We start from the raw sequence: 72,089 nt of genomic DNA on the forward strand, positions 1-72,089 counted from the left end.
GAAAATACCATGTTGTTGTTTTTTGTTTGTTTGTTTTAACTATGATTGTGTAGAAACACTTGAAGTAAGGGATAATGATCCATTCCACAGGATTGTTTTAGCTATCCTATTTTGTATGGTTTTTTTTTGTGTGTGTCTCCACATTTAACTAAAAATTATTTTTTCAAGATCTGTGAAGAATTAGGTTGGAATTTTAACAAGGATTGCATTGAGTTTGTAGATTGCTTTTGGTAAGATGGTCATTTTTACTATATCAATCCTATGGATTCATTACAATGTGAGACCTTTCCATCTTCTGTTATATTCTTCAGTTTTTTTCTTCAATGGCATGCAGTTTTTATCATACAAATCTTTCCCTTGCCTTGTTAGAGTTAGCCCAAGGAATTGTACATTATTTGAGGTGACTGTAAATGCGGTGTTTCCCTCATTTCTTTCTCTATTCATTTGTTATTTGTATATAGGAGAGCTACTGATTTTTTGTGTTTGTTATTTTAAATTAATTAATTTTTTGTTTTCAATACATCTTGACCACAGTTTCCCCTCCCTCTACTTTTCCCAGCTCCCTTCTACCACCTCCCCTCTCCCTCAGATCCATTTTTCCTCCATTTCCTTTCAGAAAAGAGCAGGACTCCCAGGGATATCAACCAAACATGGCATAACAAGATGTAATAGGATTAGGCACAAAACCTCATATGACAGCTGGACAAGGCAACCCAGTACAAGGAAAAGGGTTCCAAGAGCAAACAAAAGAGTCTAAGACATCTCCACTCCTACGGTTAGGAATCCCACAATAACACCAAACTAAGAACCATAACACATATGCAGAGGACTTCTCACAGCCCCATGCAGGCTCTGTGATGGCCACTTCAGTCTCTGGGAGTCCTGCTTAGATGATTCTGCAGGCCATGTTCTCTTGATGTTCTTGACCCCTATGGATCCTATAATTCTTCCTCCCCCGTCTTCCAAGAGGATCTCTGAGCTCCAAGCAGAGGGACCCAATGTGAAGATCTCCAGTTTGGGTGTTCTCTCTGCCTAAAGTTTGGCTGTGGCTCTCTGCATCTTTTCCAGTCAGCTGCCAGTGGAAGCCTCTCAAATGACAATTGGACTAGGCACCAATATATGAGTATATGAGAAATATAATTAGGAAAAAATGTTCATTTTTTTCTATTACAGGTCTCTGAGCTATCCACCCTCTGGTTCCTGGTCATCCAAGCAGTTTTCAGCATGGTTCCCTGTAGTGGGAATTTGTTCCACCAATTAGCCTTGACATATAAGCCTTAGAGCTTGGCTTCTGATCTGAGTAAGTGATAGCTTAAAAGAAGATAAAGAGAGGGTTACACCATTTCTTCTTGGGGTAGATTCAGACAGCTGGATCTATTTGCCCCTGGGCAGAAAGGACAACAGATGCTCATTTGGTTCTGTATTCATGAGTGTATCTTCCTCTTTATTGCCTTAATAAATCCTTGTTACCCCTTAAACAGACTCTTATGGACTTTTCATAAAAAGTGGAACCCAAATATGGGGCACAAACCCAGGACCCTGAGATTAAGAGCCTCGTGTTCTATCGACTAGGGTAGACTGATAGCTCTCTCTTGATTCCATGAGTAGGGGTGCATGGCCATTCTTTTTTGTCTGTTTGGTATTTTTTGTTTTTTTCAGACAGGGTTTCTCTCTATAGTTTTGGTACCTGTCCTGGATCTTGCTTTGTAGACCAGACTGGCCTCAAACTCACAGAGATCTGCCTGGCTCTGCCTCCCAACTGCTGGAAGTAAAGGCATGAACCACCACCACCTAGCTCTATTTTTTTTAATTTTTATTTATTTTACATACCAACCACAGATCCCTCTCTCTTCCCTCTTCCTGATCCCCAGCCTTCTCCCATAACCCACTCCCCATTCCCTTCTCCAACAAGGTAAGGCCTCCCATGAGGAGTCAGCAGAGTCTGGTACATTCAGTTGAGGCAAGTTCAACCCCTCCCCCCTGTATCAAGGCTGTGCAAGGTGTCCCACCATAGGTAGTGGACTCAAAAAAGCCAGCTCCTGCAACAAATTCCCACTACAGGTCCCTTTTGTGGCATGGGCCAATCATTGTTCAGCCATCCCCACCTGATCCCTCCTGTTTTCATTCTCACCTGTACCAGTCCACTCACAAAATCTATTCTGTTTCTCCATTCCAAGGGAATACATGCATCTCCCTTAGAGTTCTCCTTTTCCCTGAGCCTTTCTGGATCTGTGGATTGTAGCATGATTATCATTTACTTAACATCTAAAATCCACTTTTCTGGATCTTGGTTACATCACTCAGGATGATTTTTTTCTCGTTTAACCCATTAGCCTATAAATTTCATGATGTCATATATTTAACAGCCAAATAATACTCCATTATGTAGATATACAACACCTTCTTTATCCATTCTTCAGTTGAGGGACAAATAGGTTGTTTCCAGTTTCTGGCTACTATGAAAAGAGCTGCTATGAGCATGATTGAGCAAGTGTCCTTGTGGAAGATGCAACACCCTTTGGGTCTATGTCTACGAATGGTATAACTGTATCTTCAGGTAGATCAATTCCTAGTTTCCTGAAAAACCACCATATTGATTTCCAGAGTAGTTGTACAAATTTACACTCCCACCAGCAAAGAGGAATATTTCTCTTGTTCCACATACTTGCCAGCATGAGCTGTCACTTGGGTTATTGATTTTAGCCATTCTGACAGCTGTAAGAGGGAATTACAATATAGTTTTAATTCACATTTTCCTGATGGCTAAGGATATCGCACATTTCTTTAGGTGTTTCTTAGCCATTTGAGTTTCCTTCATTGAGAATTCTATGTTTAGATTTGTATCCCCTTTTAAACTGGATTATTTGTTTTCTGGTTATCTAGTTTCTTAAGTTCTTTATATATTTTGGATACTAGCCCTCTGTTGGGTGTGGAGTTGGTGAAAATCTTTTCCCATTCTGTAGGCTGTTGTTTTGTCCTATTGGTGGTGCCCTTTGCTTTTCAGTTTCGTTCATGAGGTCTCGTTTATTAATTTTCGGTCTTAGCATCTGTGCTCTCGGTGTTCTATTCAGGAAATTGTCTTCTGTGCCAATGAGTTCAAGGGTAATCCTCCACTTCTTCTCTCAGATTCAGTGTATCTGGTTTTATATTGGGGTCGTTGATCCACTTGGACTTGAGTTTTGTGAGGGGCAATAAATATGAATCTATTTGCATTCTTCTACATGCAGATATCCAGTTAGATCAGCACCATTTGTTGAGGATTTTTTTTAATTTAATAATTCTGGTTTCTTTATTTAAAAAAATCCACAGGTTTGAGGATTTACATCCATGTCTTTGATTCCATTTCTTTGATAAACCTGTCTGTTTTTATGTAAATGCCATGTGGTTTTACTACTATAACTCTGTAGGACAGATCAAAATCAGGGATTGTGGTACCCCTGAAGTTTTTCTATAGTTCAGGATTGTTTTGGCTATCCCAGATTGCTTTTCCATGTGAAGAGTTGAATATTGACCTTTCAAGGTCTGTAAAGAATTGTGTTGGGATTTTGATGGGAATTATAGCTAATCTATAGATTACTTTTGGTAAGATGGCCATTTTTCTATGTTGATCCTACCGATCCATGAGCATGGAAGATTTTTCCATTTTCTGATACCTTCTTGAGTTTATTTCTTCAAAAACTTGAAATTTTTATCGAACAAGTCTTTCACTTGCTTAGTCAGAGTTACCCCAAGATATTTGACATTATTTGTGGCTATTGTGAAGGGTGTTGTTTCTTGATTTCTTTCTCAGCTCCTTTGTCATTTGTATATAGAAGGGTTACAGATATTTTTTAGTTAATCTTCTATTTATCCACTTAACTGGTGTTGTGCATCAGCTGTAGGACTTCCCTGCCAGAATTTTAGGGGTCACTTATGTATATTATATAATCTTTTAATAATAGGACTTTGCCTTTTGTCTTTCTAATTTGTATCCTCTTGATTTCCTTCACTTGTCTTAATGCTCTATCTAGAACTTTGAGTACTATATCGAATAGACATGGAGGATGGACAGTCTTGTTCTTGATTTTAGTGGAATTGCTTTGAGTTATTCTCCATTTAATTTGATTTTGGCTATAGGCTTGCTGGAAATTGCCTTTACTATGTTTAGGTATCTTCCTTTTATCCCTACTCTCCCCAACACTTTTACCATGATGGGGTTTTGAATTTTGTCAAAGGCTATTTCATCATCTAATCAGATCTGCTGGGAGGATGTCTTTCTGTACACTATGGATATATGTTATTCCCATTGGTTAATAAATAAGCTGCTTTGGCCTATGGCAAGGTAGCTTAGAGGCAGGTGGGTAATATAAGGAGAGAGAAAGGCAGAATCTGGAGAAATAACAGCCTGTTACCCATGGAGAAACATGCCAGCAGACTGATAAAGCCATGGAACACATGTCAAAACATAGATTTATAGAAACTAGTTAATTTCAGTTATAATATGTAGCTAGCAAGAGGCCTGATATGGGTCAAAGAGTTTGTAAATAATATTAAGCTTCTGAGTGATTATTTTATAAGTGGCTGTGGAACCATGGGGCCAGGCAGGACTGGAGAAAACTTTTGGCTACAGATGACCATGTTTTTCCTCCCTTTCCCTTCAGTTTGCTTATATGGTGGACTGCATAGACTGGTTTTTGTGTGTTGAATTGTCCTGCATCTCTGGCTGTCTTCTTCCTTGGTCAGGATGGATAATCTTTTTGATGTGTTCTTGAATTTGATTTGCAAGCATTTTATTGAATATTTTTGTATCTATGTTCATAAGGAAAATTGATTTGTAATTCTCTTTCTTTGTTGAATCTTTGTGTCATTTTGATTATCAGGGTGACTGTGGCCTCATAAAATGAATGTAGCAATGTTCCTTCTGTTTCTTTCTTTCTTTCTTTTCTTTTTTTTTTTTTGAATAATTTAAGGAGTATTGGACTTCACTCTTTTTGAAAATCTGATAGAATTCTGTGTTAAACCTTCTGGCCTCAGGCTTTGTTTGTTTGCAGATTTTTAATGACTATTTCTATTTTACCAGGGTTTATAATTCTTTATCCGATCTTGATTTAAGTTCAGTAAGTGCCACCTATCAAGAATGTTACCAGTTATTTTAAATATTCCAATTTGGTGAAGAATAGGTTTTTAAAGGTATGTCCTTATGATTCTTTGAATTTCCCTGATGTCTGTTGTTATGTCCCCTTTTAATTTCTGATTTTGCTAATTTGAATATTCCTTCTGTCTTTTAGTTAGTTTGGATAAGGGTTTATCTATCTTCTTGATTTTCTCAAACAATCCACTCTTTGTTTTATTGATTCTTTGTATTGTTCTCTTTTTTTCTATTTTATTGATTTCAGTTTGAATAACTCTTGTTATCTATTCCTCTTGGGTGTGTTTGTTTCTTTTTGTTCTAGGGCTTTCAGGTGTGCTGTTAAGTTGCTAGTATGAGATCTCTCCAATGTTTTTAAAGAGCTTAGTGCTATGAACTTTGCTTTTAGCACCTCTTTTACAGTGTCCCATAAATTGGGATGTGTTGTATGCATTTTCATTGATTTCTAGGATGTCTTTAATTTCTTTATTTCTGCTTTGAATCAGTACTCATTCAGTAGAGAGTTGTTCAGTTTCCATGACATTGTAGGCATTCTCTTGTTGAAGTCAAGCTTTAATCTGTGATGGTCTGACAGAATACAGTGGGATTTATTTCAGTTTTCTTGTATCAGTTGAGACTTGCTTGTACTGATTATGTGGCCAGTTTTGGAGAAAGTTCCATGAGTTGCTGAGAAGAAGGTATATTCTTTTGTGTTTGGGTGAGTGTTCTGTAGACGTCCCATTGGTTTATTATGTCTGCTGGCTTCAGTATTTCTCTGTTTAGTTTTCATCTGTTGTCCTGTGTGTTGATGAGAGTGGGGATTGAAGTCTGCCACTATAAATGTGTGTGATTTAAGCATTTGAGTATAGATGATAGGAATTCAAACATCATGTTGGTGGATTTTTTCCTTTGATGATTATGAAAAGTCCTTCCTCATCTCTTTTCATTAATTTTGGTTTGAAGTCTGTTTTGTTAGATATTTAAATGTCAGAACCACATTGTTTCTTAGGTTCATTAGCTTGAAAAATCTTTTTCAAACCCTTTACTCTGAAGTAATGTCTGTCTTTGATGTTGAGGCATATTTCTTGTGTGTGGCAGAAGGATGGATTCTGTTTTCATATCCATTCTGTTAGTTTGTGTCATTCTATTTCATAATTGAGTCCATTGATATTGAAAGATACCAATGTCCAATGATTGTTAGATCCAGAGGTTTTGGGTTTTTGTTGTTGTTTTTATTTTTGTTGGTATTATGTGTTTGTGTCTTTTTATTTTGGAGTTGAGTCCACTGATATTGAGAGAGTTCAATGTCCAATGATTGTTGGTTCCAGTTTTTTTTGTTGGTAGTAGTAGTACATGTGTGTAGGCATGTGTTCATGTGAATGTGTGTGTGTGTGTGTGTGTGTGTGTGTGTGTGTGTGTGTGTGTGTAGTCCCCTTCTAAGGGTTTTGCTAGTGTGAGATTATTTCCTGTGTTTTCATGGTTGGAGTTAACCTCCTCATATTGGAGTTTTCCTTCTACTACCTTTTGTAGGGCTGGACCTGTGGATAGATATTGTTTAAATTTGACTTTATAATGGAGTATCTTGTTTTTTCCTCCTAAAGTGATTGAAATTTTGCTGGGTATAGTAGTCTGGAATGGAATCTGTGGTCTGTTAGAGTCTGCATGACACTTGTTCAGGCCCTTCTGGTTTTTAGAGTCTCTCTTGAGAAGATGAGTGTAATTCTCATGGGTCTGCCTTATGTTACTTGTTCTTTTTTTCTTTCAGCTTTTAATATTCTTCATTCTGTATATTTAGTGTTCTGATAATTATGTGGTGAGAAGACTTACTTTTATGATCCCATCTATTTGGTATTCTATATGCTTCTTTTACTTTTATAGGTATCTCCTTCTTTAGGTTAGGAAATTTTTCTTCAATGATTTTGCTGAATATGTTTTCTGGGTCTTTGAGCTGGGATTCTTCTTCTATTCCTATTATTCTTAGGATTGGTCTTTTTATAGTATCCCGATTTCCTGGATGTTTTGTGTCAGGAATTTTTCATTTAACATTTCCTTTGTACATGTCTATTTCCTCCTTGTTTATCTAGATTTTTCTTTTCAAGAATTCCCTCTTTGTGTTTTCTTTACTGCTTCCTTATCCTATTTTAGATCTTGAAGAGTTTTATTTGTTACCTTCCACCGTTTCTTTTTCTTGGCTTTCTTTAAGGGATTTATTTCCTCCAATTTATTATTTATCTTTTCCTCAATTTCTTTACAGAATTTATTCATGTCATCTTTAAGGACCTCAATTATCTTCATAAAGTTGGTTTTAAGGTCTTTTTCTTGTGCTTCAGCTGTCTTGAAATACTAAAGGGTTGCTGTAGTAGGATATCAGGGCTCTGGTGAGGACATACTGCCTTGGCTGTTTCTGATTATGTTCTTATGCTGACCTTAGGCATCCGGGTTTGGGGTAATCATAGGTCTAGTTACAGATTTATGAGTTTGTCTTTGTTGGATTGGTGGCCTGGAATTTTGGTGGCCAGTATCATCTCTGACAGAAGATGGAGTCTACTCCAGTTGAGGGCTGGGACATGGAGATATGGAAGAGGTAAGGATTGGGAAGAGGATTGGGGTGGCGCCAAGGGAGTAGGGAGAGGTTAGTAGACATTAACATACCTGGTCTTCTGGAAGCCACTGTGGTCTTTGTATAAGTTAATTTTTTATCCTACGACCTTGCTGAAAGTGTTTATCAGCTGTAAGTTTCCCAGTGGAATTTTAAGAGTCACTTGTGTGTATCCTATCATCCGCAAATAAAGACACTTTGAATTTTTCCTATCCAATCTGTTTCATCTTCACCATCCTCAGTTGTATTATTGCTCAAGATAAGAACTCAAGTACTATACTGAACAGGTATGGAGAGAGTGGACAGCCTTGTCTTGTTCCTGATGTAGTGGAAATCCATTTCTTTTCATTTAGGTTATTATTGGCTGTGAGCTTGCTGCAAATTGGCTTTACTACGTCAAAATATGGCCCTTTATTCCAGCCTCTCCAGGACTTTTATCATGAAAGGGTGTTGGATTTTGTCAAATGACTTTTCTGCATCAAATAAAATGTTATTGTTTTGGGCTTAATTTGTTTATTTGATGGGTTTTGTTTCTCAGTTTATGTTTGTTGAATCTCTACAATGAAGCCTACTTGATAATGGTGGATGATCTTTTTGATATGATCTTCAATTTGGATGGCAAGTATTTTATTGAGAATTTTAACATTTATGTTTATAATGGGAATTGGCCTATAATTCTCATTCATTTTTGGATCTTATGTGGTTTGGGTATCAGGGAATCTGTGACCTTTTAAATTGAATTGGATAATGTTCCTTCTGTTTATATTTTGTATTGGTATTAACTTTTCTTATTAGTTTGATAGAATTTTGTGCTAAAACCATCTGGGCCAGAGTTTTTTGTTTGGTAGATTTTAATTACTGCTTCTATTTTTACTAGGGCTTATAGGTGAGTTTAAATCTTTATCTGATATTGATTTTGATAGGTGATATGTATTGAAAAATATTACCCATTTCTTTTATATTTTTTAATTTATGAAGTACATATTTTTGAACCAATGTCCTCAATGTTTGTGAGATTTCCTCCATGTCTTTCTTTATGACTCCTTTTTATCACAAATGTTTTAATTAGCATATTCTCTGTCTAGGTCTTAATTAATTTGGATAAGGGTTTGTTGATCTTACTGATTTGCTCACAGAACTAACTCTTTCTTTCATTGATCCTTTTTATTTGTTTTTTTATTTATTTGTTTTTTTTCTATTTTATTGATTTCAGTCCTGAGTTTGATTAGTTCTTGCTGTCTACTCCTTTTGGGTCGGAGTTTTTTCTTTCTGTTCCAGAGATTCTCATGTATACTCTTAAGTTACTAGTATTAGATCTCTACATATTTTTTAATATAGGCACTTAGTGCTTCATACAACTGCCTTCATTGTTTCCCATAAGTCTGGGCATGTTGTGTATTCATTGTTTTCCATTCCAGAAAGTGTCCAGTTTCTTTCTTAACCCATTTTTCTTTCAGGAGTGAGTTGTTCAGTTTATATGATTTTATAAGCTTTTTGTTATATCTGTTTTTGCTGGTATCTAGCTTTAATCCATGGTGGTTAAATAGGATGCAGAGTGTTATTTCAATTTCTTGAATCTGTTAAGACTTTATATGCAAGTATGTAGTTAGTTTTGGATACAGTTCTATGAGCTGATGAGAAAAAAAATGTATATTCTTTTGTGTTTGGGTAAAATATTCTGTAAATATTTGTTAGGTTCATTTTGTTTGTGACTAAGCTCCAGCATTTCTCTGTTTAGTTTTTGTTTAGACAACCCCTGGTAGAGAGAGAAGGGTATTGAAGTCTTGCACTATCCATGTGTGAGGTCAATATGGTACTGAAGCTATAGTGGTGTTTGTTTATGAACTTGGGAACCCTTATGTGAGGTGCATGGAATTTAAGAATTGCAATGTCCTTTTGGTGGATTTTTTTTCTTTAATGAATATGTAGGGTCCTTGCCTATTTCCAAGTCCTTCTGGTTTTAAGAGTCTCCATTGAGAAGTAAAATGTAATTCTAATAGGTTTGCCTTTTTTTCCCTTACATGTACTTTTCCATTGCAGCTTTTAATATTCTGTCATGTGAATGAAAAAAGTAAGTATCTTTAAAAAAGAGAGATATTCCCTTGTGGAGGGTATAGAGAGATGTCCCAGGAGGGTGTAGCAGGCTAGAGCTGAGGGGCATTCTTTTGGAGTAGAGCATGATTGATGAATGGTTAGAAAGCAGGTTCAGGGAAATAGACTCTAGAATAGAATTTGGAATCAAACTTGGTGAGGTGCAGAAGCCAGCAAAAACAAATGATTTCTACACACCTTAGGAGAGTCAAATGAGCAGCTTGGTGTAGAGCAGCTGAGTTCCTTGGAGCAGCTTTAGCTCCATTTGAATGAAAAAAAAAAAAAAAATGAGGACCTGACAGCCACTAGGTATGGGGGATAGGATAGTTGACTGTAGATAAGAAGAGTTGCATAGTCTAGTCAGAGACATTTGGAAAGGTTCCAGACTGAACCAGGCCATGGGGTGAGGGCCAGAGGGATATAGATGAATTTCTAAATGGTCTTATTAAATAAAAAAACTCAGAGCCAAATATAGGGGTAAAAAGCCTTAGAGAAATAGGGAGAACCGCCAGCCAACCTTACCTCACCAATTCTGCAGCTTCCAAATGCAAGTTATTTCCTGTCTACTCATGCCTTTATTGCCTTGCTGTTCTGCCATCTCATTGGCTTTCTTAGCCCAGCTACATCACTTCCTCTTCCTACACAGCTCTGTCACTTTCTCTCTGTCTGTACAGAACTCCAGGTCTCTAGGGTTGGTACTGGGATTAAAGGTGTGTGTCACCATGCTTGGCTTTGTTCCCTCGTTTAGCCTTGAACACATGGATATCCTACCTGCTAAGTGATGGGATTAAGGATGATTGCTACCACAGCCTGACTTCTTTGTTTACTTAAAATTGCCTGCTATTTCCTTTGATCTCCAGGAAAACTTTATTTATTAAAGCACAAATAAATAAATACCACAGGGGGAGAACAAGGGAGGAAGAGAAGAGAGAGGGAACAAAGAGACCAAGAGGCCAAAGGGTGTGAGTAACTTAAATGGCTGGGTTGTATAGGGAAGAGCAGCTGAGGTCAGGGAAGCCTAGCCCAGTCCTTGAGCTGGAGAGGTAAGGGTAGAGGGCAGAGTATGCCAACCAGGAAGACTCTGTAATAGAGGCAGTTGCTTTCACAGAGGACTCTGAGGGGCATTCTCAGCTTAGGATGTGGTCTTTATTAAATAAACTTTGAGTTTTACAAGTTAAAGCCTTTAGTGGGATGATTGCTGCTCTCATGGTACATTTCCACTGTCCTAGCATAGAAGAGGATGTTTCTCTTAACAATTCCAGTTGCTTTTCAGCACATTCCCTGCCTGAAATATTCATGCCACAGACTGAATGTTTCCTGTCTTGAAAATTCCTCTATCTCACAACTAGACCATTACCTTTAAGTTCACCTTTACTCAAATTCGTAAGACATGGGTAGAAAGAAGCCAATTCTTTGTCAAAATATCACAAGAATGGATTTCTTACAGGGTTCCTATTCCTCTCTTTACCTAGATGGGATAATACACTGACCAAAAGCAACTTGGAGAGGAAAGGGTTTATTTGGCTCAGACATCCATGTCATGGTCCATCTTTGATAGAAGTGAGGTCAGGACCTCAAGTTGAAACAAAAAGCAGAAACCATGGAGAAAAATCTCCTTATGGACTTGCTATTTTTACAGCCTAATACCAATTGACCTGGAGTGGAACTGTCCACAGAGAGCTGGACCCTCCCACATTAATCATGTATCAAGAAAATACCCCACAGACATGCTCAGAGGCCAGTAAGACAGAAGAAATTCTTCAACTGACATTCTGTATTTGTAGGTGACTCTTGTTTGTGTCTAATTGACATAAATTAACAAGCACTTCTTGAAGCTCATGATCCAGACCTCCACAGTCAACATTTCTCTCTGCATTCTTTCCTTCTAACATCCTACCAGAATGGTCCAATAAGCTCTGCTCACAGTCTATTCAAATGCTTAGTTATCCTGATATCCTAGTTAGGGTTACTATTGCTGTGATGAAATACCATGACCAAAAGCAAGTTGAAGAGGAAAGGGTTTATTTGGCTTATACTTCTATATCACTGTCTGTTGTCAAAGGAAGTTAGAGCAGGATCTCAAACAGGGTGTGACCCTAGAGACAGGAGCTGGTGCAGAGGCCATGGAGGAGTGCTGCTTACTGGTTTGCTCAGCCTGTTTTCTTACAAAACCATCTACAATGAACTAGGCACTCCCCCATCCATCACTAGTTAAGAAAATGCCCTACAGGCTTGTCTACAGCTCAGTCTTACAGAGGCATTTTCTCAACTGAGCCTCCCTCCTCTCCAGTGACTCTAGCTTGTGTCAAGTTGACATAAAACTAGCCAGCACAGCTGGCATTCCAAACTCTTCTTTGGTATTCCCTTTGCAAACCAGTTCAAAAGGCTTAAGAACCATATAGGCAGGCTTACGCTCAGCATAGTGCTACATCTTGGTACCAGTTTCTATGTTAGTAACATCCACATTGCGTTGCTAAGGTACTTTTCAGGAACAACTTTAAGAAGGAAGAATTGATTCTGGCTCACAGTTTGTGGTTACAGTTCATCTTGGCAGGGACGTCACAAGCATCAGAACTTGAGGCAGCTGCTTACACTGCATTCAGTCATAAAGAGAGAACAATGAATGTCTGTACTCAGCAAGCTTTCTCTTCTTTGTGCATTTTGAAACTGAAACCCAAGGAATTGTGCTTCCTAACTTTAGGATTGATCTTTTCACCTCAATTAACCTAGTCTAAATAATTTCTCACAGGTGTGCCCAGAGGCTAACTAGTCCACGTACTCTCTCCCAAGTGTGTCCAGAGTCTAACCTAACCCATGTAATCTCTCTCAGGTGTGTCCAGAGGATAATCTAATCTATACAAACTCTCTCAAGTGTGCCCAGAAGCTGACCTAATCCATGTAATATCTCTTAGGTGTGCCCAGAGGCTAACCTAATCTATGTATTCTCAAATGTGCTCAGAAGCTGACCTAATTGATGTAATCTCTCTCATGTGTGTCCAGAGGCTTGCCTCTTCGGTGATTCTAGGTGATGCTAATTTTATAATCAATATGAACCATCACATTGGTCATCATAATTTATAAATTTTATACCCCAAATCTTTAATTATAAAAATTTAGGTGCAATGGTTTGAATTAAATGCCCATCCTCCCTCCCTCCCCCTGCCACCATTGACTTAGGGCTTTCGAATAATTGGTCCCCAGTTGGTGGTGCTGTTTGGGTAGATTTTGGAAGGGGGGCCTTGCTGGAGAAACTATATCTCTGGGCAGGTTTTGAAAGTTTAAAGAGTCTCCCATTTTTGCTTATTCTGATTCATGACTGCAGCTCAGAATACAAGCTTGCTGTGGCAGGGGTCATGCTCACCACTGTGCCTGCTGCTTCTCCTACCATCAAGATGATGGACTCTTATTCCTCTGGAACCATAAGCCCAAATAAACTATTTCTTCTATCAATTGCCTTGGTTTTTGTGATTTATCCCAGAAACCAAAAGTAACTAATAAAATAACTAGGCCAGCAATTTATGTACTAAGGTATGCACATAGAATGTTTAGGCCATCTTAATTCATATATGTCAATCACTGCTACCAAATCAGAAATCAAACACAGCTATAGGAATAGAGATATGCATAAAAATTATCTTTTCCCTCAGAATCCAAATCTTTGTCTACTTGGAGATATGCTAAAAATTAATCTTTTCTGCCTCTATGAGTATTACCTAAAGACCACTCCATATCAATATAACACAATGACAATATGAATCACAATATTCCCAAAATTATAAAAATGGTTTTAAATACTAATGAAGCATCCCATTTTAGTTATATTTTTCTCAGTTTTTATTTAGAAAGCTCAGTAAAACAGGTATCACAGTTTAGAAATGCTTTAATCTCACTGTAATTCAACATTTAAAAAACTATTCATTTCTGATTTTCAACAATGAAATTTATAAAAATAATTTTACATTTATAAAATGAATTGTTATTTCACAATAAATTATTTTTATCTATCACCTGAAAAGTGTATTATATAAAAGCAATGACTTTTCTTAATAATATCATGATAATACACTGAAAACATCATTTCTTCTTTGTCCACTATTTTTGACAGCTTGGTATATAAAAATACTATATTACAAGTCCCTGACCATAGTTATTAAAAGAATTATTAGCAATAGTTTCTAAAACATATCTCTTTAGTAAATCTCTATGAATACATTATTCACCAAAAATAAATTTTATATTTTGTATTTTTCAATTATTTGCTATGGTATGAATGTCCATATGCCTTCTCATTTATGTTGCAATGCAGTCAAAAACATGATATGCAAAGGTGGAGATGTTGGCAGGTGAAGAGGTCATGAGGGCGAAGTCTGCATGGCTGAGGATGGTGTTCTTACCAAAGTGGTCCCCTGAGATCTATCTCAGAAATCACCATCTATAGATCAGAGAGAGAATCTGACAATTCTTTGCTCTTAGGCTTTGCAACATGGACAGCTATGAGAAATAAATTTCTGTTTATTCTTCCCAGTATACAATGTTTTGTTATAGTGGTGTGGATAGACTTTTCTTTTCTTTTAGGAGAATAACATTAAACAAGTAGACAAACCCTACAGATGATACTTGCATTCATGAAATTTAGTACCTTGTTTATTTCATGAAACAAGAGTAAATTTTCAAAATATTAAGAATTAAGGAACACCAGTTTCTCTCTCTCTCTCTTTACTTTTGGAGCCATATTAGTTAATATTAAAATGATCTTCATACTTGTAAGTAGGTAGAAATTACGACTTATAATCTGAGAAACTGTGAAGGGCCATGGAAAACTTTAACCAAAAATTTTACAGCTTCGGATGCTTTTATATGTTCAATTTTATATACCTATATAATAATATTTATATTTATATATATATATATATATATATATATATATATATATATATTCAACCATTTTTCACTTCATCTGTAAATATAAGAGAGGGAAAGAACAAAAGAGGCAGGGAGAGAGAGAGAGAGAGAGAGAGAGAGAGAGAGAGAGAACAAACACAGAACAGAGAGAGGCATTGCTGCTTTATGAGGTGTCCTATGATTAATGTTTTTAAAAGAAACCCCAGATGCGGGTAATCTCAAGCAGTTGGGGTTACTTCTCAATCTAGATTTAGATATTCAGTACATTCCTAGGTTGCAAAATTTCCTAAAGTCATCAAAACCAATGTAGTGTACATTTTATCTTCTTTGTGTTTTAGGGGAAGATGCCAGGATTGAATAAGGTACAAAACCAGCCTCTAATCCTCACTGAAAATACTGTAAACAGTTCTGTACTTGTTACTTTCATTTATGAGTACCATGACAAATAACACTCTATTGTCAGCCCTGTAAATTTTCAAAACCACACTGTAGACTTTCATGTGTTCACCTGGCTTCACAGAAAGCTGGTGTGGGGATGTGCTAAGTTCTAATGAATGGGTGACTTTTCACATTTCCCAGGAGTGAGAAACGAATGCCCTTTCAGTTGTGCCATTGTTTAGTATGTCTTTGTTTTACTTTGGCTTGTATCCTGACTGAAAGAAGCAACATGTCTTCCCTTAGCAAACCTCTTCAAATATAGTCACATTGTAGAGACTATCCAGTCATCTCTAAAATGGCATAGTTCTCTGAAGTTAGCATAGAAACATTTCCTGCAGGCAACAGAAGGCCCTGACTTAATATCTTTTAGAGAAATGCTCTAGTCTACAGCTACTGCTCACCTTTTCTAATCTTCAAGTTTACAATTTATTGTTTTAAAAATTTGGTTAATTTTTATATTACCTAGTATTTCTGATCTACTTTTAACCAAAAAGAATACTTAATTCTTCATCACACCATAGCAAAGCAATTATATACAGATTTAAATTAATATTATGAAAAAAAATGAAAGTCATATATAAGATCCCAGTGGTTTGGGCACAGTGCATGGATAGTTTGAAACAATACACTATAAAACAACTTCAAATTCAAATATACATAGGTTGTATATGAAGACTTTACTTTACATCATCAATAAACATAATGTGTTTACAAACAAGAAAAGAGGAGATCAGCTTACAAGAGCACCATGAAGAAGCCTTGCCTGAAAGTTGGCAAAAGTACCATCCTGAGAGATTTCCAGACCAATGTGTTTCACATTTATACAGTACCAGTCAGAAGCAAGCACATTCTCACAACTGCTTTGGTTTAGAGAGGGACTGGTGTGAAATGACAGAAGCTTGGTTTGCAGTGATTTTGTACTGTTCTTGTCCTGAGCCCTGGGGTGGGGAAGGCAGTGGGGTTTCTGGAGTTGCTGAAAAGGAAGCAGAGAATTGTATGTGAGAGGAGCGGTCATTCTGCCTCACCACACGAAGTCCTACATATTGTCAATATGGTCAATATGCATTATTATAGTTTGAGTAAAAGGTCACGTGTGAAGTATTGATGTTTATAAGGAATTATCAGGCCATTGACATACTAATGGTAAGATACTTACCCTCCCTTCCTAAACAGAGCTAAATAATGATGGATGGTCATGTTAAGCAATCTGCTCTCACTTCAAGATGTTTCCTGCCTTTCATACATTCGCCATCACACCCAGAAGAAAGAAGTTAGTGAAGAGAATTAATAGTGTGTTGATTTCTCCCAAATATTAGAAAAAGCAATCTTAATAACATCTGCAGTTAAAATAATGCATAAGATTAAAATGTATGTGGCCTGTACTCCACTAGTTCATGCACATTAGCTGATCTAAAACTAAAGTTCTATTACTTTACAGGAGTTTTGAAGGCTAAGCCCCAGTCACAGCCTTTGCAGCACACTAGTTTGTTGCTTCACAATCCTATTATGATTGAGCTGGCCTGGTCCAATCCCTTGAATGCTAAGAGCAAGACTGCATAATTGAATAGAAAGTAAGTGAATATAAAAAATGGAACTGAAAAAATTTTTGAAATGTAGTTTAAATACTTCATTGTGTGGGAAATATTCCTTCCTACTGTGAAATTTTACCAAATTATAAAATAAAATTTATGATATTCTTTAATTTTAGAAAACAAAATATTTAATAGAACTAGCATTAAATGTTTGCTCACATTACGAATTTTATAAATTTTTCAGTTTTTAAAGAATGCTTATAAAAACAAGAACAATCTCCTTTTTACTTGTATCGGTTAATACTTTATATTATTGCTAAGTATGGATTAGCAATTACTGAAAAAATAGCATTCTTAATATCACTTGGTTGAATAGAAATATAGAAATTTGGTATTCAAATTATTCCTTGACAATTAGAATAGTCAAATTTTTAAATTTTTAGGTGTCTTCCCTCCAGACCAAGAAAACACTGAAGTTTTTAGTTGGTGTTTAACACTTGGCTTTGCATATACTGCAAATAGTTCCAAGCAAGCACAAGCAAAGTTAATGTGTTGCTAATGTATTTAATTGAATTCTGAGTTTATAAATTATCAGTTTCCAAGGGACAGAATTCTACATCTTTTCGGGCACAATGTTGGGCTCTCCTTCTCTCTGTCCTTTAGCATTTATGAAATGAAATATAGCATTACAAGGGGATGAGAGAGCAGTGGATGGGTGAATATTAGTAAATTGTTTACAAAGATATGTTTTAATGTCATAAATCCATTATTTTGTTCAAATAATATTTGTTAATAAGAAGTGTGATTTAAATGTATGCTATTATTTCTAACATGTATAGATTTTTTTCTGATACTTTTTCTGTGACACCATCAATGATGTCTGCTGTGGATATCACTCTGTATAAACAAAATCCTGATTGGCCAGTATCCAGGCAGGAAGTATAGGCAGGACAAGCAGAGAAGAGAATGCTGGGAAGTGGAAGGCAGAGGGGAGGGAGACACTGCCACCTGCCGCCATGACAAGGAAGATGTAAGGTACCAGTAAACCATGAGCCATGTGGCAAAGTATAGATGAATAGAAATAGGCTAAATATAAGAGTAAGAGCTAGACAATGGTAGGCCTGAGCTAATGGCCAAGCAGTTTAAATAATGTAAGTGTCTCTGTGTTTATTTTATAAGTGGGCTAACAGGGCTTGAGGGGGCTGAAGAGAAGGTCTCCAGCTACAGATGTCAATAAAATATATGACAATAAAATATCCATCAGTGCTTATTTCTGAAGGACAGAATGATAACAGGCCATTTCCCTGTAGTTGAACTTCCAAACTGTGCAATTTCATGAAACATCTGGGCTCATCAGCATTATAAATAGTTATTAAAGACTATTGTATAGTCAGTAGGCAATGCAACTATGCATAAAACTATATCACAATAATTAAAGCCAGTGAAGTGTGTTAGTTGGTTTGGTATTAAAAGTAAACAGATGAAAGGTAAATTTTGGAATCGTAGGTACAGATTCATAAGCAGTTATTTTATGTTTTGATATTTCCCTCAGATCACATATTGAAAGCTTACTCTCCAACTAATGGTGTGTTATGAGTGGTGGAATCCTCTCCTTCGGAAGTAGATCTCTGCGGATTGTCTCTAGAAAGCATTTTGTTCCTGATCCATCCCTGCCTCTTGTTCTCTGCTTCCTGGCTGCTGAGAAATGAGAAGCTTGGCTGCACTAAGCCCTGTCTGCACATAATGCAGGCACGCAAACCATGCACCAAAACAAATCTTACCTGCTGAGTAGTCACTCTCGGATAGCGCCGCACTTATGAAAATTCACTAACATATGATTAACCAATCAGTTCTAGATGCCATGTCAAATTGAATTTTTATCCCCAGAGTAGGTTAGAAAAGTAAAATCCGCATTAAACCTACACTAATGTGTAGTTAACATTGTCACTGACAACCTATAATACTTAATAGTTGTTAGAAGTGTAAAGAATTTTCATAAGTAGCCTCATTTTGCACAATTATTATATACCGGAATTCTATTTACCATGGCTTAGTTAAAATGTATTACGCTCAACAACATGGTTTAAAATCCAGTTACCATGGTAACTTACAATTACCCACATATACCTGCATAAACAAAACTTCCTCTCAAGCTTTCATCTAGAAACCACTACCTAAATACCAGAAGCCTTTATGACAAGTCACTGGTCTCAATGTATCTCCCTGTCTGTGATGGCCCACTGATACCTTTTCTTTGGTTCAAGCAGATGACATAGAATTGAGTTGCCTTCTTCCTTGCCCCACAATGATGAACTCAGGTAGCCATTTAAAAACTGGACAATTGAAAGGAGAATTGGCCAACAGAGATGAAAAGCAGTGAAGAGACAATAAACAATAGTGCTGGAAATTGAAATTCAAGTCTACTCAGGAACTCACTGTTTCTGATCCCTTACAGCTACCTAAATCAATATCACAAGTTTGTTGTTTTCACTTTCTCTATACATTTTTAGTATGTAGTAAAGTTTTTAATAGTTTGCCAATTTTAAAGGTCATGAGCAAACATAATTGTTCTATCGTTTATTACAATTTATTGGTCTGGTTTCAATTTGTATGGCAGTTTGTATGGCCCTACACCAACACAAAGACAATAACTATCTGTATGCTTTATGCTGCAAAGACACATAGAATAGAAAATTTTAAATATTTACATCTTCAGTTTGGGAATCAAATCATACATAGAGAGAGTAAGTAATGAACTGGGCCTTTAAGTCTCACAGGTATGTACAACAGAGGAAAGCCTATCTAAGATCTGTAGTTCTTGGGAACTAACAGTTTCCTATCCTAAATTATAATTCCCCCAAATAACTAAAGTTAAGAGATGCTATAGCAGGAGATTTCCCCAGGTACTTACAGATCTGGTCTGTATGAACCAGTGTGGACATGGGACCTAGAAGTATAGTTTGCCCAGTTAGTGGATCTTGAGACAAATGTGGGTGCATTGGGTGATGGAGATGGTTGCCATCATTGGCAGCACCTATGAAAGAAACCAAAGTGTTTGCATTAGTGACATTTACTGTGGCTTGACCTTGATGCATGTTTCCAATGACAGTTTAAATAGTGCTATTTGCAAAGTACTTTTAGAAAATTCAAAACAAATGGAGAGAGTTACCCCTGTGTTAAAGACAATGTCAGCTTTCATGGTGCATTGGAGAAATGAATGCTATATCATAATGTTGAGTATTAATAATGGGCCTTGTGTGCTGTTTCCTGGAATCATTAGGTTTACTGCCTGTTGTTAAGGCAATTCCAAGAATCACTTACCTCAAGTTTATAATATTTGGATTCACCCTAATGGCACAGACAACTTTTATTTCAGAAAGATATCATTAGGAACACATTAAGTACCAGAAAACCAAAAAATAAATACAGTGACTTTACAAGGAAATTTAATCTGTATCAGAACATAAAATAATGATTCCTTAACTTGTTCCTGACATTTATTGCAACCCTGAAGCTGCATTTTCTTCTTCTAGTTTATGTCAATTAATTTCTTCAGGAGCAAAATGTTCATTTTTAAGCCATTTGATTCTTATATGGGCTAAGCAGCTATTTCTTTGTTTTTAGAGTTTTAAAGAAACTAAAGACAAAAAAAATTCTATATTTCTCAGTGCTCTAAAAGCAGGGTCTGAGAATTGAAGTCAAAGGGGCGGTATCCACAAGCATTGCCAAGGGCTGGTAAGAACGGGCATTTGAATCTGTTCAAGACCTTTTGTCTTCCTTGGGCCCTGTAGACTTTCTAAATGTAACAAACTAGATTTTGTATGTCTTGTTCGAAGACCAAAAGCAGGGAGGAATGGGAACCTCAAAGTAATGACATAAATCTAGGCCACAGGAGACACAGGGTCACCTTGTTCTAATGTATGGGCAGGAAAGCTAAGCAATAAGAAAAAGGCGCCAGGGCACTCACCCCCCAGCAACATTTCCTGAAGGAGGTTGTCAATCTTGACCATGCCGAACAGTTTGACAAACTGAATTTGCTCGATCATCTGCCAGGTGATGCTCTGCAAGGTTGGCAGCAGCAAGAGCAGCTCTCCGAACCGGCCTCGGGAGTCATACTGCCTGTCATTGATGTAATCTTCCAGGCTGATCTGTACCTGGAATCGCATGTTCTTAATTTTCACAGGGTCACTCAGTCCCTTGGCATCTGGTGAGAAACAGATGCAGGCACACTTAGGAAGTCATCAGCCTGGAGTGTGAGAGTGAAAGACACGTAGATGGAAAAGAAGAGTTTAAGTCTCAGGCCACTACTTTTCAGTTTTGAAAACAAACCTGGGTCGAAGAACACAATGGCCTTCAAACATGCGTACTCATTGTCATCTATCTGGATCTCTTGGAATGGTCTAACCAGCTCATCGAGGACTCGATTGGCCACACGGCTGACTTCAACTTCACAGCTGTTCCGGTGAATAACGTAGTTGTTTCCTGAGAGAAAATGAAGAATTAATCACCTTCTCTGTGGGACTGTTGGACACTATTTGCCTTTTTATGTATCGATGTTCAAAATGGTCTGTTGTGGCAGGGACTGTGTTGGGTATTGCACCTTTCTGTAGCACTGAGTTAGTGAGGCAAGAACATCACAACACTCAGAGAATCGATAACGATAATGTGCCCATGTGCGTTTTAACAGCCCCAGTCACTGGTGATAACACAAAAGTACAGACTCATAACCAGCTAATAATTGACAGGGGAGAATCGACCGATAATGATTAGCCTTCCTCTGTGTCAGACCTCTATTAGTGCCTCACTCATTAACGAGCTGAACACAAATCCTAAAGAATCTTTCTTGCTAACAGTGGATTAAAGCCAGCATGCTTTGGTGCTCTCGGAGTAAGGCCGGATCAGATGCAGTTTAAACAAGCTTAAGTAGGGGAAAAAAGTTAGCATGTGTATTGTCATGTGTTGCCTCACAGATAGTATACTCCATCTTTTCAGGTTCTCTCTTTCTTTTCTTTTATTTGTGTGTGTGTGGAGGGGTGGGGGTGGCGTCAGTCAGGCATCCAGGCCTAGGATAGATCCAGAACATGCATACAAGTCAGAGGGCAACTTCACCTTCCACCTTGTTTAATATAGGAAATTTTTGAAGTTCCACACTGTATGCCAGAGTAGTAGGCCCATGAGCATCCAAGGAGTCGCCTTCTTTTTCCTGCCATCCCCCAATAGAAGTACTGGGCCTATAGAAGCAAACTGTAGCACCTGACAGTACATGGGTCTTGGGGATATGAACTTGACTCTTCACAATGGTGTGACAAGAACTTTACCCACTCAGCCATCTCCCAAGACTGCTCCTCCTTGTTGTGCCTGCTGGCTTTTTATATCAACTTGACAGAGGCTAGAGTCACCTAAGAAGAGTACCTCCGTAAGTTCTGGCTGTAGGTAAGTCTACTAGGTATTTTCTGAATTAGTGGTTGATATAGGAGGGCCTAGTCCACTGTGCTTGATGCCATTCCTGAGCTTGTGGTCCTGGGGTCTGTGACAATGCAGGATGAGCACGCCATGACAAATAAGCCAGGAGGTAGCGCCCCGCCCCCACCCCCACCGTAACCTCTGCATCAGCTGCTGTGTCGAGGCTCCTTCCCTAGTTGAGCGCCTGCCCTGATATTCTTCAACAATGAATAGCGATGTGGAGGTGAAGGCAAAATACACCCTTTCCTACTCAAATTGCTTTTAGTCAGTGCTTTATCACAGCAGTAGAAACCCTAACTAAGACATGTTTCTTTAAATAGCGGTAGGTGGCTTGACCAATTTATTGAATTGAATTCAAGGGAGTTCAGAAATGTGAGAGAGCAGCTAATCCTTCTAGGTCTTTCTACCTTAGACTTTATCTAATTATATACTATGGTAAATATTTGTCATAGTTTCTAAAATAAACCAAGACCACTATTTCCTGGTGTTATATGAAAAATGTATTTTTAATTATCCTGCTACAGGTAAAGTGATCATTATTGTTTGATCTTGAATATTTCCTGAAGGCCTAGGTATTGAATTTTTGAATTGTAACTTAAAGCATCTCTGAGGAATGATGAATCCTTTAAAATTGGGGCCCAAAAGGAGAGGGATATTTCACTGAAGGTGTGCTTTTTTTCTAATTTTAATTTTATTTTACCTGCACAAGTGTTTGGTGAGCATGTTTCTCTGTGCAGTACATACATGCCAAGAACCTACAGAAGCTAGAAAGAGCTGTCAGAGCCTGGTGAACTGGAATAACAGATGGTTGTGAGCCATGCTATGGGTACTGCGAATCAAACTCTGGTCCTCTGGAAGAGCAACCAATACTCTTAACCACTGAGCCATCTCTCCAGTCCTGAAGGTGTCCCTTTGAAGGGAATATGTGGACACCAGCCTTCTCTCTCTTATTGATATGAACAGTGTCCTCTGTGAAACACTCCTACCATGGTGTTCTGTGCTTTCCCAATAGGGCCAAGCACCTATAAAATGAAACCTCTAGAACTTGGAGCCACACACACTTTCCACCTTTATTTGTTTGGTTTGTTGTTGTTGTTGTTTTTTTAAAGACAGGGTTTCTCTGAGTAGTCATGCCATCCTGGAACTCTCACTGTAGACAAGGCTGGCCTTGAACTCAGAGATCTGCCAGCCTCCTGAGTATTGGGATTAAAGGTGTGTGCCACCACCACCTGGCTTAATCTTTCCCTCTTATAAGTAGATTATTTTGGGTATTTTGCCAAGGCTCTATGTGTCAAAAGTGTCCAATCACTAAAATGATAACCTTTCTTCCAGCTCCCATATTAGCTTTCTTGATATGTGAGGGATTAAAATACTGTACATATTTAAAGTGTGTTAGTGTGATACACGGAAAGAGAAATGATTACCACAGTCACACAAATGAACATATCTATCATTGCATATAGTTTTCTTTGTATGTGTGTGTCTTACTCTGTTATGTGAAAATAGCTGACCTAGTTATTAAAGAAAAAGCAAGAATGAGGTATGGAACACTTGTTTTCCAGCGTATGTTGTCAAAAGATTTACAGAAAGGACAGTAGTTGCAGTGTTTGGTAGAAACGTAACCAAAGCACTTAGCTGGGGTCCAGGGCACATTCTGTAGTCCCATTATGGTTTGGAATTCCTTGTCTTGCCTTCCTTGACCTGACTTTCCATCATGGTCAAGACATTCCCTTTCTCTATTTCTTCACTGTAGAATGAGCAGGGCAGTAGGGTTTGTTTCAGTGATTAAATGGGAGAGTGTATGTTAGCACAATGCACTTAAAGCAGAGTATTTAATAAATATTAACCTTTAATAGGTAGTAGCTACTCTGAAACTGTGTTCCATTTGTTTACATTTGGGACCAAAATATCACTCAGAACCTAATGTTCTGAGTTACCAGGACTAGACTGAGACAATTTGTAGTGAAAACAATGGGTCTTCTCATGTATTTTTACCTTCAACACTCTATTCTTTTGCAGCTTCTTACAATTCCACTTACCAGAATTGTTCAGACATTGTCCACCATTTTTAATAAAATTATTGTATAGCATATTATGAACAACCAGATCATAGGAAATAAATATGTTCACTGAAAGAGTATAAAATAGCTCACTAAGGAGTCTCTGACAGAGCATTTAATAGTTGGATATTTAATGGTATTCTTTGTCTTGGAAAGTCTTAAACAGAAGTCAGCATTAGGCTTACAGAGCAAAATCCCTATTACATTTTTAAGTTTCAGTGTCTCCCCATTATTTCACAGCACTCTGAACTTACATTCAGTCAAATCAAAGAAAAGGAGGGCCAGCAAGACCGCTCAGTAACTAAAGATGGTTATATCCACACAGCAGAACCTGATTCCATTTCTGGGATACACAGAGTTAAAGAAGAGAACAACTCCAGCAATCTGTTCTCTGATCGCACCAGGCACCAAACACACACACACACACACACACACACACACACACACACACACACACACACACACACACACGAACGAATGAACGCACGCACTACACGCACCACAATAGAGCTGATTAAGGGTAGGATGAATGGCATACACCTTTAAAATCAGAGGACCATTCCCCAATGTCTGTGTGCTTTACACATGCAGAATAGATCTTACATATTGTAAATGTAAAATATGCATAATTCCTTCTTTTAAAAAAAATCTTACCCAAAAGCAAAATATCTTTATACATCATGGATCTCTTTGTAGCTCCAAGCAGTAAGTGTTCTCCTGCGTGAGCTCTCAACAGGGCCACCTTAATGAAAGTTTGCAAGTTTAACAATTAATTATAAAATACAATGATTAAAAGACAGTACAAGGTGAGTCAGATTAACTTACAGTCTTCCTTAAGCCTGACTCCTTTTCTGCCTTGTTTTGTTCTGACATGTAATATTCATACATACTTAAAATGATTAGGCTTTCTAAGTTTCTAACTTAGCACATCAGAAATGTTTGATTTTGGGGTAGCAGAGAAAAGCAGATCTATTTCTGAGGCAAGCAGAATGGTACAGGCTTGAGTTCACACCCCAGCTTGGTGACCCGCTCCTTGATTCCCTGTTTAACCTTACATGCACTGCCTAATAGGTTTGGATTTCATATATAAAATGAATTACCAAATGTCTTCCTGAAAATTATGAACGATTAAATGAAAAAATGACGAAATATGTATAAACATAATTTCCTGCAAATAACAAATGAAATAAACAAAAGCCAAACAAAGGCTTGCGAAGAAGAAGGAAAGATGGCTGGGTCCTGCCTGTTTCTAGATTGGGTATCTGATTCACAGCAGTGACCATTCAACAGAGCCTCATTCTTACACTCAGTTACATGCTGGGCCTCATCACTAAAAACCAGAGGAAACAAGGCAAGCGTAATACATCCCAAATGACTACTTCTCCTATGTCTTCTGCACAGTTGTAAATGGTACCATTATCCACCTATGATTGTTTGTGTCCAAATAGGAGCCTATTTGGAATGTTCTTCAACTATTCAGGGATGCTTATTAACGAGTAAGCTGAATCCATCCACTGCTTCTCTTCTTTGTGGCTTCCACCCTGGCCCAGGCTGTCACTTGTGTCCTGGACCACTCCATCACACTTTGTGGTTATTTTTACTTCTTCATTACATCCCCAGTTCTCATGTATCTTTGATTTAGCTTCTCATATACATATATGAGAGCGCTCATATGTGTATATGAGAAGCTGAATCAATGTCACCTCTCTGCTAAAAAACGATTCAGTGGTTTCATAGTGTCCTTAAAATTGAATCTAGATTTCTCAGTTGTGGCATCACAGGTGACATGAGGTGAGTGGACATTATCTCCTTTGCCTCCTCCTCCTGCTTTATCTTATAGCACTCGCTGTTCACACTGCTCCACCTGCCTGAGAGCCTTTGAGCACAGTGTTCATGGACTCAGAATTCTTCTCCTTTGACCTTGGCCCCTGCCATTCTGGTCTGGGGGACATCTTCTCTGATTCCCACCATAAAGTACTTCCATCCCACCCCTTTTCATCCTTCAAGGCATCCTGTTCCATTTTATGGAATTTCATAGAACTAATCCCCACCTAGAGTCAACTTACTCATAATTTGTGTATTTTTTTTTTATTATCAGTCTCTCCAAAATAGACCACAAAGTTTATGAGACCAATGAAGCAATCTTCACTTTTACTGCAGGATCCCCTCAGATTCTAACTGAAACCAGTAGTCTCCTAATAAAAATAGTCATCTCAGGGATTCATGGATAAGAATAAACTGATTTGGGGTCCAGTTTCAGGAACTGTAAAATGGAGATAACACCTACCCCACACAGCTCCTAAAAGAATTAAATGGAATAACATACTTGATCACACATTTGAGAATTCATTCCCAGTGCCTTACCCACAACAGGCATTCACTAACAGTAACTACTAATGTTATGTTGTTAGTATTAATGAACAATAAACAAAAGCTGTTTAACTAGTTACTGATCTTCAATTTCCCAATATTTGGATCATAGTCTTCATATATAACTCAGTCGTTTTTAAAGACGAACGATAATAAAAATATAAAGCTGATAAATAACACAGCCCTACTTATATTGCTTGGGGTGAGACTGGCAGGTTTTTAGCAATTTAGCATTATTCACTCTAGCATAATCTTCTGAGTCAAGCTATCTTTATGACATGTCAATAACTGTGACTCACTCCAGGAAGGGAGTTACAAAACACTGTAAGAGTGATTTCAGTTTTCATGGAACTTTTTCCTGTCACGAAATAAAATACCTTCTTAGAAATAGAATTGCTAACTTCCTATGATGATTCTGTTCCATTCTGGTATGTACCTATTTCCATCTTCCTTGATTTTACACAAACACACTTGCTTTCTCTTATATTTGGTGAGGTTTTCCTGTATCAGTAACTGCACTGCTCAGAGGGTGTATACACCCTGGGTTAAACTCTTAGTTTTATTGATTCATTTAGTGCGAAAGAAATAGAAATTTTAAAACTATTTTCATCTACAAAAAGGTATATATGCGTTAGGAAGAAAAGCTCGAAGTGAATCAAATCCAAATAAATCTTTATGCACTAATGAGGAAATCTGTTTCTAATCATTAATTAAAATTTCTTAATATAACTCTGCCAAGTTTAAAAATGAATATAAAGAAGCCTATATCTTAGTTTCTCTTTCTTTGTAGATTTCAGACATGGAAACTATGGACATTATGCCACATCTATGTTTAGAGACAGTAAGTGCCAGAATAAAACTGATGGCGCGAAAGAAGACTCTTACATGTTAATTATATAAAGAATCCACCAAGACATCAACACATCCCACTTGTTTTCTGTCAAGGAGTTGCCAGGCATTTCTGAAGGACCTAATTCGGTACCTTTAGGAAAATAAAAACACCAAGGCACACTACCTTCTTCCACTAACCTACCAAATATTTACTCCTCTAACAGTCAAAAAACTTCATGAGTGTTTGCTGTTAATCTTTCTTCCTCATGGAAATATTTAAACCCCAAGACTGCATAAGAGTGCCCTGATCAACTCTTGACCAATTAATAATTTTGCTAGAGCCTGACAATAGACACAAGACAGTTCTGTCACTTGACAGAATAAGGAGATAAAAAGATGAGAAAAACCCTGTGTTTGGAACACAAAATAGTTCATCCATTGTCTAATATACCAAATTACAAATATAAATCAAAGAGCACAAGAACTTGGCAAAGATCAAAAGCACTTTCGGAGGGAGTCATGATTTCTTGTAAGTCCTACCTGGTCGTCCAAGGGCAGTTCACAGAAGGCAGGGATGTACTTGGCCCATTCCACCAAGACTAAGAGCTGCTGCTTCATAGATTCACAAACGTCACCAATGCTTGCAATTTTCTTAACGTTTATGTCAGAACTGGCACTGGGGCTTGGGACTGAGATCTAATGTTAATAGAACATTACATTAATTTATCATTGAAACTACTGGATAGACAATAATCCTTTGTCTATGACTACACAAAGTAAACAGCATGGAAGCAAAATTATTATTATCATAGTACTTTAATATCAGATATGAGAAACAAAATCCTTATTGGCTTAAAGCTAAATTTAAAACATGTATATAAATCCACACTCTGAGTATATGATTTTATTTTAAATACCAAATCTATAAACCAGGCTAGGCTTTAGGAGAAATTTTATAGTTCAAACTGGTTACATAAAGAAATTGATAGTAACCATAAGAAATAAACTCTGTGATTTTTTTTTAAGTTAAAACTCATATTTTCGCTAAGTAAGTCCATCATTAAGTTGTTGATTTGATGAAAAATAGCCAGTGGATAAAATTTATAAAAGGTGAGAAATATTTAGAGAAGAAACTAGAAATACTGATGATGCCACACTAAACACAAGGCCATAAAAAAAAAAAATTAAGAAACAAACCTTTGCCTCGGAAATGGAAGAAAGCTTAACACACAATGACAATCTTTAATTGCACATCACTTTTGACTGTGTGAAAATATAAATGAGACTTTAAAATGTTTTCTCTGAGAAAGCAAATCCTACCTAATCAAAGTCTCGGAAAACTAATGTTAACTGTGTACTCACATGTGTATGTGTGTATGTGCATGTGAACCTAGGGGTGTCCTTCCAGTTCCCCTTCAAGTCATTCTCTAAATGCTTTATTGGATCATCAAGTAATCTTCAAGTAATAGTGATGATAATGCAATGGTAACCTCATCATATTACTCCTGTGTTATCAAGAACGAAAGTAGACTCACCGGCCTTACAGGACCTGATTAACTACTTAGCTATTTCATGATTTGCTTTGTCATAGACAAACACCCCAACACTTCCAATAAAGGCAATGCTGAAATATACTCTCTTCAAAAGATTCTATATCAAACTCCTAAATGATTGGGTTTTATGTGTAAAATGAATGATTTACCATTTTAACTTTACACCTGATATCCTTATTCTAAAATTTGAAAATAAAAAAAAAATTACTTTCTTCCCTGTTTTGTGAATTTTGCCTTTAATTCTCAGAAAAACTGGCTCCCTCAGGAGGTAGTGAGTTGACTTCTTGAGTTCAAACATAAATTTTAAGGAAACTCTGATGACAAAGTCCCTCAAAATTGTGGCAGTTCATTTCACAGATTCAACCAATAGAATATTGCCACTAGAGCATCATGGTGTCTTATTTTTACTCAGCCTCATAAATAAACATCCCAACAATTTAAAGATAAGGTCCTATTCAGAAAAAAATTCCAAACTAAGTCAATGATTCTCCTACTACTTTCAAAGTTATTCTTTTGAGCTTGTCTAGGTTAACTTTAGCAAAGAATGAACAAAACAGTGTGCTCAGATTATAGTCTTCGTATCAGCAGACACTGGGTTCTACTGAACAGAGCCAGTGCTGAGGTGTGGTGCGTACCTGGCGAGAGCGAACTTCAGCTTGTGCCAGAGTGTTTATGGAGGGGATGTTGCTGCCATCAAATGTGCTTCTTCTGGTACTGATTCTGTCCCGCTCATTTTGCACAGCTAAGGAAAAAAAAAAACAGTTATAATTAGTTAGATCCCTAATGCAGGCTAGGACATATGATTAGAAAAAAGGAAAAGTACAGAAGTTCAGAGATGGTCTCTCAAGATGCAAAATAAAGAAAGACTGCCTTTCTCTCTCTCTCTCTCTCTCTCTCTCTCTCTCTCTCTCTCTCTTTTCTTCTTCTTCTTCTTCTTCTTCTTCTTCTTCTTCTTCTTCTTCTTCTTCTTCTTCTTCTTCTTCTTCTTCTTCTTGAATCACTTTCAAAGGTAGGAATAGCCAAGCTTTTGGACAGAGCTCATAAAATACAGTTACTGGGAATTGGTGATGGGTTGTATGTTGGGAACTATTGGGTCACCCAGTTTTGACATGCTCTGTTTTGAATAAGATGGTCTTCTGTTTTCTCACAGTTAATAAAACTGTGAGGTAACTAAGGAGGAATATTGCCTGCCAGGTTGGCCTGGTCAAAGATAATGAGATAGCCACTATCAGGAGGGGTGAGTCATAGATTCTGAAATTCCTATTTTCTTCTTAGCATAAAATACTACCAAAATTTATTTTAGTTATGATGGCTTTAATCAAATCTGTGACTTTTATAAAGCAATGTTCATTGATGTTAGCTTCAGAAATCATTGCACAATCTGAGGTATCTCCCTAGAAAATGGAGGCCTGAATATCTGCTTCTCTGAAAGATAAAATTATCCCTTATATTATATAAAATGTCTCTGAGAGAGGCAGGCCTGCTTCCTTGATTCAGAGAAGTAAGAATAAATAATGGACATGTCCAAAATCCAAATTTAAAACCAAATATTTAAGTATAAGAAGAACAAAAAGGAACTCCATAAATTTGCATAAATACGCTTATAAAAAGTGTCAGATGTCAATGTTAAATTTCAAAAATAAGAATGTAAAATGATCTTTCATTAACTAAAGACAAGACAAAAATGGCCTATACCTGCCCCCAACTGTTTAGGTTCATGCTTTAATCAGTTCTGTTGGAAATATGAAGAGACTGGGTTCATTCAGGATGGTATGGCTGTAGATATCAAACTACCAAAGTTTTCTCCAGCAAAGAAATCCAGCAATTTCTGTATCAGTGTCACAGAGACCTAAGAATTGCAACTACTTATTCTGTTAAATTGGAAGAAAAAAGAGTGGGCTTTTGTCTACAGAGACATCATTAGGATAAATCAAATATTTAACATTTTATATTTAAAAAATCATACCTACTAATAGCTAATTATTTCAATTATTTTCCCTTTATGTGGAAATACATATACAGAAATGAAAAAGTAAGACATTCCTCTGCTTTTCTAAATTTCATCCATATGACCAAACTTTATAAAAGTGCTGAAATATATCAGAAGCATTTACAGTATTTTCACTGTTTTTAAGTTTTACAAAAATCCACATTTCTCTTTCCACTTAATTAATATTGACATTAAGCTCTATTATTTACTGAAGAGTGAGTGCATCAATTTTGAAACTCCAAAGTTACTTTCCAATCTATTTAGTAAAATCAAACCATCATTTTATGAACAGTAGAAGATATAATTTCACTATTTTCAAAGGTAATTTTATTTCCTAAATAGTAAGACTTAAAAGGGAAATGCAGGCTTGGTGTTGTTTACAATTTATAAGGCAAAGATTGGTCTTCACGTAATAAGGCAAAAAGATATTTGATAAATTATGCTACCTAATGAAGCTTTTGAGACATTACTTATGTCATTTGTGAAAGGAAAAATTGCCTCTTTAATTTAGTGAAATTTACTTTTGTAATATTCTCTTAAGATTAGCAAAGCAATAAAAGCTAATGAATTTTTTGTGATTTTAAATTACTGAGTTATGAGAAAAATAGCTATGTTCAAAATGGATTTCATATATTTTATGCTTCTGTAGTATTGTGATTTGATTTCACTTTATTTTTTTTAAATTTGTAATCATCTTGTGGAAAACAGTTCTTTGCATGTGACAGACACAGGCAAGCAACAAATTGCTGGCATAAAATCTTAGAGCTGCTAAATCTGCCAGATGTTGGGGATGAGTAACAGTCTTGTCTCTAAACATATCATAATGAGAAAAGATAGGAGATGACTTAACATGACAGAAATAAAGCCAACATACACTAATACCAGGTCTGCACTGCTTCTGTTATTGAATAGAATGTAAACTTCTCAAGATAGAGGACTATCTTGTTTATCAAGTCCTCAGTTCAAATCTCGGTACTTGGAACAGCGTTTGGGAAACAGCAATGTCCAATGAATATTTTTAAATAGAGGAATGCATAAAAGGATGATATGTAATTGATGTTCATGAGATGAGTAAAGATAGTGGGTTGTTAGTAAGAATGAAAATTGTGTAAACAATACATCCCTAGCTTTAATCTATAGATTTGAAGAGCTATAGATTTTGCTGATGTAGAGGGTGGTATCAGAATCAGAGCAGATAAGCTCTAGTTCTACTACTGACTGACTGCGAATCCTTGGGTTAAATTCTTTATCTCTAGGAACTCTTTGACAAATTCCCCATTAATGTAATAATAGCTTATTAAGTAGATTATGTGATTAATGAGATTCCTTGCACATTGTTATCACTTTTCATCAATAGTGTTAATTATCATCATCATCATTATTATTATTATTACCTTCTTTTTTCATTCCTGCTCGAAAACACTTTCTTAATCGACAGTATCTACACTGATTCCTTTTGTCTTTGTCAACAACACATTGGCGACTGAACCTATAACAGGAAGCACACATTAGTTCACAGAAACCCATCATTTATCAAAAAAAAGCACATAAGCAACCAAATAGATTTTAAGTAATTGCAGTCAAATCAAGCTCAATATAAAGCATGCACAAAAACAATTCTCTAAGAAGTTGAGCATCTCATGGTAGGCATGCACATACATGGCAATGCAAAGCTCACCTCTCAGATAGTCTTCATACTAACATAAAACTGAATGGCTACATCATTTTGGGCTAGTGTACATAATTATGAGTCACAAACACCAAACCTAGCTTTAAAATCTTTGTCATATAAATTTTGATGTTTACTGCTAAACAATTTTAGCACGGTGGACAGTGTATCATGATCCATAGCTTTTACACTCATGTCTTTTCTTTCTTTTTAAATGTTTTTATCCTATTAATTTTAAATGACTTCTAGTTGGATTGAGGTTTACTAAAATTGTCAAATTACAAACTATTGAGAACAGGACTGAGAATGTAACTTCTTAATGATGTATTGGTTTATTCTATTTAGAAAGCCCAGAATGGGAGGGGGCGTGCATGTGTTGCTGAAAATGTAAAAAAAATGGTAACTCTTATACACTGTAGGATAGGATATTAAATGCTGTTGCTGCTTTTTTTTTTGAAGAATGTTTAGTTGTTTTTCAAAAAGTTAAGCAAAGAGTTACACATAGGACACAGCAATTCCAAGCTACTGTACATACCCAAGAAAAATGAAAACCTATTTTTAGATTAGTATTTTCTTAGTGAACAAAATGTTGTAGTGATGAGCAGTTAAGAATCGCAGACAATGGAACAGTAATGTTTGTTAATAAGCAAGAATGAAGGGCCCACAGACATGCTAGACTGTTCATGAACCTTGAAAACACTTCCAAATAAAGGTGCCACCAAAGGCCCATAGTGCATGGTTCATTAATGCGGGGTCCAGAGAGGTAAATCTGTAGAAACAGAAAGCAGATAAACAGTTTCCTCACACTGACATAGATTTGGGGAAACTGGAAACCCTAATAGGGTCTTCTTTATAGAGTAACTAAATTCTATTGCTAATTGATGGTAGCAATAGTCACACAATTCTGTATATGTTAAAATTTAAGTTCCTAGCTACACGTGTTGCTCTTGCCTCATTTCTTACAGATGATTATTAAATGATGAGGGTAACAGAATACATTTTGTGACCTATTAAAATTCATGGACTGTGACTTAACATTGAGTAAGAATAAAGCTCCAAGTGAGTTGTGCTCTCAGAGTAAAAAAGACAAGACTTTATTTTTTTTTTTTTAAATATGGGGACAAAGAGATTCAGTGAGGGAAATCAGATGACCAAAAATCACAAGAAGCATATATCTAGTTAACATTAATCAAACAACAAAAGTAGGAGAACATGCATCACTAAACTCATCACATGTTCAAGATCTTCAAGGCATAGAATAGATGAATGCTGCCTGTATTTTCCATTCAAAGAAATTGCAGTCTAACAAATACACAGTAGCATTAACAAATGTTATAGAAAGCATCCTTGAATAGTATTGAAGTAGAAGATTTAAGTACTTTAGAAGCAAAAGGCCGGCTTCAGCATCTTAGGAATATTAAAGTCAAATTAGAATTTTCAGTCTAAGAAATGGGATGCATTTGAGGCAAGTAAATTTTACTAAACAAGACACTATGGTCTCTCAGTTTGCATCTATATAATAGTGATTAAAAATATATCACAGAGCTTGCTTGACACTAAAAACTGTAAAGAAACTTAGATAGCTAACAGCACACAGGCACAAAACATCCACCTGTGTCTGCTCTGAGGGGACTAGCAAAACCTCAAAGAACTGTTCTGGGAAATGTTCTATCCCTGCTCACCCTGTAAAGGAAATGTGCAAATCATCAGATTCCACTGTCAGAATCTTCACTTTTCATGTGATGTGTGGACTTTTCATAGTGCACATGACTCAGAACAATGGAACCTCTATGTTCCTTTAGGTGTTAACATGAAGAACTCTATGTGTGTCATGTAACCATAGTGAAAATGTGTCTGGTGGAGGAGATGATTCATACTTAGCTATGAAATGTGCTTGTGTATACACAATACCATCTAAATGTTCTTATTTTTGTCATATTTCAAAAGTGGAGGATTTATATTTTTATAAACCTAGGTCAAACTCCCCTGCAAATATTATAAGACAACACGAGGTAGATACTAGTGGAGTTATGTATTAAATTCTATTACATGCATCACTAAGCTCATCACATGTTCAAGATCTTGACACAGGTACAGAATAGATGAATGCTGTCTATATTTTCCATTGAAAATTCAAATTGAAATTTCAATCAACATTGAACAGTCAAATGTTATTGGTTTGGGAATTCTCAAATGTTCAACTCATTTTTACAAAGCATTGCTGGACTGGCAATGTAGAGTATTTGGCTAGGCCCTGAATTCAATCTCTATTCCTACTAAATAGTAACAATGATAATATCTACTACTGATAGAATAAAACCAGATTTTTTCTTCTGTTAAAATAAGTGAGTTGTGCCGGAGGGTGGAGGTGCACACCTTTAATCCCAGTGCTCGGGAGGCAGAGCCAGGCAGATCTCTGTGAGTTCGAGGCCAGCCTGGTCTACAGAGCGAGTTCCAGGAAAGGCACAAAGCTACACAGAGAAACCCTGTCTCAAAAAAAAAAAAAAAAAAAAGAAAGAAAAAAAAAAGTGAGTTGTGTCAAAAGTTCAAGGTCAAGCTAAACAATCGATATTCAAGAATTATCATAGAAATCAATCAGGATAAACCCCTACTAAACTTAAAATGAGCTATAATATTGATTAAGCAATATCAAAAGACTATTAGGAACGTATGGACACATAAAGTAACTAAAAGAGATCTAGACTAAACACTGTCGATTATGTAAATTTAGTATGAGAATTAATAGGAAGTGAAAAATCAGATTTCACCCTTTGAGTTGGTAAGTTACAAAATCATCTGTAGTTTCATAATTTTGTTCTTAAAGATCTAGCAACCCTGAAAGGGAAATTAAAAAATCAATCTATGTACACACCTTAGGAAGCCATTTAAACAGATTTACAAGTGTTTGGTGGCGTATGAACATGTGATAAAATAATAAAGAGACACAGGAAAAGATTAACCCTAAATTCTAGATGGTGGTTCCTCCTGGAACACTAAAGAGAATGACAGGGTGGCCAGGGAGGTGTCCACTGGAGGGTTCAACTATATTGCTCTGAACTGGGTGGTAGGAATATGAATTTCTTTATTCACATTTACAAGTCTCAACCTGTTCATAGGATGGAACTACTGGTGTGAATGTGAACTGTACATACAATCATACACTCTTTTGAAGCTCGGCAATTTTGTTCAGAGTTACAGAGTTATGGAAGCTCTCAGTTTATTTTTCTTACATCTCCACAGCATCTTCAGACACCAGAAAGGAAAACTTTGCTAAAATGAGCACTCTAATAATACCTGCAGGAATAAACGTGACTTTTCCGAATGCTGCGCCGGAAAAATCCCTTGCAGCCATCACAGCTGGAGGCCCCGTAGTGCTTCCCTGTTGCTCTGTCCCCACATATGGCACACAGACAGTTGACACCACCTTCTGTGGTATTCATACTTGTGGTCTCTGGGGCAGAACTGTCTGTTGAGAAAAGATGAGAAGGGTTAGTGTGGCTGACCACTTCGCAGAGTGCTCTACTGAGCACTTGTAGGCCAGTCTGTGCTTTACGGGGGGTGCCTTTCTCTCAAGTGCTAGAAGCATCCTCCGCAGGCTTCTGTCTCATATTTGTGATCATTTAATTTTGGGTTACTGTTGGGCTCAATCCCCTAACTAGCATCATTCCCAAGGGGATCTCCTGCAGTCTCATGATATGAGATATCAACTGTATGATAGAAAAATCCTCAGATTTCATTGACGTCATGATAACACCATGGAATAGTTTTAAAGACTTAAGAACCTATGTAAGACTTTTGTTTTGAAACCTAGGAAGCATAATAGTTGAAAAGAGAACTTAGATTTCCCATCCCCACCCCCCCCCACCCCCCGCCCCCACCCCAGTGGATCTTTTGCCTCATTCAGTCATCCTCATAAAAGTCTTTGGTTCCACAACAGAGATAAAGTTGAGTGTCTTTCAGGAATTCTTTCTATCACCACTTATTTATTGTGACCCCCATATTGAAGAAAGTATTCACCCAACTTTTCACCTTCACCTTCAGTCTCCCTTTATCCAGTACCATCATCCTTTCCAAGGGTTATTAGAATAGCTTTCTAAATAATTCCCTTACTGTCCTCTGGACTCCCTTTCTCTTTATTTTCTAACAGACGGCCAGTTCATGTCGCCAAAATGGCCTACCCACTGACATCCCCTACTCTGGCCTTTTCTACTTCTTACTGCCCACTGTCTTGAACATCTTCCATCCTGTTCACTGTTCTAAACCCCTGCTACTCTTTTGTGTTCTTTGCAACCTGATTTCATCAACTGTACTTTTACTAGTTGCCTGGACTTTTCCAAGCCTAGCTTTAAGCTGATTCTAGGGTTTCTGATCAGTTCTCACATTCAGCATGACTCTTCTTTAAGAATTGACAGTCCGACATCATGATGGGAAGATGTGCAGAAGCCCATGAACTGTGGACTGGTGGCTATGGAGCCCCCATGGGACTGGACTAGGCCCTCTGGATACAAAAGACGGCTGTTTGGCTCCAACTGTTTGGGGAGCACCAGGCAGGGGGATCGGGATCTGTCCCTGGTCTATGGGCAGGCTTCTGGAATCTGGTGACTGTGCTGAGACACCTTGCATAGCCTTGGTGCAGTGGGAGGGGCTTGGACCTGCCTAGGCTCAGTGTGCTGGGCTCTGCTGACTCCCTATGAGAGACCTTGATTTGGGGGATGTGGGGATGCAGGGTGGTTTGGGAAAGAGGGCTTGGGGATGGGAGAAGGGAGGAGGGGTAGGTCTGTGGATTGAATGTGGAGTGAGCAGAAAATTTCTTAATAAAGAAAAATGAAAAAAAAAAAAAAGAATTGACAGTCCTCACTCATCTGAACTTCAAGCAGAGTCTAAAGTTCCACAAACTCCTGTTATTTCAAGGTACTTGATCATTGCCTGGTTCATGAATCCATTGTTACACAGAATATTAACATCATGATGCCAGAGAATTCATCTGGTTCCCTCATCTGACTGTGTCCCACCTTGTAGAACTGTGCCCAGCTACAGTGGAGCATCTAATACAGTTTTAAGAGAAAAGACAACACATATGTGTGTTTTATATATAAATATTTTAATGAATTGATATTTTTGAAAATATTTCATGAATTCCAATGAACTCAAACGCATTAAATACATTAGGTGTTATATTAAACTTGAATTTGGTTGACTGAGGATATACTTCAATGACAAAGCAATTGCCTAGTAAGTACAAGGCCATAGATTCAGCCATAAAATATTAATAAAACATAAACTGAACATATAATACAGGAATAATAATAAATCATTATTGTAAATCTAATAAAATGGATGAATTTAAAAGTTGGCATATATTAATTATACTATATGATATGCATATTCTACTTATGAATACACTATATTTTTAATAGATAAATAGCATGATAGGTATTTCATAATGTCAAAAAAACTTTAATAAAATATATTAAAAATTAATTATGTGACACCATAAAATGTAGATTATAAATATTAGGAATTTTTAACATTAACAAGGTATTAGCAATGTGCAAGTTAGAAGTGTCTGAAATTACAGCCAGATATTACATAGAGAGTGAGAGACCTTGGAATATTCATCCCTAAATGGTATCTCTGCTTCAAATCCCTTTCCTTAGAGCTCAGGAAATTTCCCAGAAATGGAGGTGGAAAGAGTGCAGGGGCCAGAAAGGATGAGGGACACCAGGAGAAAATCAACTAAGCATGGCTCCTATGAACTCACAGAGACTAAAGCAGCGTGCACAGGGCCTTCACAGGTCTACACCAGGCAGTCTATGTAGATACATGGCTCTCAGTTTGGTCCTGTTATGGCACTCCTGAGTGTGTGAATGAGAGTGTCTCTGATTCTTGTGCCTTCTCTTAGGTTCTTTTCCTTCTGTTGGTATGCCTTATCCAACTTCAATGGGATCGTTTGGTTTTATCTTATTATGTTTTATTTTATTATATTTAAAAAATGATTGAATGAAAATCTAGCCACGAGTGTAAAAGTTAACAAGGGAGCTATCATTTATGCCTGCTGGGAGAGGGGAAATTGGCTTTCTCCAATGGAGTGGGGGCATATCAAGCACTCCAGGGAAGGTCTCATGTTCAGGAATAGTTGACCTACCTAATGGACTCCACAATGTGTTTGTATCCTTTGATTTGGTTACAGTTGGGTGGGTTTTCTGTTGTCATATTGTACTATTTTGTTTTTTCTTTCTGGGTGCTGCTTTATTTTAATTTCTTGATTTTGAGGATTTTTATTGTTACATTGGGTTTTTGTTTGTTCTTTGAGAAGGAATTTAAAGTTGGGTGGGTAGTGAGGGGGTTAGGACTGGATAAACTTGGGAGAGGGGAAGAATATCATCAAACTGTAGTTAAATTTAGAAGTTGTTTTAAATAATAAAAATTATTTTAAAATGAATTATCCAGAATCAACTGTACTCTATTGGATAACATTAAAATATTAAAAACAAATCAACTCTGGCTTCATGTTTAATGCCATATTTACATGCAGTTGACAATGTTGTTACTAGCAAACAAGTTAGACACTGCTGTTAAGTAACTATGAATGTGAATTATTTTAGTATACACGGATAAATACAATACATATATATGGGACATCTAATCCTTGTGAATCTGTGGTCTGTTTTTAAATCTCTGATTCTATTATAATAAATTGCTGAATATCTTTTATCAAAACTATGTCTTCCTAAGAATTACACTATAACTTCATCTGTATTTGTGTGAAGTTACAGAATTGGGTTTTTCAATTTCTAAAAGTCTCCTCACTATTAGGGTATTGCTTATTGAAAATGTAAATGAAGTTCACAGTTCAGTAGATTATTAAGATAATCATAAGATGATTCCTAAATCCTAAACTATACAAGCATACACAGAGACACACAGACACATACACACCTTTCCCATAGCATACATAACTCTAAGTTATAACAGTTACAACCTGCCTGGAGTAAACTTTCTCCTTAGAAAAGAAATATACATTCAGAGTGATTAGTAAGCTGTATTACACAAAGACCCAAACCCCAAGCAATCCGTGTTATTTAAAGTTAAAATGTTACAGTAGATAAACACCAAGAGCTCTGTGAAGCTAAACAGTAGCCTGCCACCTAAGGTTATAATATAAACCTTTATTTCTGTGGCCGGCACAGAGACTGCACAATAATTTTCAGTGTAGCTTCTCATCATCAGCATCAGATTTCTGAAAGGATGAGAAGGGGAGGGGAATCGGTAAATTTCCCAGCATCCTATGTAAAGATGCTCATCAGCCACCTGAAACACTGCATAGGAAATGTATTTTCAAGGCCAATCTGTCAAAATTACTTATTACTACTATGTATAACAAATGAAATAGCCCTTGAAACTATGCTTCTTACCCACAACTGGCTTATATAGAACTCTGAGGTTACTTTTTATAACACAAAAATAAGCTATCCTAGTAATATAAATATCTAATATCTACTAATATCCTCTAATATTAAACAACCATAGCAACATGAATTTAAATTTCATGATGATGCACAAAGCCTCCGATTTGTAGCCTTCAAAGCAATTCTTGAGTTCCCCAGCAATGAAGCTAAGCTAGTACCTCAAGTAGCCCCATTTCCTTCTCCTCTGGGGCTTACTTCTCTCACATATAAAAACTTACCATTGGAATTATACAGAATCTGCATGGTGTCAAACTCCAAAGTTGTGTAAGTTGGGTCCAAAACTTCGCTGTAATTTCCCATGTCCATGTCTAGTATCGGCTCTGAAACCCTCATCATCGGTTGAGAGACACACATACAAATGGTTCCACACACCCAGAGTGCTGCAACTGTTAGGCTTTCAACCCGGGAGTGCTAACCAGAGCTAACTGTCACTGGGTGACTTTAGTGCTTCTGTGGGAGGGGCTGTCAAACTGTAACTCCTTCAGCAGGCCATATTCTGCTCATTTTTCTTTTATGGCACATGAGAGCAATTCCTTGTGATAATCTTGGAATGCTTCATGGAATTGCCTCATCTGAAGTGCTTAGTAGACTAACATGATTTTCTAAATTGATTTCCAGGACACCGTAAATGACGTCACTTAGAGAAGGGTTAAACACAGACAGGAGTCCCTGTCAGGTTTGTGTCATGGGTGGTAGCCCACAAGAGGAGCTTCAAAGCACAGACCATGTACTTTGAAAGGTCAAATTCATATTACTTTTATAATTAGGTAAGTTAAAACTGTAACCTCTCACTTAACATACTGAACACGTAACAGGGCCAGGTTTCCTTTATATGTATAATAAAACAGGCTTTGTTTATTTTGGAGTAGAACAGATTCACAGTTTGTGCCACCAGGATTTATGACGTGTTCTAGCAGTGTAGAGGCAATGTCTCACTATGAGCTGTGGATCATCCTCCCAAACTATCAACTGACCGTCAGGATTACTTCACAATTGCGTATTTCTGGTGGGCACAAGTGGAGAGTGGCTAGTACACTGCAACCCAGTGACTAATAAGGATTCATTTCATTTGACTTTCTCTAATTACATCCTAGGCATTATCCAAATAAAGCTATCCCTAATTTATGGGTTTATATATTCTGATTAACCTCAACATACATGACACAGCACGTTTTTTATGTGTCATTGTGGAGAGAAACATTGAGTTCAAGAAATAATTAGAAGTTATATTCAGTGTCAATGTTTTACTTCTGAGAATACATTTATTGGTTTTTATTTCTAAAAAAATGCTGTACTTACCTTTTAATTATTTTTTAAGTTTGAAATTTTATATTCTTTTGGTTTGTTTGTTTTTGTTTTTGTTTTTTGAGACAGGGTTTCTCTGTGTAGCTTTGCGCCTTTCCTGATCTCACCCTGTAGACCAGGCTGGCCTTGAACTCACAAAGATCCACCTGCCTCTGCTTCCTGAGTGCTGGGATTAAAGGCGTGTGCCACCACCACCCGGCTGAAATTTTATATTCTTTGTTAAAGATTATAGTAAATTAATCTTGCAAATCAATTTCCTACTCCTCTGGATACTCTTGGATATGATTGCATTTCCCCAAAGAAATATAGTATGTTAAGACAAACTCAAAACATATGAAATACTGTGAAAAATATGTCATAATAACCAAACACACCATATTAGAATGATCATGGGAATAATCTCCTTGCCATCACAATCAATGTATTTCCAATTCCAAATTAATAATTACTTTAAAGTGAAGAACTTTTAACTGAAGGTTAAACATAGTTATTCTATTTTTGGAGAAGTGGTAGCAGGTGAATACTGTGTTTTTATTGCTATGAAGTGGTCTTTTTTGTGCTAAGTAGTAGGGCTGTGTTCCAATGGAAACCAAAAGACGGTGTGCAGTCCTCAGCCTTTCTCATCTACATGGCAACTGAACAACATGGAGGGCTATCAGTTTGATCTTTGTTCATAACACTGCCAATACTAAAAACAACACAAACACAGTTCACTGGAGTAACCTCATGGTTTTATTATTGTTCTTCACTGTCCTGTTCTCATGGTGAGTGTGACAAGCAGACCAGGGTATTCCTCTTCAAGGTGGAAAAGTCTGAACACAGGTCTTCATAGAGTTGCTCCAGTTAGTTGGAGATGACTTCCAAGAGAAAATGTGTCCCTCTACTGCAAGTGATTATAAATTATTTTTGCCTTTCACAGAGTAAGATCAAAAGCTGTAGTGAATCCAAAATGCCAGACATATCTGTTCAAGTGCAGTTTGCCTTCCTAACAACATCAGAGGTGGGAACACTCACAGAATACAGTCAGCCTCAATTTACAAAAGAAAGGATTCTTCAGCCTTGCTTTCTCAGATTACAACCTTGTTCAGTAAAATCCTTCTTTTAATAATAATTCTTGAACTGATAATTTTCAGAACTAGTTAAGCAATTAACTAGAATAGAGAATCATAAGGATGGCATAAGGATGAACATGCCCTATCTTTTTTACTTATATAGGCAGACATGCTAATGTTTAATTGTAGAATGAAGACTCACACTCTATGTTACTCCATTGCTAAGGATTCTACGTTTTGCATAAATGCCATGCACTGTTCTCAGTCTCCAGAATTCTTATAATAGAGATAAAAGACAAAGCAATCCATGGAGTAATTTGAGTACAGAAGCCTCTACAGTTTTAGTTTTTAAAAATATTTAGTACACTTAATTTCACTTACTTTTACTTTTGGTTTATTAAGGAGAAATACAAAAGTCTTCTAATACTCATTTTGCACTAGGTTGTAGAAAATCTGTGTTTTAAATACAAAAATTGCCATCACATATTATAAAATGGAACAAGAAGAAATGGAGTAACATGCTAGATATCAAATACAACCAACTCTCCATAGGTGTTAGAAGTTGTGAGATATAGCCACCTTGGAGGATAATTATTATGTTCCCTAATGGAAACTAGAGATTTGAGTTAATCATAGGAGTTAACTAAATTGAAGAGTTTATTTTGTATTGACTTTAAACTGAGATAATTTGTACCTATAAATTGGCTTACAATTATCTTCACAAACAGTCCTTACTCCCTAATTCTAAAGTTTATTTTACCATATTTAGAAGATTTTTATTTCTTCAAAGCAGGAATGGGAACATGAAGGATGAAAGGAAGATGAAGGGCATGCCTGAAGAGGGAAGGAGGGATTGAAAGGAATAAGGCAGAAAAAGTCCATGTTAACCCAATGACTATGAAACATAATCAAAATCAGTATCATGCTCTGCTTTCCTTGCATTTTCCTGGCAACAATGATTATGGGTTATAGACAAGGGAGGCAAGTTTGGAAGGAGGGAAGGAAAGGCGAAAGAGAAAGGAAATCTTAAAGTTATTACTTTGAGTTGTTAATTATGCATTATAATCAAAAGAAGTACCATACTCTTTGGTTTTACTTTTATTTTCCATTCAAAAGTGAGTGTGGAGGTCATGTAATTCAGAAAATATACCAGTGACATTTGTTGACAAAATGAAATTAAAGTCTATATTAATTTTAGATACAAGAAAGGGGAAATGTTAATTTGCATGCTTTCACAATAAAAGTCATTTTTTTTTTTTTTTTTTTTTTTTTTTTTTTTTAGGAAAAGTGGGAAGAAGTCAACAAGTCTACATTAGATTTTTTTTCAAGGCTTAACTAAAAAGAAAAATAGCATTATCTTTGAGGAGATGGGACTGATGCTACAGAACTAATTGGATGAGCACGGCTGCCTAGCCCTGGAAGTGTGAAACTCATATGCACACACTGATGATTCATACATTAGAGTAAGTAGCTACATTTTGTAAACTAGAAATGCACAAACACCATCTGCAACCAAAAATATAAGAAATACAATGATAGTGTGCATTCTCCCCACCTTCTCTCTATGTTTGAGGCTGGGTCTTACTGTTGCCCTGGCTGGCTTGGAGCTCACTAAGTCAACCAGTTTGATCTCAAACCCACAAAGAGGACTTGTATTCTGAATGCTGGATTCAAAGGTGCACACCACCACACATGGCCGGAAAATACATCTTAAAGGATCCCTCGTTTTAGTGTCTCTAGGAAGCCTGAGAAATATACTACTGTTGCATAGGAGGATCTAGTGTTCTGACAAATATAATGTGTTTTCTCTGAGCTCTGGCCAGATCAGTCACTACGAAAGGGGATGATGATAGTTGCTCAAACACCAACTGAATTAGTTCGATCAAGGGTTTTTAACAATGATTCAATAAACTGTCTTAAAAACCATATTAACTTTCCTTAGAGAAATAGAACAAGGTGAAAATAGTGTGGAGCTTACAGGAGAGAACGCAGTTCAGCATGGACTCTCAAGATAATTGCAGAAACATTTCTATCTTATCTGTAAGACTATTAAGCCTGCTAAATTGTTCTATACTTTTACATTTGATTTAATCATTCCTTCATAGTGTGATTTTAAAAAAGAAAACAGGCTAATAAAAATCAAGGTTATTTTCATTAGAATATTTTTTTATGAAAGCAGTTTTGATGCTAAGATCTATATAAAAACATTTTATTTTCAAGTATAGTTAATAAAATTTGTTCTTTAAATTTAATCCCCCAGGTATACCTGTAATTTTCATTATTTCCATGTTCTATTTTACCAGCATGAAAACTACACAAATACAATCACTGAAAACTAAGTGAAAGAAGTTAATAATCCACAATGAAACAGTAGTTTTCACTGTAAACAGAAAACCATCAGATGTTAGAATCTATTCCACAAAAGGACATATTAATTAAAATAAAACAACCTTCAACTTTTTACTTCTCATAAAAAACTCAGCAAGATCATTGTACTTCCTTGCTGTTATTGTACTAACTAAATCATTCCCTTTTTGAAATGAAAAGCTTGTCTCTTTAAGTTTGAGGAAAAGAAAAAAATGTAAATTAAAAAAAGGCAAGACAGATAAATATTTAAATGTTTATCTTCAAAGCAAATTGCTGTCTCTGATTCACAAACAAGTTTGACATTAACTATAATGATGGGCTAAATTCTCAAAAAGATTAATATTTTTTTATAAAGTCCAGATTATGTATGATTTTTATATAAGTAAAACCACCTTTTCCTTCTCATTTTCTTGTTCTTAGGTCGAGTAGATCCATGCAGTGGTCATCAGAATCACAAAAACTCATTAGGACATATATGTCAAAGTCTTTCCTAACATCACAAAAGTGTATGACTTTTTATTATTAATATTATTATCATCATTACTATTATTAATTGTGTATTGTGTACTAACAATTTCCACATTAGCACTAGTAAATTTTTTTAAATCTAAATTCATCTCTCATGACTTTGTTTAAATTTTTCTTTAAAATTATAATTATTTCATAGGTCATTTCACAACTTATGTTTTGCAGATCACAAGCTTTAGTCTCAGGAACTAAAACCTGTTGGTTTTACACTTAATTCACAGCTTTTTCTTTATAGAAAATGAGAAATTCACATGCTTCTAGAGAATGTCATTTGACTGTAATGTTTCAAGGAATGAAAGCAGGACCAGGTACTCTGTGACACAACAGAATTGATTGAGAAAGAGAGGACATTTTGTATTTCAGTCGTGATATGACTCTGTTTTGTTTAACTAGATATTTGCTTGTGGCAAGGTCTCCCTTTGTCGCCCAAGCTAGCCTTGAGTTCTTGATCCCCCTGCCTTCATCTCCCACTTTTTAAAATATTTGTTCTACTTGCCGATGAAACCATAAGATTATTATTTGGAACAAAACACACAAATCTACATAAACCTGAAGACTAAGAACATGTGAGACTGACACTTGAGGATTGCACATTGAGACCCAGGTAGAACCACGAAATCCATGGGTGGAAAGCCTTGGGTGATGTACAAAATCTACGTATATTAAACTTGCCTTCAAGGTCAGTTGCCTTATGATTCAAAATAGACTCTCCTTTTCTGATGATAAGAGAATGATTAGTACTAAATTATTAACTTGAATCCCGATTATACCGGCTAGGAACATACAATAAGTGTGGTATAAGGCACAGGTTAGCATTGGCAGGCAGTGCTTTTGCACATTTTTTTTCTTTTTACAATGTGTATTATCACTGTTGCTGCTGCAACCTCAGCAAAGCTAGTCAGAATAATTAAGATTACAGTGGCACACCAATACCAAATTTGCTGTATTATACAGAAGAAAGGGAAGGAAGTGATCAGTTTGTCACTGCACTTGTTTCAAATATACCCTAAAGGATACAGGGTTTTAAAAATCAGCAGCAGTTTTACAATGCTGAGTATACATTCCTGCTTGAACATCTTAAACAAATGTGCTATAACAGCCATGAACTTTTGCATCTGGAAGCCAAATAAGTAAATAAGTAAGAGTTACAACTTTTCCTTTAAAATAAAGCAATAGATTGTGTGTACTGTCATACAGTGAAGAACTGCTCAGTATTCCTCACTGAAGCTGTCTTAGGTACCAAAGTAGAACAATACTTTAATGTGACATTTAATTTGGATAAAACTAAATAGTAGTTGCATCTGCATTTAATAAAGGTAGGTATATTCTTTACTCACAATGGAAATGTTAATATTTCATCTCTCATTTATTAAATGTTTAAAGATTTAGCTGACTTTTTAATAATATAAAAGGCATAATTATAATTATTTTAAGAACAAATATATTAACCTAATATGGACTAATTATCTTAGCAGAAGTGGTAACTTCTGCACAAGGTATCACTCCTTAAGTATTTGGAAACTGAGTACCTAACTTACACATCAATCTAGTAGTTTGTAGACTCTGATGCATGTTGGAATCATCAAGAGAATCTTAAAGGCCACATAAGGTTCAAGATGCATCAGATACAATTAAAACAGCAGAGCTAGAGAAATAGCTTAGCAGTTAAGAGTGTGCAACTACTTTTACAGCGGACTACAGTTCTCAAGACCCACAGTAAGGCAGATCAGAGAACTCTGTAAGTCCAGTCCCAAGGGATCTTCTGGATTCCACAAGTACCTGCACATATCCACCACCCCCCTATATACACACACACGTGCATACATACAGGCACACACAGCTACACACACCCATACATACATATACATAATTACAAACAAAATAAATATTTTAAAATATATCTGTTGATATGAGGTGGTATTGGTATCTTAAAAGAACTTTATGTGATTCATAAAGCATCATGGAAGTGACTATTTCTGAGTTTTATGGGGGAAACACTTTCTATTTTCTACTTATTATTGTGGCTCTGGGATTTGTAATACTACACTTGATAAACACAGCATAAATAATAAAAGTGTAGATAAAAGACCTATACAAATAATTAATTTGATGAAGGATAACATTTATGTTGAGCACATGAACATAGTTCATGGGTTGAGTACTTTCCAATCACTAGACATTTTTACATGCAATACTCAAAATATTTTTCTTCATAGATCTGTAAATCAAGTAATCATCACCATAATGATCATCACCAACATCTCCATAAGAGAGATAATGATAGATAGGTAGAAACATAGATGATAGCTAGATAGATTATATACCAACCATTGCCTTTCAATGGCATCGAAGAAAACATATAACTAATCCCCTACCCATGTAGATTTCTGAAGCAGAGCTGATTTACTGGTATAAAGGTACATAGGAGTGATAGCCCTCCTATTGACTCCTAAAATGATGTCTAGCATTGCACTGTTATTAATTCTTACATGATTCAGTAGGAAGTTGAAAATGACACATGTGACATTATAAGTCTAGTGCTTCTTTAAATGGTAACTAAAAACTATTCTGAATTGTGATACTGTAACTAACATGTTAACGTACATCAGGATACCAATCTTAAAACTTTCCCAAACATAAACATGATTCTTCTAGTTGCCTCATTCATTTATACTGCTGGAATTATGATCAGAAGTAACATTTTGGATACATATTTCATGTAATTTAACAAGTAAGCATTAGAATAGCAAATGCCTATATAATATTACAAGGAAAGTTTGCTAAGAGCCAGCGAGGTGCCTCAGCAAACAATAATGTCTACAGCCAAGTATGATGAGCTGCCTTTGATCCCTAGATCTCATGTGGTGGAATGTGTGAACTAACTCCCATAAGTTGTCCTCTGACCTACAAAGATGTCAGCCCATATGCAAACACTTATGTACACATGCAAAATTAAAGTGGATCAACAAGTTTTTCTTCAAAGAAACTTTACTGAAATTCACAAGTAAAAATCAATAAGGCTGTTTCCATAAACCTAACAATATTGTAGGAGTTTACAAGCTCACTAGTACTAGTCAACATTTCTTTTTACAAGGTAAAGAAATTAAATGCTTGCTATAAATTTTAGGAAATGATATGGGAATGATCTTTAGAAAATGGTGAAGAGTAAATTCAATCACAAAAATTAAATTTATGAAAAATTAGTTTTATGAAAATTATAGTTCTTTTAAAATAATGTACGTAATTCTTATAATCAAGGCTGGCATATGTAACCTGAGTCTTTATTTACTTCTGATGGTGTGGAAAGATTTCAGATGACATATCATCAAACACACATTTAAGAATAAAAACTTGCAAAGAGCAAAAAATATGAAATTAAAGAAAACCAAGGATAATCTACTTGAAGCATGAATATAATATAAAGCCATCTGCGATGGTTAGCTTTAACTATCAACTTGAAGTAATCTAGAGTAAGAGGGTATTGTAATCCCAATGAAGAACTGTCAACATCAGGTTGACTTGTGGACCTGTCTGTGGAGGATTGTTTTGTCTAATTGATGTGAGAAGACAGTTCCTAGTGTGGGTAGCCCAATTCCCTAGGCAATGATCACCTTGAACTGCATAAATGTTGAATGTATACATTCATTTCTCCCTGCTCTTGACTTTGGGTGCAACGAACTAGCTTAGCTATTTGAAGTTTTCGTATTTACTTCCCCACAGATGATGGTCTGTAACCTTGAACTGCAAGCTGAATAAATATCTTTCCCTACTAACTTGCTTTCTGTACAATAATTTTATCATAGCAATAGAAATGTAACTATGATGCAATCATAATTTTAAAACATATGGCAGCATTAATATATAAATAGACCAGGAGATTAAAAATAGAACTCAAAACCCTTTATTATGCCTCCAAATAATTGTTGCAATATCTTTAATCTCCTGAGTAAAAGAAAAGTGATCTCATTTATCACATTACATCTAAAAATAAATTCCATATATGTTTAAAATGTTGCAACAAACCATGATGCTGTGAGTCAGTATTGTAATGTCAGTGTTTAGGAAACTGAAGCAGGAGGCTTGCTCCTGGTTGAAGGCTAGCCTTGGCTATAGAGAGTGTGAGCATGTCTCCAAAACCAACAACCAACCAAGCAGGTTGACGGACAATCACAGAAACCTGACATGAAATTACCTTGCTTTTATTGTAATAAGTTAACTATATCTTAGGTGAAGAGAAGGTAATGTGTCTGAAGTATTTCCTATGAACTGGGAGTGGTGGCTTCAGGTATAATCCCTGGGATTTGGCTTAATAACAAACTCATTGCCAATCTGGGTTGTATAGAATGTAGGAGGCAAACCTTGGGTACATATTTACCTCTTACATATTTACATATCACATATATATCACTCTTAGTTTTTTTTTATTTTATGTGTTTTGCCTGTGTGTATATATGTGCACCATGTGCCCAAAGAGGCAGCAAGAGGGTGTCAGATCCTCTGGGACTGAAGCAACAGACAGTGTGAGCCTCCACATGGATACAAAGAATGGAATCTCTCCTCTGAGCAGTGAATGCACTTAACAGCTGAGTCATCCCTTCAGCAGCAAATTCTCTTTAAAAAAAAAAAAAAAAAACCAATAAATAAAATGCAGTATCGATCAGTCTTAATATCATTTATTGAAATGCAAACTTTGAGTGTTGACAGAATTCAGAAATTTTGTTAAATTTTAGGAGTGTACCATTTACATTTATTTCTTCTTTGTGGAACTTGGTGAGAACTTGCTTTCTGGACTTGCTAACTCTTCATCAAAGGAGAGAGATGTATTCAATGATGCCATCTTTATGCCCTTTATTCTCCTTCCAAATCTTGTGTTATTCTGTGTTTTCTATTCTTGATGGATAAAAGACTGAGCAGCTGAAGTACAGGGAAAACACCAAGCATGTCTTTGTGGCTTCCATGTCTCTCCGGCTGGGCTCTCACTTAGCAACTGACTCTGTAAGGCATGGCCTTTGCCATAATCTGGATCTCCATTGAGACCTCACTCTCACTGAATTCTTCTTTTAATTTTAGGCTCAAAATCATGCAAAATGAAATGTTTCTTTTTAGTTGTATTTCTGATAATGATCAGTCAGCTGCAGAAAGTCTTTAACAAATGCTTGTTTCTATTCTGACTGTTCTTCTGCCTGTTTCCATTCTCTCCCCTCTTTATTCTATTGGGTGTGTTTATCAGTTATAATAATAGTTATTACTATTTTTCATGGTTCTACTCAACCTGAGGGCTTGGAAATAAAGAAATTCAGCTTAACATCACAGATCTGCCATTTCCCTAAGAGGCTTAGAAGATCAGAGCTGTTCAGATGACAGGCCACTTAGGGTGGCACACCCTATCCTTGAAAGCAGTGGGGCTGGTCAGGATATCTTGGTCAGCACTCTGATTGCTGCCCCAGCACTGTCTGGCACAGATCCCTAGGCTCATATCTAGATCGGGGACCCGATGGCCTCGGCAGAGTCTCTCTGCTGTGCTTTCTTCACACCCTGCTGACCCTGCTGCCAGCTACTCTCAGCAATTTCCTCATAAGGAAGGCAAAGGAAAGCTCAACTGAAAGCAGGGTGGGGAATGAGGGTCCCAGCCAAGGGTCTGAGCTGCCAAGATCGGGTAAATCATGGCTAATGATATTCGGATCTGTTAGATTTTATGATAAATTTATGAAACAGGCAATAAATATTAAGCTTCCTAGCAAATTGTTATGTTTCACCCATACACTAAAATATTGTGTGAAGTGGAAAGAAACAGACAAGGATAAATAAAGATTACCTAATCAGTCAAAAATATGATCTGAAGTAAAAAGTTAATACAGTGAAAATCAATGGCAATAGGCAATGTTCAAAAGAAAAGGTAGGAAATTGAAATATACAGGAAATTAATGACAGCATCCTCAAAAACTGGGATGGATTCAAAAGCTTCACTGGTACCAGGTATCTAGGCTTACACTCATAATCTCTGGGCACAAGAGACTGAGGCAAGAAAATCACAAATGTGAGGCTGGCTTCAATTGCATGGTAAGCTCTCATACTTGCAACCCTACCAACAAAAAAACTGACTCATTGGAAGGAGTGGAGAAAAAAGACAAAGATCCCACACATGATTGGACCAGTGGTTTAGACAAAGACTGTGGAAGTTTTTCCAACATAATTCAGAAGAAAAAAAAAAAAAAACTTAGGGGAATGGAGAGATGGCTCTGCTCTTAGAGAGGAACCAGTTTTGGTTCCAACCATTAATGTCCAGCAACTGACCACTACTTGTAACTCCAACTCCAGCATATTCAATCCATTTGACCTCTGCAAACATGGGCACTCATACATATAACACACACATACAGAGAGAGAGAGAGAGAGAGAGAGAGAGAGAGAGAGAGAGAGAGAGAGAGAGAGAAACATGGGATGGGGAGACAGACAGAGACACAGAGAGAATTAAAAAATAAATCTTGTGGCTCATGCCTTTAATCCCAGCACTCAGGAGGCAGAGGCAGGCAGGTCTTTGTGAGTTTGAGGCCAGTCTGGTATCCAAAGTGAGTTCCAGGAAAGGCACAAAGCTATACAGAGAAACCCTGTCTCAAAAAACAAAACAACAAAAAAGTCTTAAAAACAAATTAATAAAGGAAATAAATACTATAAGGAGAAAGACTACTCAAAGTAAAAGTCATAGTTGCTAACAAGAAGCCATTCACATCCAACCTAACGTGGACCTCCCTATGGTTCTCCCGCAAACCATTTTCTATGGAATTTTCCCATATGTAATTAACTTTGTTTGTATGATTATTGTCTATTTTGCACAATCAACAATCAAGTAGTGTGACAGGTAAGAGCTCCATCTTCACTGCAGTAGACAGCGACAACCAGCCTCTGCCTTCCAGTTGTCAACCTTGTGGTCTTATAAGATGGCCTTTTATAATTAAACCCCAAGAAGAAAACGGTACCTCTGTGGAACATTATTTACTAACCATTCTGCTTCTGACTGCAGCTCAAAATGCATGAGGAAAAACTAGCACCACTCTTTCTCAAGTTCGTGACCTTCCATTCTTTAATTAGTATTGCTACCTATTTATAACTACAGCATGTAGATCTTCTAGAGGTGGGGCCTTGGGAGATTTCCTCCATCCATGTTGGCATGCCAGTTGGTATTACCATTTCTCAGGTCTTTTAAGGGGACCCTACTGTTTAGATTTCATAGGTGTAGTTTCCCCTTCCTGTGGAGAAGACATGTCTGTCAGCAGACATCATGGTCCTCTAGCTTAGACACTCTTTCACCCCTCAGCCCTCTTCTTCTATGTTCAGGGTTAGAAATAGGAGATGTGTTACAGATGTATCAATTTGGGCTGGCATCCCACGGTTAAATAGTCAGCCTTTGGACCAATAGTGGCTTTCTGTAATAGGTCGTCTCTCCTTGAAAAAGAAGCTTCTTGGATAAGGGTTGAGAGAGTGACTTGCATCTCTCTGTAGGTATAAGGATAAGTATTTAGAATGTGGTGGAAATTATACTGGTTTAAGAAAGTGGCAGTAATAGATTATCCTCTACAGCCCTTGGCCTCATCAGCCATAGGTTGGATCACTTTCAGGCACATTATTGTGATATCTTTGAGTGAGCTTAGAATTAAAGAATCTCTTTTCCACAATGCTGGCTTCAGACTGGAAGAAACTCCATTTCTTAAGTACAGAGAAAGTGAAATATGTTGCAAAAAGAAACATGAACTATTAAAAGCACCTTCTGTGCATAGTTTGTTAGCTATGAGAGTTTGATCAGGTTTTCCTATGGGGTGTGTGTGTGTGTGTGTGTGTGTGTGTGTGTGTGTGTGTAAAAAGAGAAAAAAAGGTGCACACACACACACACACACACACACACACACACACACACACTTGGCTAGACTTGATGGCTCATGCCTTTATTCTCAGTATTTCAGAGGCAGAGGCAGGAGGATTGGAAGTTCAAAGCCAACATGAGCCACATAGTGACTGAGTGAGACCTGGTCTAAAAAAAGAAAGAAAGAAAAAAAAAGGACAAGCAGTAATGTAATTGTGATACTGGATTGTGACAGTACATGAAGTGTTTGTTCAGTCCCTTGGTTACACCCACATTCATTGGGGCAATTTAATCTTCAGTGATAAATACACATGTGATAGCAGATAGCACGTTCTAACTGTTCTCTTTGCAGTCATGAGAAAGGGAGAAAAGCTGTGTGTGAGGAAGGAGGGAGGGAAGCAAGGAAGACAGGAGGAATGGGAAGAGGGGAGAAAGGGCCGAGGGGAAGAAGAGGGGAGGGAGGGGAGAAAATGGAGAGAAAGAATGGAAGGAAGGAAAGGAGAAGAAGAAAGAATGATCATCTATGTCTAGGGTCATAAATACTGACCTTTGGAACAGTTTAAGCCAGAAATACACAGAACGTAAATAAGTTCAGTAAGATGTGTGCTGAAATGCTGGGGACCAACTGTTTCTCTAAAATGCACAGAATGAGGGAGGACTGAGCGAAAAGTTGGACCAGCTACATCCTGGCTTTATTCCCAGCACCCTTCCTGCTCCTGAGGAGCGACAACAGAGCACACCCCAACAGACCATTTTTATGACATCGCTATATGTTAAAACAGAAATGAGTAAAACATAAGAATTGTAAACCCAAAGTGCTTTCAGTTGCTCATCTAACTTCCTAGGATTGAAAACTTGAACAATTCTGAGTGGCCTCTTAGAGAGTGAGAAATGTGTAATCATATAGGGACTTAGAGGTGTTCAAAGAAAGGATGGGCCTGAAAATTCCTCACTGTTACCTTGCCTTGAAATTGCCCTCCAATTTACCTCTTCCAGTGATATCTATGTAAAATCATTTTGTCTCAATTTTCCTTCTATAACTCCTTTCTCCATCTTCCTCGTGCCCATGAGTATGCATCCCCCAAGCCTCATGCTTCAGCTTGCTCTTGGTCTCTTCCCTTGAAGTCTCAGATGTTTAAAATTATCATTGTTGTTTTGAAGATGAGTCTAAATATTTATCACAGACGTTTTATCACATAACTGTGCATCTCAGTTGTTGAGTGCATCGTCCCCCATTCCAGAGCATCTTTCTTCAAACACTCTTCCACAGTAGTACAAGTGCAACTCAAAAGTTAAAAAAAAATCTCTTTCCTCTTAAGTTAACAAAACGGTGCAAGGCAGCATGGCGAGGTATCTGGATTAGAGGCTGTGGTGTTGTGTAGTATAAGTGATGCTGTCCTGTGTACCAGAGATGGTTTGGAAATGGTTGTGGTGGTACTGTAGTCCCCAAAATATTGCGCACCCTAATAAACTTATCTGGGGTCAGAGAACAGAACAGCCACTAGATACAGTGGCCAGAAAATGGTGGCACACACACCTTTCATCCTAGAATTCCAGAGGCAGAAATCCATCTGGATCTCTTGTGAGTTCAAGGCCACATTGGAAACAGCCTGGTGACACATGCCTTTAATCCCAGGAAGTGAGGGCAGAAAGCAGAAAGGTATATAAGGCATGAAAACCAGGAACTAGGTAGGTTAAGCATTGAGGCTTTCGAGAAGCAGTTCAGCTGAGATTCATTTGGATGAGGACTCAGAGGCTTCCAGTCTGAGGAAACAGGATCAGCTGAGGAACTGGCAAGGTGAAGTAGCTGTGGCTTGTTCTGCTTTGCTGATCTTCCAGCATTCACCCCAATACCTGGCTCTGGGTTTGATTTTATTAATAAGAACTTTTAAGATTCCTGCTACTGGCCGGGCGGTGGTGGCGCATGTCTTTAATCCCAGCACTCAGGAGGCAGAGCCAGGCGGATCTCTGTGAGTTCGAGGCCAGCCTGAGCTACCAAGTGAGTTCCAGGAAAGGTGCAAAGCTACACGGAGAAACCCTGTCTCAGAAAAAAAAAAAAAAGACTCCTGCTACAAATGATATCATTTGTCATTAAGGGAAAAATGAAAAGGACAGAAATTGGTGTTGAACCCTTGGAACTGCAGTTATAGATGATTGTAAGCTCCTGTGTGGGTACTGGGAATCCAATCTGGTTCCACTGGAAGACCAATACTCCTAACCAGTGATCCGTCTCTCCAGCCTCTAAAATACTTATTTTATAATGATGTCATTTCAATAGAAAACAACAACCTTAAACTCATGCATTATAGGAATAGATAAGGCAGATAACATAGATTTCAAATCTATGCACAATAGAACATTAAAAAAATACACTATTTCTTATGAATACTGTTAGGCAGATGAAGCTAGCAATATTTTTCTTTGCTTATTATTGATCAAGACATAATTGGACATGCAATAATTTCAAATTATTGGCTAAATCTCACTAACAATTACCCCCAACCACATATTAATAGAGGTCTTTAAAGGACATTCATATCTCTATGTTTAAATCCGAATCATCAGATACATGGGTGTGTAGAGTTGTGAAATTTTATCAAGCTTTATGCTTATAGATTTTCTGTATCTATATTATACTCAATAAAGAGTTTAAAATATTAATCTATTGTGAGACTGCATTTAAAGAAATATCCCTAACAACTATTGGCAGCCCATGTAAAACATCTATTAATGTTTCCCATTGTGTTGCCTGTATCATTACAGGGAGATTCCATAGAAATGTCTCTTAACTATTGCTCACTACTGAACTCCAAAATATTAAAAGTTAGTTTAGTACATACCTAAAAATATTTTCTATGTATGGCTGGGGAAAAAGAAAATTAATGAAATAATTCAAAATATTTTCAGAGGAATTTTATGAACCACAGTATTGGGATTTCCTGATCCTATAAGGTTGAGTTGTATTCATCTGGGACAAACAGCGAGGAGAAGAAATGCATAGTCATACTAACTTGAGGATGTGATTATCCCTCGGTAGCATCTACACAGAGCTGTAACTCAGAAGAGATCTTCTGATGGCAAAGGCTTTGTTCTTTTTTTATTTATTTTTATTTATTTATTTTTTTCTGAGACAGGGTTTTTCTGTGTAGCTTTGCGCCTTTCCTGGATCTCACTCTGTAGACCAGGCTGGCCTCAAACTCACAGAGATCTGCCTGCCTCTGCCTCCCGAGTGCTGGGATTAAAGGCGTGCACCACCACCGCCTGGCTGGCTTTGTTCCTTAATATCAAAACTATCCAGTCCAAGGTGAAGTGTTTGAATCACACACACTTGCTATAATTTTGCTTTATACTAAAATACGAAACATCAATCAACCAAAATTTACATGATATGTTAGGAAAGTCAACAAATCACATCATTGTTTGTCATAAAGGAATGATTTTTGACCCTCAATAGCTACCTAGGAGGCATTGGAAAAATATAGAGATAACATGGAGATATTTGACAACTGATGGGGGTATCTCATTACACATGTACATGAGAATATGTGTATGTCTCTGTGTCTGTCTGGAAGCTAGAGCTTGATATCTAGTGTTTTCTTCACCCACTCTCCACTATATTTTTGAAGCAGGATCCTCACTGAATATGGATCTTGCTGATTAGACTAGGTTGGCGGGCCAGTGAAGCTGTGGGATCTCCCTGTGTCTGTCCCCATTACTAACATGCTATCATGTCTTTTATGTTGGACTGGGGATCTGAATTCAGGTCTTCAATCTCCCAAGGTTGCACTTTACTGAAAAAGCCATCTCTCAGCCCCTACAGTGGATACGTGTATGAAAGTTCTCATCTAATATATATTTCTTGGATTTCCATGTATTCACAAACCTCTGAAATCACTGTAGTTGACCAAGTGATCTACAATAAGATTCAAAAGGAAACTGTAAGGTAAAAACATGATATCTAATTAATGCTCAGATGAAGAGAATGAATTTATCTTTGATCAGAGCTTTCTACTGCCCAAACTTCTGGGACCAGCACAATCTTTTAGAACATTCAATATAAGTAATAAAATTCTTCTCTAAGTCAGAGCAATTACTGCTATTAGTTAATGATTGTAGTAATATTAATCATTCAACTACTCATATTATTATTTACATCTAGAGTATGTAATCCTTAATATTAAATTCTGATGGTACTTCTAAAGATCTTTTGATTTCTTCTTTCTATGCATATGTGTGTTTCTGTGCTTGAGTTTATGTGCAGGAACTCAAGGAGGCAAGAAGAGGATGGTGGGTCTCTTGGAACTGGAATTACAGCAGCTCTGAGCTGCTGTGTGGGTGCTGGGAACTGAACTCAGGTCTTCTGCAAGAGCAGGGGGCCCTCTTAACTGCTAAATCCTTTCTCTAGACTCTACAAATAGTTTTTAAATATATTTCAATTCTACTGCATTTTAAAATATCTACTTCCTTCAGTATTAATTTTTACATTAATTTTGTCACACTAGTATGACAATGGTATGTCTCACAGGGCACGTTATTTATTTATTTTTTTTTGGTTGTTGCTTGTTTACTTTTTTAATTTTGTTTTTATATTCTCACCAATTTCCCCTCCCTCCCTCCTCTCCTCCCAATCCCTCCCCACTCACCCACCTCCCAGATCCACTCCTCCTCTGCTTCTGTTCAGAAAAGGGCAGGCCTCCCGTGGATATCAGGCAACCATGATACATCAAGTTGCAGTGAGACTAGGCACCTCCTCTTCTATTAAGGCTGGACAAGGGAATCTGGTAGGAGGTAAGGGCCCCCGAAACAGTCAACAGAGTCAGAGACAGTCCCTGCTCCCACTGGTTGGAATCCTACAAGAAGAGCAAGGTACATAACTGTAACATATATGAAGAGGGCCTAGGTCAGTGCCATGCAGACTCCCTGGTTGTCTGTTCAGTCTCTGTGAGCTCCCATAAGCCCAGGTTAATTGGTTCTGTGGGGTTTATTATAGTGCCCTTAACCCCACTAGCTCTTACAATCCTTCTTCCCTCTCTTCTGCAGGATTCTCCAAGCTCTACCTAACATTTGGCTATGGGGCTCTACATCTGTTTCCCAGTTGCTGGGTAAAGGCTCTCTGATGACAGTTGGGCTAGTCACCAATCATGTTTGTCTTTCTTTGTCTGGGTTAACTCACTCAGGATAATCTTTTCCATTTCTACTCATTTACAACAAATTTCATGTTGTCCATGTTTTTAACAGCTAAGTAATACTCCATTGTGTAAAAACATACCACATTCTCTTCATCTATTCTTTGCTTGAATGACATCTAGGTTATTTCTACTTTCTGGCTGGTCTGAAGAAAGCTGCTATGAACATAGCTGAGCAAGTGTCCTTGTGGTATGATGGAGCATCCTTTGTGTATATGCCCAAGTGTGGTATAGCTGGGTCTTGAGGTAGATGTATTTCCATTTTCTTTTTCCTTGCAATGCTAGGAACTAAATCTAGGGCCTCTGGCACTCAAGACAACTTCTCTACAACTTAGCTACAGACCAACCCCCAACTGGCATTCTGATATTGATTAACTAGAGAAATTAAGCTGAAAATTATGATAGATTCCTATCAAGGGAAGCTTAAATATTTCTTCAATGGGCTTATTTTGCTCTGTTAATCTCCAAATATTTCTCTTTTAGGCAATAGTTTTACCTTCTATTATTATGCTAATTTAAAAATATCTTCATTAAATTATTAAAATATCTACAAATAAAGCTGGGCATGATGTTGCAAGCTTGTAATCCAAGCACTCAGGAACCTGACATATAAGGATCGTGAGTTCTAACCTAGCCTGAGTTTCATAGCAAGATCTCATCTCAAAAACTAAAAATAAAATCAAAGAAAAAGTGTTATAATTCTAATCTGTTTGAAAGCTACCTTGAAATATTTCTAAATTAAATTTTAAAGCAAAGAATATAAGTCAAATCTAGAACAACTGCTTAGAACATGTGAGGTCCAGAATTTGATCCCCAGTATTGAAAACAAAAGTTTTTTCCCCTTCCCCACATAAGTCTTTAGTGATAAGACCACAGAAATAGAGAATATGACAAAAGTAGGTAAAAATATAAGTAGACATATTTGTAAACAGGAATAGGTTTTAATAGATCTGTGATTCCTAATATAAATAAATATTATATATCCTATAGAGTCACATAAATACACATATGTAATACCTGTGTATACATATCCTTTTCCATATATACATGAATTTTCAGCTCAAATGAAATTGTAGTACTCAACCCTCAGAACCCGATTGTCACCCTACATTAACATGTAAAGATGCACTATACATTTTAGGTACTGCATAAAAGCATTTCATTTTTCTGGTCAAACAACAACAATCTTATTTCCCTTATTTCTCACCTAAGTTAGGGAACACTGTCTTTGAATTTTATCACACAATTTACCAGATGATGACAAATAATCCCTATATGTGACTTCTTTGTATAAGAGCAAAGAAAAAAATAGAACAGAGAGAAATCAAGACATAAACACTGCATTCAGAAAATAGTCTGAAGTTGTAATGAAGTGTCACTGATACTGTACAAACACCAGCTTTATTAGGCTGTGTCTTAGAAAGGAGGTCAAAGGGAATGATATTGTAGCAATCAAGACACACACTTCCTTGTAGGAATTAAAAGGAATGAGAATGAGGTGGTTTGTTAATTATTTTCTCTGATTAGGTTACCTATTTCACCGCATGTGCATTTAAATATTAATCAGAGATTCACTTTAGTACAGTATTATTCAAAAGGATACAATGAGGGAAGCGTTCAAGCATGAGATAAACAGCTCCTCAGAATGGAGGAACAGGGTTCCTGCTTGTGAGATCTGCTCAGAAAGCCTCACAGAGCAAGGAGACTACTGGGCTTTTATTATCTTGAATGGTGAATTCATCTTTTTATCAAATTAGTTTGTCAGATGAACTTTCAAACTCAGATTTTGAAACATTCAGTTCAGTATGCTTTGAGAATTTCCTACATGAGAACTGTCCAGTTTCCACCCCTTGCTTTTCCCTCCTCCAACTCCTCCCAAGTCTCTGTCTAACCCCTCTCAAGTTCATGACCTCCTCTTCCTTGTCACACCAACCCAGATTCTTAAAAGCCACCATTTCTTCCTTTGAGGTTCAGTGGCTACAATTATTTATTTTCTGGGCTGTACTTTATACTGCACTAGAATATTGGTATGCAGTTAAAGGAAAAAACTCTATAATTCCCTCCATATATACAACTCCATATATATTGAAATGTTTATATAATCCTCTTAAAATTACATACAGAATTGCTTAAATGCAAAACACATATTTTCATCAAGAGAAAAATTATCACTAAACTAACCAATTTTAAGACTTTAGTTTTGCCTCCAAGGACATTCTTGGGGACAGCTTTTCCTAATAAAAATTTAATTAAAATGTGCTTTGTTATTTATTACAAACAGGCTGTCAGGGGTCAGTCTACTTCAATAACTGCATGGTGAGCAAAGTTAATTATTTAGAGCTTGTGTTTCTACAGAGCACTTAAACTCTTACTAGATAGTTAAATGGGTCCATCACAATCTTCCTCAACAACAAGGACAACAAAAACCTCAAGCTTTATTTAAAACGTGGAAAGAACAACCAACTAACTACCAAAAACTTGTGTCCCGGTATCAGGTAGCATTTTTCAGCTCTCATGAGATTTGCAATATGACTGTCTCTATTATTTCCTAAGGTCAGAGCAGTTACACTGAGGCTTTAAAAACCGAAAAAGAAATCAATGGTTTTCAACATTTTCCTATGGCTCTGTTTTCATTTTAGTGAATGAATGACACTTCCAAAACATCTCGGCTTTGAGATCTCCACATTTTTAAACTTTGTAACATTCTTCCTTTGCCGGAAAATGGTGAAGATGAGGTAGGCAGATGCTAACCCACAGAGACTACAGCCGCCTTCAGACTCATTTGCATATTCCAAAGGTGTACCTGGAACAGTCAGCATGCAAGTCAGAAAGGCCACACAGTTAGGAGCTTAGAGACATCTTACAGCAACATTGCGGCTCCTGACTGAGGAAACGAAGTGGTCAAACGGCTTGTCAAAAGTCCACCACCAAGTTAGCAGCAGCAATGGGTTTACCAATCAGTAACTACCTCAAACATTTAGTTGTTGAAGTCAGTGCCTGCCTTTCAAAACCTAAAACAGTTTGAAAAAAACCTTGAAAAACTCAAGTACACTAGCCATAAAATCTTTCAAAAAGGAAATTTCTCAGTGGCAGTTAAAAACAAATGGGTGTTAATGATTACAATCCAGATTTTGGCTAAAATTTCATAATCATCTACATCACTGGATAGAACTAAAAAAATCCCCACCTTCTGTTTTTAGAATTAGTATAGCTCAACGTAAATTATAGAATCATGCAGATAAGAGGCTCAAGCTCATTTTCAAACTTTCAGAAATCACTGTAAGACCTGAGGGTTGCTTAGCAGTAAGAAATAATTTAATTGGTAATAAAAACATCAAGGTCATAAAAAAGCAAATAAGCATAACAATTATTTTAGGTCACCAAGGTAATTTACTGTTATGTGCGTGTGATTAAAAATGATCACACAGCTGAGAACTAAAGGTGCCAAATTGCTAAGCTTATCTGAAAACTATATAAAAGCTAAAATTAAAATTCTTTGTTCCCATTAGTTCTGACTTCCTGGGTGTTCAGCAACTGGATACAGAGGCCAATGTCAATGAATATTGCCAAAGAGGAGAGGCCCCTTGATCCCTACCATCACACACAAGTTAGGTCCCAGGGGGTAGTGAAATGCCTCTGAAAGTGTCTTTCAACTCTGGAAAGTCACCCGTCCACTTGATCCAAGACCCTGCAAAGGCTTCAGGCACTGGTCTCTATTCAGTAAAGAGTCCATAAGAGGAGCCATCCATTAAGGAAGCAACTGTCCTCAGGGATTCCAAAGAATGTCACATGATCAAGAAAGCCTTGATCCATCCCAGTAGATGTCAAGCCTGGTAGAGGAAAAACCTAGAAAAAAGCCAGGGAGCTTATTCTATATCCTTAAAAGTAACCCCTAAAGAGCTTTGACTGGCCTTGGCAAGAAAAGGCTCATTTTTAACTGCATATCTACATTGTCTTAAACACCCAACAGGAAAATTCCACAGAAGAGTGGAAGATCTGGTGACAAAGCAGAAAGAACCAGACTGGACTTACAAAGGGACTGAGCCCTTGGCCAGCTATCATGGAGGGAGGCAACTCAAAGAACAACAGCAGACATGCTGTCTAGGAATACTGAGGCATTGCAAAGGCTCTGACATACCCATGGCATCTTGACCAACAACCATAAAAGGTTCTGAATCCCAGGCCCACTTGCTTTTCAAAACTATCTTTCACCCTTCACAAATTCTTATTAAGTACACAAACTCCTTTCAAACTCCAGGACATTCTTAGCTAAATAAACCTGTCCAGATTCAAAGTGCCTTTCCCAAAGTCTTCCAGACGAGATCTGAAAGAACTCTACCAGAAGCAGGAACCAACTGAGAACCTGGGTAGCTCCCCAACAATGACCCCAAAGATTAACCTTAATATAAGTAAATCTATGGGGTCATGATTCAAAGCTACTACACTTAGACTTATTCCCCTGATGTGCTTCTGACAGTGACCAGGCTTACTTACTCTTTAAGACATTTTATTCCTCTGCCAAGATGAATCTGTCTCCCTGTTAATTGGAATCTGGTTCTATTTATCATCACTACTATTATGGTTGGTTGAGAAAATGCCCATCAGCATATGATCTGTTTTATTTACCCTCAGTATCAACCTATTACACTGCCTCTATTTTTACTCCAATTTTCAGCACCTACCTCTTAATTCCTTCTATGGGTCTCAGTCCCCAGGGCTCTCCATATCATGGTACAACTGGAACTCACTAATTTGCAATGCTTACATCTGTCTTCTATTACTTTCTAAGGTATTACTAACTCCAAGCTTTGGCTATTTCTTCTGGTAGCAAAATCAAAGTAATACATTGCACCATTGCTCCTATCTCCCCACTCCCGCATGACCCATGGACCTTGGATATTTATTCTAATCTTTCAATACAATATATAATTTCACAGCAATTGGTAACTGTGTCTTAGATGGGTTTTATCCTGCAAATTACCTTGTCTACCTACTCAGTTGATCTTGTTTATGAGGAAAATGCCTTTGTGGGACATGACTCCTAGACCTAGCAATATGTGGTGATATTTTATTTGCCTACCCCAATAAAGCTTATCTGGGGATCAGAGGAAAAAGCCAGCCACTATATTAAATATAGAGGTCAGGCAGTGTTAGCACATGCCTTTAACCTAGCATTTGGGAGGCAGAGACTACATCCTGACCTCTGTGAGTTCAAAACACACTGGGAACAGAGCCAGGCATGGTGGCACAAACCTTTAATTCCCAGCACTAGTTAACCCTAGAGGTCTGGAGGTCTATACAGACAGACAGGAAGTGATAGAGATAGGCAGAAAGAGGAAGTGATGTAGCTAGGCACAGAGAGGAAGTAAGATGGTAGGCCACAGAAAGGTATATAGGTATGAGTATAAAGGAAGCAGCTCTCTCTGGAGGCTGAAGAGTTTGTAAGGTGAGGCTGGCTGTGGCTTGTTCTATTCTTCTGATTTCTCAGTTTTCACCCCAATATCTGGCTTCAAGTTTTTTATTAATAAGACCATTTAGCAATTCGTGTTATAACTATTCACAAAGATTTCCTCAAATTGAAGAAGCTCCCTTGGCTCCCTCATGCCAAGCTCCTGGTTTGTCTCTTTTTATTCCTTAGCTCAACATTTCCTTTGCCTGGGTTCTTCTAGGAAGGCATTACCTCTCAGTGCTCCTATGGGATGGGTATAGGTCTACCACTCTATCAACCCTATTTCTATGTGGCCTAATCTGCCTTCACGTTTACTATCATCACAAAGGAACCCACCCCTTGAGATATATGACTCTACTTGGAGCTTCTAGACTCATTAGTCCTGTCATAAGGAAAAGACTGAATTAATTTTGGCTGCCATCTATAGCCTCCTGGACTATGTTCATCCATCAGGAAGTCACCTCATAAAATCCCACAAAAATCTGATCACTTAGGTTTTCTTCACTTCTGGGACCATATGAACTAAAAACACCTCCCGTGAGTCACCAGCCAGGAACATATTAGACACTCAGTTAGTTTTACATTACCACTTATCAGAGCAAACTGAAGTTCTTGTTCTTTTTAACAAAAAGGATGTTATGTGATAGCACACACCTATAATTCCAGCACTCTGGAAATAGAGGCAAGAGGTTTTCTGTGAGTTTGAGGCTAATCTGTTCTAGATAGTGAGTCCTAGGCAAGCTAAGGCTAGAGTGTTAACCTTGTCTCAAAGCAAAAACATAAACAAAAATTAGTTGTTGTGCTAATGTGAACTATGAATAATAAAGTGTAACTTTCATTTTGATGGGGCAGGCTTTGAGATTTCCTATGCTCAGGATACCACCCAGGGTTTCAGTTGACTTCCTGTTGCCTGTAAGATGTAGGACTCACAGCTCCAGCATCACATCTGCATGCGGGCCTCCATGCTCCCTGTCAGGATGATAATGGGCTGGACCTCTGAAACTGTAAGTGAGCCCTAATTAAATGTTTTCTTTGTAAGAGTTGCTGTGGTCATTATGTCTCTTTACAGCAATAAAAACCCTAACTAAGACACTGGGTCTGTTCTCAAAAGATTTTTATCGATGAGATCAGAAATCTGCAAGAAATCTATGATGACAGTTAAGTTTAAAGAGCTTTTGTGATTCCAGTAAATCCCACTACAAAATCCCCAAGTTGCTTATTTTAGTTAATAATAAAATGCATTATTTTAATTGGTAATAAAAAACAAAAAAACTCAATAAACTAATTACCACCATCAGAAGAACATAAATGCACAACTTAGAAAATCATAAACAAAAATCCAACACTGGAAAATGTTCAATTTGTAATAATTGTAATATATTAATCTCAAAATAAAACTTAATGCCTTGAATATTCACTAATTTTTAAATGATACCATATGAAGATATCATAGTTTATAGATAATCGAAACACGTTATCCAGTGTTGATGGCAATGTAAATTGCCTTTCTCAAGAAAGTGTGTGTCTACGTGTGTGTACATACAATGAACTGTTACAACAGACACATCTTTTGTCATAGTAACACCAGTTCTAAGAATGTATCTTCCTTAAGGTTTAACATCCATTACTGTTCTTGGTACTTTAAAGGCAGAAACACTGTTTATAATCCAAAGGTTAAGATTGTATATTCTGCTTTCTTTCCTGATCATGCCCAGAATTTTATTGGTTTTTAGGATTATGGACTCAATTTATATGCATGTATTCTGAAAACAGTCTACAGTAATTCCTAGGCCCTTAGATGACCCGGAATTTCCTGTTTACTGACTTAAAGCTATCCTCATCCTTATTGAAGGATTATAGATGTTACCATGCCATTTGTCAGAGGTGAGACACTCCCACTGGCACACCCAAACTTCCCTATAACTGTCAACACTATTGCCTTAAGTGATTCCAATCACCTCTCTCCCACTCAAAACAAAACAAAACAAAAATTCCATAATTCAACAGAGGAAGAGAGTTTTGTAGGAGCAGCACTAATTCTGCTCAATCGTCAGGCTTTGACAAGACTTAGAAAGTAACAAACTACTCAGTACAAATGATGATTATCATTCATTTGTTCTCATGATCCAGGAACAGACATTTTCATTGGGACAGGCAGTCTCTACTACAATATCTTGACAGTGGCTTTCAAAGGAATCTGAGAACATCATATGTTCAATCACCTTAAGTGTTTGTGTATCATCAACATGGTAAAAATAACATATGCTATTGATTAAATGACCTTTGTATGCCAAGCCTTATGCTAGCCAACAGCTTCTTTGAATTTTTGGCATTAGCATATCTGAGGGTCACCACTACTTTTTATCTTTTACAGAAATGAAACTAAGATGTAGAAAGTTTACATGATTGCCCAAGATGTAGTTTACAACAAAACAAACTCAAATACCAATATCCAATGCCAAAGTCTCTCAGCTAACATTTCTCTTTCATGTAGGAACTCCCTTGAAATACTCATGAAACATGTGCCTAAGACCCTATAATTTCTAGTGACATCATTTTGAAAAGTCTCATTGTTTTCCAGTTCTGCTTCTGTCCAGAGAATGTCTATATGTGTAAAAACTATATTTTATATTTGTTTTGTACTCTGCATGAATAAATGTATGTATATATGTGCTTTGTACTTCTAAAGTATAAATAAGCTGTTTCAATCTGCATATTTGATTTGAATAGAACATTTTTTTAATATCCTTCTAATAAACAACTGGCTTACCATCAGGATTTTGCTGTTGCATATGAAGTTATGGATAGCCTATAGATATCCTTGCTGATAATGTGTATGAGTAAGGGTTAGAACGTGGAGTAGCAAGGTACTGACTTTATATTTTCTTTACATGTCAAAGTGTTTTAAAGTGATTTACAAATATACTTGCATGTTAATAATTAATAAGATGTGCTAACAGTTTATTCATGTTACCCAAAATGGCAGTAAAATGAGAATCCTTCTTTTGATACACGATGTGAAAATGGCATCTCCAAGTTGTGAGTTGTCTCAACTTTCTTGATGCCCCTGAATGTATGGAAATTTATAATCTCATTGGTCTAATTTTTTTTTCTTTTGTGGATGTCCTTTGAATATTCCATCTAAGGATCAACAGCCTGCTCTCAGGTCACAGAGATGTGAAGCTATGTTTCCTAGTTCAGCTTGACAGCTCCAGCAGTGTTCCCATCACTGATCATTCTGAGTTGCTTTTACATGGTTTCAGGCAGAGGTTTAGCTTCATTCTTTTGCTTGCCACTTTCCAGGTTTCCTAACATGGATTTTAAAAGAGGCTATTATTTGCGTGTTGAGTTATAGATGGTCTTTATCTTATCAGCATCAATTAACCATAAATGACTGGGTTCTAGTCCTTCCCATTTATCTGAGTGTTTATTTTCTATGTTAGTCTTGTACACCTAATTATTCATGGTTATTGTATAGGAATGTAAATGGCTTTTATATTGGCTTTGAATCCCACCTGTTGAACACATTTATCAGTTGTAATAAATTTCTTGGATTTTTTTAAATAACTTTTCAATATAATAAGCACTACATATTATTATCTGAAAATGGAAATAGTTTTTTTTTTCCTTTTCATTCCTGTATATGCTGTCTAGGACTGCCAAAAAATATTAAGTTGATATTATAAAAGGAAGGCGTCTTTAATTTGTTCCAAATATTTAGGGAATGCTTCTGGTCTTCATTATTAACATGATTTTAGGTAGATTTTTTTTTCTATTAGGTGATCTTTACATGGTTGAAAAATCTATGCCTACTTGATAAAGTTTTTAACATGAAAATGTATATTTTGCCAAATGCAGTTTATGTTTACAGAGGCATGTATATGGGTGTATATGTTTGTGTGTGTGCTCAGCTTTATTCTTTTAGTTGCCTTTTTGTTTAGTGTTTTATTTGTGTGAAAAAATCCTATCTACTTATGCTGCATAATCTCTTTTTGCTTGCTGGACCTGTGATTGTTGCTCTTGTTTTGAAACAATGTCTCACTATGTAGCTTGGCTCCCCTGAAATTTACTAAACCAATGAAGCTAGCCTCAAACTCACAGCAATGCCCCTGCCTCTGGCTCTTGAGTGCAGAGATTAAAGGCATTCACAAGTACAACAGTTACAATCCTTGTTCATGTTGCATTTGGTTTATTGATATTTTGTTAAGGGATTTGCATCAGTCTATAAGGGCATTGGTCTGTGCCCTGTCATTTATTTCTGACATCATTACCTAGGAAGAGGATCCAAATAACACAATACAGAATAGGCTAAAGTGCACCTTTCCCTTCAGTGTACCAAAGGATCTCAAAGGATCCCTGCATCTTATAAAGCTTTCTATAAATCATCAGAATTTTAAAATCCAAGGCTTTTTCATGATGAGAATTTTCAAGTTACTGTTGAATCATTTTATTTACTGTGTATTTATTCTGCTTTATAGAATAGATATCCTGAGTCCATTTTGATAATATCCTGTGCCTTAATATTTTCCTAAGCATTCTAGGAATAAGTCTAATATTATAAAGTATCAAAAGCTTGGTATAATCAGATATCTAAAAGTGACTGGAAAAAACTCAAGAAGGAAAAAAACCAAAAAAAATGATAATAGCAATTAAAATGAAATATTTTCAACCAATTGATAATAATTTCTTCTCTTCAGTAGCTATGAAATGTTAATATTTTTCTCAGGAAGTCATTTATCACTTTCTCATTACTGGGGTTTATACCTATGTTAATTTCTCCACTGTTAAAGTCCTTCCTTAGGTGGACTGTGCCCACCAGTTAGCACTTGCTTCCACAAAGAGCCAGCATGATTTCCTTGGCCTAGTGAACTGAAACAAATGTTGATGAAATAAGATCAGGTTTTTCTACAACTATAGAAAATAGATCTGGATTTCAAACATGGTTTCAGCAAGCACACGTGTCTATAACAGAAGACTTAATAAGGATAGTTTGGTATATACACACAAAGGAATTATTTCCAGACATAAAGAAGAGGAAAATATGTCATTTGCAAGAAAATGGATGAAAGTAGAGATAACCATATAGATAAATTAATATAGACTCAGAAGAATATGGGAAATATGTGTCTATACATACGTTTACACACATATCACATAGATAAATTAATACAGATTCAGAAGAATATGGGAAATATGTGTCTATACATACGTTTACACACATATCATATAGATAAATTAATATAGACTCAGAAGAACATGGGAAATATGTGTCTATATGTACATTTACACACATATCACATAGATAAATATAGACTCAGAAGAACATGGGAAATATGTGTCTATATGCTTACACACATATCATATATGGACAATGACATGAAAGTAGAGTCAAAACTATCCAAGGGAATAGAGAGGACTAACCTGAAATCTGAGGAACAAGAAAGGAGAGGACAGTATAGATAGGAAAATATGCTCAAATACTTCATGTTTTCATAAAAATGGTCACCTCTCAGCAATTTAATAAAGCAAATAATATTCAAGAACTTAGAGAAGTCCTGCTAGGCTAGGAATGTAACTTCCTGGGAGGAGTCTTGCCTAGCACCCACGGGTCTAAGTTTCTACGTTGAGTACTATGCAGGTGAGTATACACAAACATTAATACACACACACACACACACACACACACACACACACACACACACACACACACACACACAGGGGAAACTATTTTGAAGGACCTTTGCATAGCTTTATCCCCCATTCAAACACAAACTGATAAGATAATTTTGATTTTGCTGATTTTGATTTCTCCTAAAACTTCAATTTACAGTGTCACAAAAGTTTATGCAGATAAGCTGAAGCACAGCAAAATCACTTTTTATTTTCATATCATTACATAAACAAGAAGGCATTGGGATCACTCCATCACAGCAGGCCTTATTTCTGTGTTTCCTGTGTCTTTTTTCTTGTTCTCTGACTGGAGTGACATTTATATTGTGGACTTTTCTGGAATGAAAATCAATGTTTTATGAGTTCTTTCATGACATGAATTACAGGTGTTTGAGCTTTGCAGAAGGATCTCTCTTTTAATAAATTAAATAGCGTAGGTGAAGAACTCATCATGCATTCCAATACTGGAGAACAAATTCCCTTATGTTATAAAGCAGGAAATTCTGAGTTGAGGATATAGCTTGGAGGTAGAAATCTTGCATAGAGTACTCAAAGATATGAGATCATCTCTGGTTTAAAGAAGAGAGAGAGAGGGAAAGGAAGAGAGAGAGAGAGAGAGAGAGAGAGAGAGAGAGAGAGAGAGAACAGGAGGAGGAGGAGGAGGAGGAGGAGGAGGAGGAGGAGGAGGAGGAGGAGGAAGAAGAGGCATTCTAATATAAGACACCTAAATAACTACCAGGTCACAAACTCCCAGAGAAAAACTGAGACATGGAAAACATCCACGTGAGGAGTTACACATTGAGGGCTGCAGAAAACATAAAGATATGAATAAAAGCATCCAAATGTTAGGAAGTTTATAAACCATGGACTGAGTTGAAAGCAATTTAAAATGTTTAGACATATTCAAGAGGCTAACAGAGCTCTGTCAGTAGGCGTCAGGTAAGCTACACAGCAAGAAAGAAATAAAGAGTTAACAGTGAACAGAATGGTGCTTTAACATTTATCAGTATCCTTCAAGAAGTATATTACAGGGGCAAGAGTGGCCGTGTATGCCTGCAATACCAGCTTCAGCAAGATGAGGCAGGAGCTGTAATACTTGCCACAGCAAGTACACACAGCAAGACCCTGTCCTCTGAAACCAAAGAGAGAGACCTTCATTTCACACAGACTTTGTTTTAATTTTGTATCCTCCAAAAATGTTCATACTATTTACAAAGTTAAAATTAGATTAATGGTTCTGCAGAGATGGTTCAACAGCTGAGGATACAGTTTGTTCTTCCAGAGGATGTGGGTTTGATTCCCAACACCCGCATGAAGGCTCACAAACATCCCAAACACTGGTTCCAGGATATTGAAGCCCTCCTATGGCCTCCACATTGTGCACAGACATAATGCAGGCAAAATATACGTACACATAAAAATAAATAAAATTGGACTAAAATATTAAGTTATTATTGAAGAAGTATTAGACCTTAGATTCTAGTTTCAGGATTATGTCCTTTATCTCATGGGTCTTTAAATGATTATCTGATTATCAGAAATATAGATTTACAGATATATAGTTCACAAAATCCAAAGATTTTGTTGGAAAGGAATGGGATATGTAACTGATAATTAACAATGCAGAAACATAATGAAATACAGATATTATTTTCCTTTTTCAAAATGATGGGAGTTAAATTAATTATTGTAGTATTCCTCTTGACACAATATATTTACTAAGTGGTAAATTTTATCCAACAAATTGAAAATGTAATGACTTTTAGACACTTGACAAATTTACAACTGTCCAGGACAAGACTATGAAATACCAGCATATCAAGAGCTCCTACACACCAAGAATTCTTAGGACTGTGGAAACGTTGACCCAAAGCCCTGTTTTATAATTTCCTCTAAATCTTAGCAACTGCATTGAAAATGACAAGGACACATGTGAACACATGAGAACTTTCTAAATGCAGATTGCAGACATACTACAACTGTATAGAAGTTCACCACATGGAAATAAACATATCACTGTTGTGATTTCTAATGACAGGGCATGATGAAAGGGGTAGGGAAACTTTACTTGATCATTTAATATTAAAATCTAAAACATATGCTGTGTGAATAGAGTGTAAAAACACAAATGCAATAGGCAAAGCATTCATTTTGTTCTGAACTCAGTGTCACACTGGCTCCTTTATCATCTTCGTCATTTTCTGACTGCACTTTTTATTACTTGATGAGATCAACAGCTCACTCCTGGCAGAAATTACTCCTCAATGGAAACTAAACCAGAAAACCAAGCCATCTCCTTAAACCCCAAAGTGGTCTTTGCCTAGGACTGGCAGGCCACAATTTAAATCAATTTAAATTTAAATGACCATTGTTACCATTTAAAAAAGAGATATTTATTACTAAATCAAAATATATTTTCACTATTTTGCATTTTGATACATGTTTATGCATATGCTGATTTGGGAGAATTATATGAAATTGAGTGTTTTAAAGATGACACACCTCTACTATTCATTCATACAAGAGAAATAATGACCTCTTATATTCAAAGCACTAGTATAGGTACTAATTTCAAGGGTTAATAAAGCATTCCACTTGCA

At 36.8% G+C, this 72,089-nt stretch overlaps 1 protein-coding gene across 1 annotated transcript; it reads right to left on the reverse strand.

Moving 5' to 3' along the window:
- Positions 1–15,943: 15,943 nt before the first annotated feature.
- Positions 15,944–40,410, reverse strand: Hnf4g (hepatocyte nuclear factor 4 gamma). Its single transcript, XM_036179770.1, has 10 exons — positions 40,293–40,410; positions 35,900–36,071; positions 32,331–32,425; positions 29,582–29,688; positions 27,934–28,089; positions 24,847–24,934; positions 20,999–21,151; positions 20,637–20,873; positions 19,581–19,703; positions 15,944–16,110 (listed from the first exon to the last, which is right to left on the reverse strand). The coding sequence occupies exons 1-10, from the start codon at positions 40,408–40,410 to the stop codon at positions 15,989–15,991; spliced, it is 1,371 nt and encodes a 456-aa protein (XP_036035663.1). The 3' UTR covers positions 15,944–15,988.
- Between the last annotated feature and the right edge of the window lie 31,679 nt (positions 40,411–72,089).

Source organism: Onychomys torridus, chromosome 2 (assembly GCF_903995425.1).
Source record: "Onychomys torridus chromosome 2, mOncTor1.1, whole genome shotgun sequence".
Classification (NCBI taxonomy): Eukaryota; Metazoa; Chordata; class Mammalia; order Rodentia; family Cricetidae; genus Onychomys; species Onychomys torridus.

Bases quoted from the DNA above. Each gene is read 5' to 3' on its own strand.
- Hnf4g (XM_036179770.1), bottom strand. From the start codon at position 40,410: ATGATGAGGGTTTCAGAGCCGATACTAGACATGGACATGGGAAATTAC. The intron at 32,426-35,899 runs GTATTATTAGAG...TTCCTGTTATAG, and splicing joins AGTCACGTTTATTCCTGCAG to GTTCAGTCGCCAATGTGTTG. The intron at 24,935-27,933 runs GTAGGACTTACA...ACTTTCATTAAG, and splicing joins AACTGCCCTTGGACGACCAG to GTGGCCCTGTTGAGAGCTCA.